Below are 62,322 nucleotides of genomic sequence, written 5' to 3'. Positions count from 1 at the left end.
TAATTATCTGGCACCCTGCAGTGTTTTTGCAATAACGAGCCCGTCCTTCTGAATGGGATTGCGGCTCCTAATGGGAGGGAGCCAGGATCGATGTGCAGAGAGCAAAGGGCGCTAGGACTTTAAGCCAGACGTAGCTGTAAAGCAGTTAAGTTTCGGTTTCCATTTCCCCTTTGTGGTTCTGCCTGTCACGGGTTTCCAGTGACGTCTCTCCGCCTTTGCAGCTCCGAGTAATGACACACTGGCTCCTTGCTTTAGCTTGCCTGCCTGTCTGTTGCAACCAATTGCAAGAGAGAGAGAGAGAAACAAGCAAGCTGTACAGTATACTGTTATTTCGGATGACTTCCTGCTTACCATAGTTTCAGAGCGATTAAAGAAATACATGCCAAAAACAGAGGATTGGGGTGAAAGATGCTGGCTTTCTGTAGAGCAGGGGGTCTTCAGCCTTTCAAACCCAAGACTTGCTTCTTATAACCCATTTTGAGAAACCCTTTCTTAATCTTCATTTATTTATTCATTTAATTTATATACCGCCCTATACCCAGGGGTCTCAGGGCGGTTCATAGAATAAAATCAAGATATAAAACCACAAAATACGTAATAAAAATAAAAACAACAACCCAATGCCCCCCCCAACACATGTTAATCATGTGTTTATATATTTTTGGTGTATTTTTAATTTTGCCATATATTTGCATGCTGGTAGTGCTCCTGTTGTGTGACCCGCCTCGGATCAGGTCACGATCCACCAGCTGAAGGCCAGTGTTTCTGGCAGAGCTCCTGCAGGACAGATAGAAAGCCAAAAGGCAAAGCTTCCCCAACCTGAACATAAGGAGAAACTGCACCTGTTGGATTTCAGATTACGGCACCTGTTGGATTTCAAGTGCAATGCATTGTGGGAAAACAACCACCGCCCATCCTTTTTCCCTTTCTTTTCATTTTTGCATGGTAAGGCACAATTCAGCACATACAGTGGTACCTCGGGTTACAGACGCTTCAGGTTACATACGCTTCAGGTTACAGACTCCACTAACCCAGAAATAGTACCTCGGCTTAAGAACTTTGCTTCAGGATGAGAACAGAAATCACATGGCAGCATCGGGAGGCCCCATTAGCTAAAGTGGTGCCTCAGGTTAAGAACAGTTTCAGGTTAAGAACGGACCTCCAGAACGAATTAAGTACTTAACCCGAGGTACCACTGTAATTTCTGTAGAGCAGGGGTCTGCAACCTTTAAGACAAAAAGAGCCACTTGGACCCGTTTCCGAATAAAAAAAAAACTGGGAGCCGCAAAACTCGTCATTATAAAAATAACTTTTTTGTCACTTTTTATTATTTCTTTGTTTGACCCCTCAGAATTACTCCTCCTCATAGAAATAAACGTTAAATTAACAAGTTACCTTTTTGTGTGTGTGTGTTCTTCACTCCCCTTCAAAACAGTGACCAGCGTACATGCCCCCTTTCAATGCAGTGACCAGCGTACATGCCCCTTACAATGTAGCGGGCGGGCGGGAAGGTGACGTTGGGACGGTGCGTGACTAAGGCACGCACCACCCCCATGCGACGTCACAGCCAGTACAGCGCCCGCCACAGTGGGGAGTGTCGGGGCGCACAATGCGCCTCCTCCCCTCGCTAGTATCCGCCCCGGAGCCGCGGCAAAGGTGTAAAAGAGCCACATGCGGCTCCGGAGCCACGGGTTGCAGACCCCTGCTGTAGAGGAAAGCTGATGGACAGCTGAGGCAGAAAGCAATGCATTTCCACCCCATCTTTCCTCCAGTGACCCCAAGGTGGAGTACATCATGGGTGTAGCTGGGGGTGAGCAGTTGCCCCTCCAAATCAATAGAAATACATAGCAAACTGAGGTCCTGTCCCCCTCTCCAACAAAAGGCCTGCCCCACCCACAAAAATCCTGGCTATGCCCATGGAGTGCATGGTTTTCCCTCTTCTGTAATATCCTCACAACAACCTTGCGAAGTAGGTCAGCTTGGGAGATGGTGACTGGCCCAAGGTTACCCAGTGAGTGTCATGGTGGGGTTGCATTTCACAAGCAACGCAATGAACGCATCTTAATTTTGAAAGTGTGTTACGTTTCTCTGCTTTATTTCCTCCCAAGAAGTTCACGGGCCAATTCACTGGCTCTCTTCAGAGGGCAGCTCCATTGAGCTCATCCGAAATAAACTCGGAGTCGAGTGTGGATTTCATGCTCTTTATTCAGCTCAGAGTAGTGAGGAATGCCAGTTCTCCCAAAGTGTCTGCTTTATATACATTATTTACACAATGGGCCCCATGTGATTGGCTAATTCCGGGATTCTCCTGTAGGCCAATCAGGTTTCAGATTCACTTCCACCTGGAGCTGGATTGGGTGGCTCCTGCAGACCAATCAGATTGCTGCATTCTGAATCCCATTGTTCTAGGACCAATCAGACTGCTGCATTTTGGATCCTATTCAACTCCATCCATCCATAAGCCAACAGCAGCCATTCCATCAGGCTACTGCAAAGAGAGAAGCAGGGCCACTCCATCGCCCAGCAACTTTCGGTTCACCCTCTCGTTGGGCTGTTTCTAGCCTTGCTGGAACTAGTGGCCGTGTTTGTCCCCTCTGCTGATCACTTCTAATTCATTTTGCATAATGGTTTTTAGATAATAATCTTGAAGACGCAGGGACTGCCTTTTTTATTGATCCTTGCAAACCACTCTGGGAGCCCTTTTGGTGGATGAGCAGGGCAAAAATGCTCTAAATAAATATGCTTAGGTTTGCAACCCAAGCGGGGATTAGTTACCCTTTAACAACCCAACGGCAGTCAGACTCGCAATGTTTGGACAGAGGTCAAGGGTCAGCTATAACACCATTTTGTTTGTGGCCCGGAGAGGTCATTCTAATCCGATTCACTGGTTGCATTCCTTTTGAGAAAAGGACCATCTTTTGACTTTACCAGAGAGTACACAAGGTAGCTCAGAGTGTCGGATCCAGCTCAAACATATCACTTTACCTGCATTGATCAAGAGAATTTGATTTGGAGCTGTTCACCAGACAACTTGCCCTCAACTACCACCACCACCCCGTGAACACACCAAGCTATCCTGAGGACAGAAGAGGCTGTCTTCTTGCCAGGGTGAAAGTAAGAACCGAGTGCTAGTTCACTTGGCATCTGTACGTTAAATGGTGGTAAGGTGGCATCATCCTGTCCTCTGGGTACCTCGGCAGGCCCTGATGAGAAAAATAGTGGATTGAGGTTGAATCCTGACAAGACAGAAGTACTGTTCTTGGGGGACAGGGGGCGGGCTAGTGTGGACTCCCTGGTCCTGAATGGGGTAACTGTGCCCCTGAAGGACCAGGTGCGCAGCCTGGGAGCCATTTTGGACTCACAGCTGTCCATGGAGGCGCAGGTCAATTCCGTGTCCAGGGCGGCTGTTTATCAACTCCATCTGGTATGCAGGCTGAGACCCTCCCTGCCCACAGACTGTCTCGCCAGAGTGGTGCATGGTCTATTTATGTCCCGCTTGGACTACTGCAATGCGCTCTACGTGGGGCTACCTTTGAAGGTGACTCAGAAACTACAACTAATCCAGAATGCGGCAGCTAGACTGGTGACTGGGAGTGGCCGCCAAGACCATATAACACTGGTCCTGAAAGATCTTCATTGGCTCCCAGTACGTTTCCAAGCACAATTCAGAGTGTTGGTGCAGACTTTTAAAGCCCTAAACAGCCTCGGCCCAGTATACCTGAAGGAGCATCTTCACCCCCATTGTCCAGCCTGGACACTGAGGTCCAGCGCCGAGGGCCTTCTGGTGGTTCCCTTGCTGCGAGAAGTGAGGTTACAGGGAACCAGGCAGAGGGCCTTCTCAGTAGTGGCGCCTGCCCTGTGGAACGCCCTCCCAGAGGATGTCAAGGCAATAAACAACTATTCTACTTTTAAAAGACAACTGAAGGCGGCTCTGTTTAGGGAAGTTTTTAATGTCTGATGCTGTATTGTTTTTAATATTCAGTTGGAAGCCGCACAGAGTGGTTGGAGAAGCCCAGCCAGATGGGCGGGGTATAATTAAATTTATTATTATTATTATTATTATTATTATTATTATTATTATTATTGCCCAAACGCTATATATTACTATAGGAAACACTGTCTAGCAAATGCTAATGCTAATATGTTTATATTCTACTTTTCCTCCCAAGATCTCTAGGTGTTGTATTAGGCTCCCCCCCCCTCCCATTTTATTCTCACAATAATCCTGGTTAGGCTGAGAGGCTGCGACTGATCCAAGTTCACCAAGCCATTAATAAAGGAATATCAGGTCTGGGCAACACACCTAAAATTAAAATGGATATCGTGTTAGTAATTTCTCAACCAGGAGAGAAGCCTCCTTTGGAGGGGTAGAACCAGTATGAGCATCAACTGCTCGCTTCTCTGTATCCTGCGTCATCTTACCATAGGGGGAAAGTATTATTTGAGGGCATAATTTCTACTTTTAAAAGTAGAATAGTTTTCTAATAGTAGAGGGCGTTCCACAGGGCAGGCGCCACTACTGAGTAGTAGAGGGCGTTCCACAGGGCAGGCGCCACTACTGAGAAGGCCCTCTGCCTGGTTCCCTGTAACCTCACTTCTCGCAGCAAGGGAACCACAGAATATTCCCCCAAAATGGAAGAGAGACACAGAAATCTGGAGAAAGCTGGCAAAGATGCCTGCAGATGACCGCAGAGCCTGGAGACAAGGCAGTCAAGTTGTGCATCCACAGCAATGACCAGAGGAGAATGACCGCTGGGAGACCATGGTGCATCTACAGAAGCAGAAGCAGACACCTTCACCCGCCCCAGCTGTAACAAAACATGTCTCTCTCGTATGGGTCTCTATAGCCATGACAGGCGCTGTAACCTCCCAACAGTTTGACTTCATCCCCAAAGGCGCACTCCTCCATTTGTCTCTTGAGACAGACAGATGCCAACCAACCGATGGCTTGGTCGCAGAGGCCTCATGTTCAGAAACAGGGCATGCCACAAGAAATTGCCAATAATTATCCTGACTAGCCAAGGAAACCAGCCAGCCATTCAGTCTCCACTTTTTATTTGTGTTACTGTCACCTACTTTCAGCTCAGTTCATAAGTTTATTGTTCTACCCAACGGCCATGACAGACTTGTAGCAATAATATTAATAAAATAATACTGAACATCCTTAATATAAACTGACACCCATGATAAGAGAGAAGAGATACCAGAGATGCCAGTCTAGCATAATTTCAGATTAATTGACCTGAAGTGATTTTATTCAACTCCCTTTTCTTTACCCCCGTCTTTAAAAAAAATGTAGCCAGGGCATATAGGGCCACTTTGTGTGTTATGAAGCTATTGCTCAAACGAAACCGAACCATTTCTGCCGGGATGCACCTGCTTTCTTGAGAGAACAATGGTTTCAGAAAGCAATCTCTTGGGTCTCTACATAAGGAGCAGGTTAACAGATAATGAGTGATGTTTTCCATCTTAGGTTGACCACAAATACAAAGTCTGCGTATTGTTATAGCAGTGGACATCTCTGCAGCTCTCTGAGGACATTTCTTAAGGAAACTGGGATAGGTTTGATCAGGTAAATAGCTCTAAAAGGCTGTTTTCAGAAGTGGGTTCCAAGGGGGAAGGGACGCAGGTGGGGCTGTGGTCTAAACCACGGAGCCTCTCGGACTTGCTGATCAGAAGGTCAGTGGTTCAAATCCCTGCGTCGGGGTGAGCTCTCGTTGCTCTGTCCCAGCTCCTGCCAACATGGCAGTTTGAAAGCATATCAGTGCAGGTAGATAGGTACTGCTGCGGTGGAAAGGTAAACAGCGTTTCCGTGCGCTCTGGTTTCCGTCACAGTGTCCTGTTGCACCAGAAGCGGTTTAGACATGCTGGCCACATGACCTGGAAAGCTGTCTGTGGACAAACGCCAGCTCCCTCAGCCCTAAAGCGAGATGAGTGCTGCAACCCCATAGACACCTTTGACTGGACTTAACCGTTATGGGGTCCTTTACCTTTTTACCTTTACCTACCAAAGGGGGAAATTGGTGGTCGTCTCCTACTTCCTGTGGTGTCAAACCACCAGCTACCTTTCATGGCAAACCTGAGTAACCAGAGTCTGAACCCTCATGGAGGACGCAGTTCCTGCAGCATCTCCTTTGTTCCAATCTGCAGGGTAAAAAGTCTTATGCCCAACAGCAAGCGATGGAAAACTACCTTTCAAACAATACTGAGTGATCCTTGTTCCTTACAAGTCTGAGATTTCTTTTTAAGACTTGCCTAGGCTAGCTAGAGCTTTGAGCTGCTTTACTGCTCACCTTTTATTTTATTGTTGACTTCATTTACCTGCAATGAAGATTAAAGTCTTGGAATAATCTAACTGGTTTCACACACAGAAAAACCCTCTTGCTTGACTTTATAAATGGAGCAAAAATCTGACAACTTGCTCTCAAGCCCATTTGCAGGAACCGGCAAGGCTTCCTTCCAGATGCAGGTGTAAAACAAAGACAGCCAATAAACCACAGGGTATGCTTTCAAAAATATTTAATAGGTTATTCAAGAACTCTGCATTTGCTGCTCTCGACAAAGCCTCAGTGGAAGAACCCATTACCTTGGCAGCAGCATGTCTTCCTCACAAGCACTTCTTTGCTGGTTCTTATTTTTATTTTTAAAATACTGTCTTGTTATCAGTCCCTCAAGCCAGTTGGAGCAATCCAAAGCTAGCTCAGGAGCTAAACATTTTTGTTCTCCTTTCCCACTGCACACCCTTTCGGCTAAAATGCCCTTTTCAAGGACAATACGGTGGTCTGAGGTGCTTGTGCACAGGGGATAAGGCTCACTGGAAGCAGCAGCCGGCAGGGCGAGTGGACATGGAATCAGCCCTCCGCTGAAATGGAAGAAGCTCAGGCACTCAACATTGAGCAGAATGACAGCCCCTGTGCACCTGCCTCATAGCAGGAAGGACTGGAAGGTGTGATGTTCGAATGAAGGTATACAAAGAGGCCCATATGCCTTGGAGGTTGCGGGCTTTCCTATGCAAATGGGTTTCTGGGGGCCCTGCATGCAAACCCTCCTGCTGAACACCTCAGGTCCCGAGGCTCACCTTGCAATTTTATCCCAACCAGCTTGGTAATATGGGCAGATCAGGGCTGTGCCCGCCACTGCATTTAGAAATGAGCAAATGCAAGCAAGCCTTTGAAACCCGGAGCGTTTTGCCCGAGTCCACCTGCCAGAGCCCTGCTCTTCTCAGCTGCTCTCCCCCACCTGACAGAGAAGCAGCCAGTCACGAGCATGACGCAACACACAGCCCAGCCTGAACCCAGAAATGGTCCTTCTGGCTGTGTGCCCTGTAATTTCTGGAAAGCTTTCCTCCTCCTTGTCTCGCCTACCTCCATCTCTCTGAACACGCTCCTTGTTCCAGCTGGGGGTGGCCAGATATGGTACAGCGCTAACAAGCCGAGGATGGAAGGGCTGTAGCTTTTAATGGTTCCCGTGGAATAGTGATCTCTCTCCTGCCTTTTCGGTGGTGTCCTCCCCTCCAGACCTCTCTCTGTTCTAGGATCCCAACCTCACTATCCTCCCATTAGCCGATCTTGCCTCCCTTTCTCTACGCCCAGTGCCCCCTTCCCTTCCTCCTCCTCCTCCTCCTTCTCAGAGGGACGGCCGTGTGAGCCCAGAGCACACCTCAGAAGGTGGGTCAAAGTCTCCGCTTCATTTCTGCTCAGGCTCGTCCCCCACTGTGGTTACCTCGATGGTTGTGTGGTCTTCATTGGCTGTGGTGCCCTCAACAATGCTGGACGGCACAGTCATGATGGTGCTCCCGCTGGGAGACATTTGCGTAACGTTCTGAATGGCCGTGCCCAGTCCTGGCAGGGTGAGCAGCTGGAAGGGGCTCACCACCTTCAACACGGTGCTGCCATCCTGTATGGCCGCGGTGCTCAGGACCGTGAGGTTGGAAGCATCTGGGTGTATTTCAACGGCATTGGGAAAAGTGGAGCCCGCAGAGGCCAGGACAGTGTATCCGCCCAGCAGTGGAGAAGCTGGAGAGCCAGCAGAGGTCACCTGCGCCGTGGTCTTCCCGAGAGCGGATGCTGGGAGGGCGGAGACCACTTTGCCTATGGGAAGGTTCGCCAGTTGCGTGACTGGCATCCCTGGCGCAAGGGCAATCTGCGCCGACTGAGTCAGGAGCTGGGAGGTGATGGCGGGAGGCCCCGAGGTGGCTCGGGTCAGCCTGGGGCGTTTCAGAGGGGACGGGATGGAGACTGGCGTCAGGGTCATCAACACGTTGTTGAGGTGCTGTGATTTGTGCTTCAGCTCCTTCGCTCTCTTCCGATGCTCATCGCACTGCTGCTCCAGAGCTGGAGGAAGAGAGAAAGAAAGAAAGAAATGGCAGCGGATAAGCAAGGGCAACCACCAAGTCCAAACAGCCGGTAACAGAGGCTGACCTCCTCTTCTGAAATGACACGGCAACTGTGGTATGGCACGGCAAGGATTGCTTTAAAATACAGTGGTACCTCGGGTTACAGACGCTTCAGGTTACAGACTCCTCTAACCCAGATATAGTACCTTGGGTTAAGAACTTTGCTTCAGGATGAGAACAGAAATCGCGCGGTGGCAGCAGGAGGCCCCATTAGCTAAAGTGGTGCTTCAGGTTAAGAACAGTTTCAGGTTAAGAACGGACCTCCGGAACGAATTAAGTTCTGTACAGTGGTACCTCTGGTTGCGAATGGGATCCATTCCGGAGGCCCGTTTGCAACATGAAAAGAACGCAAGCCACAGCGGCGCGTCTGTGCGGGTTGTGATTTGCCACTTCTGCGCATGTGTGTGATGTCATTTTGCGCTATTGCGCATGCGTGAGTGGCAAAACCTGGAAGTAACCCTTTCTGGTACTTCCGGGTCGCCACAGGACGTAACTTGAAAGAATGTAACCTGAAGCGGACGTAACCTGAGGTATGACTGTAAGGTGGCTTTGATGTGAAAGATGTTTTAAGCAAAACATGCTGCAGCAGCACCTACGGTGAGGTATACCCCCCTCCACCCCAATCTACAGCTGCCAGTTCAAGAACTAGAAGCTGAAGTGTTGTCCCTTCAAGTTGGGGTAGAAAAGTATTGCTGAACAAATGTGGTGCCTAAACTAGAGTCACACTTGTCTCAACGCTCTGAGTTTTCTACAGGCTTATCCAAGCAATTTATTAGGACCGCCTCTCCTGGTATGTCCCACAGAGAAATTTACGGTCTGCAAATAAAAACATCCTAAAGATCCCAGACCACAGAGAGGTTAGGCTGGCCTCAACTAGAGCCAGGGCCTTCTCGGCCGCGGCTCCAATCTGGTGGAACGCTCTGTCACAAGAGACTAGGGCCCTGCAGGACCTGACATCCTTCCGCAGGGCCTGCAAGACAGAGCTGTTCCACCAGGCCTTTGGTCAGGGCGCAGCCTGACCCCCTCCTCTGGCAATCGGCAATCTGCACAGAATTTTGCTTGATGGTTGCCATTAATTTGATTTTAATTTGATTTAATTAATTTTATAATGAATGTTTTTAGAATGTCAGACTATTTTGATTGTTGTTAGCCGCCCTGAGCCCAGCTTCGGCTGGGGAGGGCAGGATATAAATAAAATTTATTATTATTATTATTATTATTATTATTAATTAACTGCCGTTGTTTTTCAACACCCCTCCATTAATATGCAGTTGTATTTCACCATTCTTCCTCCTTCCTCTTCTCCAGTTTATCCTCATAACAACCATGTGAGGTAGGAGAGGCAGAATGCATGTGAATGGTCCAGCTGAGAGGGGATTTGAACCTGGAACTCCATGGTCTGAATCCAACAATCTCACCACAACCCAGCCGTACCTTAGCCAAGGGAGAAAGCTCTAACCCAAAGGTAATACTGAAATACACAGGCCGCACTTAATGGAAAGCAGAAGGGAAGGTAGCCCTGCTGCGGGAAGAAATAGCTGTGTTGCTGTTTCTCTCTCTATCCTTGCAATCATCATTGTTTAGGAGGGGCGATGTGTGCTTCAGCTCAGGAGACAAAATGGACAAGTCTCCAGGTGAGGTCTAGAGAAGCCCCTGCTTAGGGAGTCAAGCTGAGGTTGAAAAAGAAAAACCTGAATTGAAGAATTCCCCTGCAAGAGTCCTCTCTGCAGGCCAAGTACTGGTATGATAATTGCAACAGGGTACAGCAGTGGAGGGACGCGGGTGGCACTGTGGGTTAAACCACAGAGCCCAGGACTTGCCGATCAGATGGTCGGCGGTTCGAATCCCCGTGATGGGATGAGCTCCCGTTGCTCAGTCCAGCTCCTGCCAACCTAGCAGTTCGAAAGCACTTCAAAAGTGCAAGTAGATAAATAGGTACCGCTCCGGCGGGAAGGTAAACGGAGTTTCCGTGCACTGCTATGGTTCGCCAGAAGCGGCTTAGTCATGCTGGCCACATGACTCGGAAGCTGTACGCCGGCTCCCTCGGCCAAGAAAGCGAGATGAGCGCTGCAACCCCAGAATTGGCCACGAATGGACCTAATGGTCGGGGGTCCCTTTACCTTTACGAGGGGAAACGAAGCCGACTTTTCACTAATGACATCACAGGCACCCGGTAAACTAGCGACACACGTGCATTTTAGGCAACACGAGGAGGGGCATGTCTGGAGCCTGCACAACAAACCAGTGACAACTGTATGTTTGTTGTGCCATCAACTAGTTGTGCAGGAGAGATTCCTGGGTGACCACCAAATCATCCTTGAGGATCACGTTCTGAAGGGCAACTGGAATTCAGGGCTGTGCTTTTTTTAAAAACCTTGCTTAGACGACAGGACAGGTCACACTGGATTGAGCTGTGAAATACCGCAGTGGGGGACATGTGCAGAAGAGAAAGTATCACATCCATTCATTTCAGACAAGATGAAAGGGAATGCTTTTTTGCACAATGGGACTGACTCTACGACAAGGAAATGGCAATACCCAGTTTATGGCATTTCTCAGGACATGAGTGCTACTTTCCCCTCAGTTCTTACAAGCCATGTGGAACCTGTGCATAACCTGCCTGCCGCTCTTGCCATCTAGATGGCAGATGTAGGGAATCAGATGCTGACACAATTTATGGATGCCGATGCCGGCATGCGCAAACCCTGCAATACCGTACTGTCTTTTCACTAGTACTACATCCCACGATTCTGGCAACAGAACACTCAGTTCAGAAAGTCCTCCAGTGGAGGTTTCATTAGAGTTGATAATGGAACTGCAGCATCTGGGACTAAGGAACTGTACCTGCCAAATCTCGTGTATACTGCTCTCGGGAACGGTCCATTTGGCACTTGTGACTGGCTAGAACTTTCTTCACCAGGTCCAGCATGCCGAAGTTCTGGACTGTATTGTTGAGCAAGACAGCATCTGGGGGGAAAAGCAACAGGTTAAAAAAAACCCTGACTGATGAGAAAAGCATGACAATGTGTGTTGTTGTTTTTTAAGAAACCCATTATTTTTCTTATTTTAGAGATGGGAGAGAGAAGGAAGAAGTGGATCACAATGCTGGAATTTTTATTTATCAAGATTTAAACTCCCATTTCTTCAACCCAATGAAGACTAAGTGTCACTCCATTTGCCTTTAAGTTGCAAGTTCTTTGGAGCAGGGACCCGAATCATTTCCTTCTGCTTATGATGTTCTATAAAGTGTCATACACACTCATTATTATTGTTAATTGTGTTTCTCATCCACCCTTCATGTGGGCAGCAACATATTAAAACTCAATTAGGTAAAGGTAAAGGGACCCCTGACCATTAGGTCCAGTCGTGACCAACTCTGGGGTTGCAGTGCTCATCTCACTTTATTGGCCACTGTTTACCTTCCTGCCTAAGCAGTACCTATTTATCTACTTGCACTTTGACGTGCTTTCATACTTCTAGGTTGGCAGGAGCTGGGACTGAGCAACAGGAGCTCACCCCGTCACGGGGATTCGAACTGCCGCCCTTCTGATCAGCAAGCCCTAGGCTCTGTGGTTTAGACCACAGCGCCACCCGCGTCCCAATAAAACTCAATTAAAACAGCATACAACAGCAACCCCAGCCCACCCATAACTCCCAGATCCCTAATGGCATGATATAATACTTTCCAATGATGCTTATGTTATTTAAAGCTATTTCCTCCAGTATCAGCAATGAATGTTTAGTAAAGTAAAACGAGGTACGATTTTTATGATGCACCTCCACCTGGTGATATATACAGCTGTTTGTACTCTACCACCAAACCACACAGATTCTGAGCTTTGCACACAGAATAAGTTGCACTAACTGCATTGATACACCACTATCATCATGATACATTTTACATCCCAGAATCAGGTTACAAAGGAATTTGGAATACTGTAGTTTTGGTTATTGACTAAGGAGGCAGGAAAGTGCAGCAAAAGGCATGGACAGGTGGGAAAATAATAGCCATTACTGTATAGAAAAAAGAACAAGACACAGGGCAGGTCACTAAAGCTCTGTATCCCACCTACCTGGAGCCATATGCAAGACGCCCCTGATATTGCAAAGTACAGAAGATATCATTCTTTGGAACCATGAGAACTAGTAGATTTATTGTTAAGTGAAAACTGAGAAATATCAGCATGCCAAATCCTGCACCACTCACCAGCTACAGAAGCAGGTAACATACAAACCCTTAAACACTGTGAGTAGAATCTTCTTCCATCAACTTCCTAATACCTGTATTATCAAGTCAGAAAGTGCATAGCAATGGCTAAAATAAAAAATAAACACCGCAAAGTCCAAAACGCTGATTACAAACCAGGCTTCCCAATACTGCCAGCACTACATTTAACGCCCTGCGCTCCTTAGATGTGCTAGCAATGCAAGTGATCTATAAACAAGGAGACTTAAAAAGACAAAGCCATTTATTTGCAAGCCAGTGAAAGCTGGACCATAAAGAAGGCTGATCGCCAAAGAATTGATGCTTTTGAATTCTGGTGCTGGAGGAGGAAATCAGCCCTGAGTGCTCACTGGAATTACAGATCGTGAAGCTGAGGCTCCAGTACTTTGGCCCCCTCATGAGAAGAGAAGACTCCCTGGAAAAGACCCTGATGTTGGGAAAGATGGAGGGCTCAAGGAGAAGGGGACAACAGAGGACAGGATGGTTGGATAGTGTTCTCAAAGCTACCAGCATGAGTTTGACCAAACTGCAGGAGGCAGTGGAAGACAGGAGTGCCTGGCATGCTCTGGTCCAGGGGGTCACAAAGAGGCGGACATGACTAAACGACTAAACAACAACAACTTACCGCTGAGTTGCAAGGGGGGCTCCTGAATCCTCTGCTGCAGGCCCTTCATGGTCTCCATGAGCTCCGCATGGAACTCGGTAATCACCTCTTCCAAAAGACCGGCTTCCTTTAGACCTCGCCAAAATGTAAATGTATCATCTGGAAGAAAGTGAGAGAATCCTGAAAAACCTGCAAAGCAGCAGGGGGAATGAAGACGACCGAATGTTTGATAGACTCACCCCGGGAACATAATATTTGCCAAAGAGCAGCCTTGCAGTGATACCACACAAGTAAGAGGTCACATAGTAAAACAGTTGTTGGAGTCTACCACTTCAGATTAAAGGAGGAGTGTCATGTTTTAATTCCTCTCCCCATTCCCTACGAATAGAAAACTTGCATGCCAAACAGAACTTTTCTTTCCGAGTTCTGCAGGTGTCAAGTTATTTTACACGCAGGGAAGCTTTAAATTATGCAACTGCTCACCTGCAGTCTGAAGTGGTAGACTCCAGGAAGAGTTTTTACAGCAGAATCTGCTACAAAAACAAGCTGCCATTAATGCAGGACAGGTAATGTGGTGTAACTGACTGAGCCAACGTCGAACCATTTAAGAATATGCAATTTCCCAAGTTATGCAGCCTCCTCCTTCAGCAAAAGTTGGACCAGTAAAACAAGTTATTCCTAAGTATGTTACTACCAGCATGCCAAAGGCAAGACAGTGTTATGCGAATAGATTAATGGAATCACGAGCAAAACATCAGAAGCTGGCTTACACTGAATCAGACCACTGCTCCAGTTGCAGTCTAGAGTTCCAGACAGGGGTCTTTTCCAACCCTATCTGGAGATGTCAGGGACAGAATCTGGGGGCTTTTGTGCATGAGGTGTGTGCTCTGCCACTGAGGCATGGCCTTATGTATAGAGATGGCAGTGCCACACAGCTGGCAACCTACATGCAACTTCCTTCGCACAAGCCTTTCAGATTTAGGCAGCCAATACGGAACAGAAGTGGTGGCACAGAAGATGTAGTGGGCTGAGGCCAGGCCACAGGAACGCTCTGCATGTGAAAATCACCTCCAATAGCAGTGGTCCAGTCCGTGGAGTCATCACACGTTTCTATGGTAATCGTGGCAGGAGACCCATTTACTGTGATTGAAACAAAATCAGCATTCAGAAATCATCAACAAAACCACTTTTTTGTTGGCATGCTGGCAAAACAAGTCAAGATGTGCCCTTCCAAGATATAGCCATTCTTCTATTGCTTTATCTTGGTTTGTAGTTGCGTTAAGTTTTTCTACAAATTCAGTACAATTGCCAGTCCAAACCAAAGAGACATCTCCCTCACATTTCTAAACCTAGCACAAATTTCGAACAAAATTCTCAAGATCTTAGCATTCTGTTTGTAGGGGCTGTTTGTAGTGCAGAGGGTGGCGCTGTGGGTTAAACCACAGAGCCTAGGACTTGCTGATCAGAAGGTTGGCGGTTCGAATCCCCGCGACAGGATGAGCTCCCGTTGCTTGGTCCCTGCTCCTGCCAACCTAGCAGATCGAAAGCATGTCAAAGTGCAAGTAGATAAATAGGTACCACTCCAGCGGGAAGGTAAACAGCGTTTCCGTGCGCTGCTCTGGTTCGCCAGAAGCGGCTTAGTCAGCTGGCCACATGACCCGGAAGCTGTACGCCAGCTCCCTCGGCCAATAAAGCGAGATGAGCGCCGCAACCCCCGAGTCAGCCACGACTGAACCTAATGGTCAGGGGTCCCTTTACCTTTTTACTGTTTTTTATTAATTAATACGCCATCTAATGCCAAATAGGCTTCAAAGTGGTTTATTTGATAAACCACCCTGGAATCACAAACCATGAGGAGATTCCATTTTTTCTTCATGACAACCCCAAGCTAGGGCACCATGACTAGCATCAGATCAGTCACCAAGTTTCAAGGCTGGGTACCATGGAGCTGGGTCCCAATATTGGTGTTTTTGTTGTTCAATACAGAGCTTGGTTGATCCCCAAACTTGGAATCAGAAATAAATTATCAACAGAGGAAGACACCCTTTGGAGCTTCACCAAGTGTCTGGTGGCTGTTTATACTTCTATGAATGTATTAAAATTATACACACATACATGTGTACACAGGCAAATTCACATAACTGCTTGTACTCAGCCCAGAGGTCCACCTGCTATTCTATTACAATGAGTTCACCAAGAAGAAGAAGAAGAGAAGAGTTTGGATTTGATATCCCGCTTTATCACTACCCTAAGGAGTCTCAAAGCGGCTCACATTCTCCTTTCCCTTCCTCCCCCACAACAAACACTCTGTGAGGTGAGTGGGGCTGAGAGACTTCAGAGAAGTGTGACTAGCCCAAGGTCACCCAGCAGCTGCATGTGGAGGAGCGGAGACTCAAACCCGGTTCCCCAGATTGCAAGACTACCGCTCTTAACCACTACACCACACTGGCTCTCAAGGTCTCGGGCAGAAATCTTTCCCAGCACTCATGCCAGGGATGGAAACTTGGAACTCACGTATTCAAAGCACGTGTTCTACAGAGCTATGGCACCACTGGTGTAGGAAAATACGGAATTGCCTTATACCAGGTCAGACCATTGGTTCTTTTAGCCTAGAACTGGTTACTTCAGCTGGCATACCTCCTTGACATGGCAAAGCATGTATGGTGCCAGCTTCCAAGTGAGTACCAACCTGCCCCTAGGAAGACTGGCTACTGATGCCAAGGTTTTTCTGGCTTTCCCCATACAGTCATACCTCGGAAGTTGAATGGAATCTGTTCCGGAAGTCCGTTTGACTTCTGAAACGTTCAGAAACCAAAGCATGGCTTCTGATTGGCTGCAGGAAGGTCTTGCAGTCAATCGGAAGCCCCGTTGGACATTCGGCTTCCAAAAGAATGTTTGTAAACTGGAACACTCACTTCCAGTTTTTGATTGTTTGGGAGCCAGAACGTTCCGACTCCCAAGGTGTTCAGGAGCCGAGGTATGACTCTACTCCCTTGGCTGAGCTGAAACCCAGTGTGATGTAGTGGGTAGCATGCAACACTCGAATAAAGGAGACCTGGGTTCAACAGCTTGCTCTGCAGGGAGGCTTACTAAGTGGTCTTGGGAAAGTTACTGTCTCTCAGCCTAACAAACCTGTAGGGGGTTCAAAGAGGGATACCGTATTTCTTGCTCTATAGGATGCAGCAGACCATAAGACGCACCTAGTTTTCGGAAGAGGAAAACGAGAAAAAAAATATTCTGAATCCCAGAAGCCAGGACAGCCAGCGGGATCGCTGCGCAGCGGGTAAGGGGAGCCTTCATCCCCTAAAGAGCCCCGAAGAGCCGCACACACGCTCCACGCGGCTCTTTAAAGGGAGCGCTGAGCAGAGCCTCCTGCCTGCATTCGCTCCATAAGACGCACACTCATTTCCCCTTACTTTTTAGGAGGGGAAAAGTGTGTCTTATAGAGCGAAAAATACGGTATATTATTTGGGAGATAGGATAGGACATACACACACACAAAATGAGTAATGATCAGAGCTGTTTGCTCTGCAGGCAGCCTTCTGTGGGACATCTGTCCTCTTAAGTATGATATCCCAGAAGCTGAAAAGCATGGGTTGATTGATCAGCAGGGACAATGGAATGAATGGGTTGGTGACTGTATTGATGACCACAGAAATATTTGAGTCTCTTCCAGTTCTAGTAGAAGATTGCAGCCAAGAACCAGCCGGTTAATTCAAAACAGCACAGAGAAACAGCCTCATTACCCACCCTCCACTGGGCTGTTATTGCCACCCTCCACCCCCCGCAGGGTTGGCAAGATTGCAACAGTGCAACCGTGACAAAAGGAGACACAACAAGGATATTCCTCTTCTGTATCATTCTAACAAAGGTACAGCGAGCCTTATTAGGGTCTCAACTGGTGGATCTACAGATACTCCCAGACAACAACCCCCATCAGCTCCAGCCAGCATAACCAGCAGTAGAATTCATGGCCTAGTGGAATGCAGTTCACATTACCATCTGCAGAGGCTGGCGTGAGAGGTATGTATTCTGTTGACGTCTGGCTTGTTAGGGGCACTCTGGCTCCGGTCAGGTCGATTTTAGTGCTGCGGCAGGTATTGGAACAAACTTTCGTATGCTCGTAAAAATCCAGCTTCCCCGAATCCATGATCTTCCTAAAACACACGAAACCAGCGTGAACGTCCATCTCAGCTTTATTATTATTTAAATCACCCTGAAAACTCGCAAGTTGCATGTTCATGCTTCAGCTAGCTGTACCGAAATGCATTTCAATGAAGCCTACCTAGGAGACATACCCAATGGACACCTCATTTAGATACCAGATGGCATAGGTTAGGGCCTTGTGAATTCTGCCTCCCTAAGGCAAGAGGCGGTGGGACACACACATGCCCCAAAGATACGTTTCAGTTCTGCATCTGCAGGCAGGAACACACAGGCACTCTCACAAACAGGCTAACCTTAGCATGATCCCATTCATCCGGATTGCCCTCTTCCAGTCCTTCAAGGTGGACTTGCCAGCCAAATGGACAAATTCCTTGGGACTTATCAAATGGTTGTCATACTGGAGGGAAGAGAGACATGTTGTGGTATAGGTTAATTATTCTAAAGGTATTTTGCTGTAATTCCTTTTATAAACCTAGTCACGTGCAAACTTTTTCTTCTCCCAATTTCTCTTCCTTTCTATCTCATTTTTAAAAAATTTAGATGATGAGACCGTGGGGGCTGGGATCTGTGTGCTTTTACAAGCAATACGCAAGATTAGAGAATGGAAATGTTACACATTACAGGATATAAAACCATCTCACCTGGACACATTTCACATTGATACCGGGGCAAACAAACTTCCTCCATATTAGGTTGGCTTTGCTATCTCCGCAGGTGATGGGATAAACTATCTCAGCTTCCACACAATCATCACCTTCAGCCATCTTCACTTCAGGGAGAGGGATCGGGAAAGATAAAATTTTTTGAAAAGGTTACAACCATTGATTGCTGGTTGGCAAAAGAAGTTTGGAATACAGTTGAGAGGAAAACTGAAAACAGGATGAAAAAGTATTTATTACTGAGCACCAGCCTGATTAACTGCTTCCCATAAATGAGATACATTACAATTATCAAGTTATTTACATAGAATCGTAGGGTACAACCAATGAACGTGGAGATACTGTTCTATGTCCTGAGCAGCTAACAATCTAAATTTCACCAGTGGTGAAAGTGGTAATTGTAAAGACATAGATGCCTGAATTAGAAACACACAAACTGCTTTTGTCCTAATAGGCCTCTCTATTTTGGGCAGCCCAGTAGTGATGTATGGAAGTGAGAGCTGGACCATAAAGAAGGCCGAAGAATTGATGCTTTTGAATTATGGTGCTGGAAGAGACTCTTGAGAGTCCCATGGACTGCAAGAAAATCAAACCTTTCCATTCTGAAGGAAATCAGCCCTCAGTGCTCCCTGGAAGGACAGATCATGAAGCTGAGGCTCCAATACTTTGGCCACCTCATGAGAAGAGAAGACTCCCTGGAAAAGACCCTGAGGTTGGGAAAGATGGAGGGCACAAGGAGAAGGGGACGATGGAGGACGAGATGGTGGGACAGTGTTCTCGAAGCTACCAGCATGAGTTTGACCAAACTGCGGGAGGCAGTGGAAGACAGGAGTGCCTGGTGTGCTCTGGTCCATGGGGTCACGAAGAGTCGGATACGACTAAACGACTAAACAACAACAACAAATTTTTTGCATTCTACCTATCCTGCAACAGGTAAAGTGGTAACTCTGACTAAGCCAACTTTGATTGGTTTAAGAATACGCAAGTTCTCAAGCCAGAGAGATATGGGGCACAAACCTCTAGGGCAGCAAGGGGATCAAAGGGTGGCATTCAACCACTGCATTCCATCAGCACAGGGATTTCCACTTGCATGATTGGACATCATCGCTGCCGCCGCCACCGTGTCCTCCCAAAACCTGATTGAGAGGGTTGGGGGGAACCCCTACAGTTTAGGGGTTTGCATGGGGCACCTGGGAAAAAGTTGGACCATTCCAGGATAAAGGAGTAGTGAGGCGAAACAGGCAGCAAGGTGTGCAGTGTAACAATATAGGAGGAGGAAGGGAGCCGTGGAATAGGAAGGAAAACTCATGGTGAATATCTTGAGCCAGGGTTGATGGTCGTCAGCACCTGGACACAACACTGGCTCCTTAATCCCCCCCCCCCCGAATGCATACCTATAAAACAGGTAAATGGTGACAGACAGTGGCCAGGAACAAAGTGACTGCCTCCATCAAGGCTGGGGAGATCCCTCCAGATGTTGTTAGGCTACAGCTCCCATCATCCCTGAATATGCTGGCTGGAGCTGATGGGATCTGGAGTCCAACATCTGGGAAGCCACAGGCTCCCTGTCCTGTTCTTGACCTATGTGACTTTCCCATACATTAAAGGTAAAGGGACCCTTGACCATTAGGTCCAGTCGTGGCTGATTCTAGGGTTGTGGCGCTCATCTCACTTTATTGGCCAAGGGAGCCGGCTTACAGCTTCTGGGTCATGTGGCCAGCATGACTAAGCCGCTTCTGGCGAAACCAGAGCAGCGCACAGAAACGCCGTTTACCTTCCCGCCGGAGCAGTACATATCTACTTGCACTTTGACGTGCTTTCAAACTGCTAGGTTGGCAGGAGCAGGGACCAAGCAATGGGAGCTCATCCCGTCACGGGGATTTGAACCGCCGACCTTCCGATCAGCAAATCCTAGGCTCTGTGGTTTAACCCACAGCGCCACCCGCGTCCTTCCCATACATTAGTGGTCTTCTATTAGGAACACAGAAGCCCACTGTCCTTCAGGAAAGGACAGATCCCCAGCAGTTTCCCCAACCTCAGAATGCTCATTCCAGGAGCTGGAAACAAGAGCTGGAGACCCCTCAGCCTATGTGCTCTTGAGCCTTTCTGCTGGCAATGCTACCTGCTAATGCAAGTGACCGTGGTACAAAAGAGGCAAGCCTCTGTTACTCATCCCACTTACCTAACAGGGCTTCTTTCAAATGTGCAGAGGCTGTAAAAGCAGCAGCGGCTGCAGCGGCTGCATTTTCCGTCTCCAGGGTGTCTTCATTTAGGTCATTGCTAGCAAGAAATAAAGACACAAACGGTTAAAAAGAAATGGGGAAGCTGCCTGTGCTATGGTAAGGTTTGCTCTGGAGAATGACTCCAGAGCAATTCCAGCTATAATCATCAAAAATGCAGCTCTTCCCCTTAAGTAGGAAGTTGTTTTCCCCTGGAAAAACAAAGTTGTACACAGTGCAGCAATTTCAAGACTGCAACCCACGGATTCATATGGTTAAAACAATATTAAGCATGAAGGAAAAGCAGTTGTAAGGGATTAAAGCACTGCTGCGAAGCTTAGAAATGCAGAACTGGAAGTAGCTTCTGAAACCTGAGGACCCGATCTTTAGGTATTTAACAACAATTTCATAGTTGTCACCTTTTAAAAAGATGTGTGTTCTTTTTCTGCTAAACATCCTAGAATCTAGAGGCATCTTGGTAGAGTTTATAGCAATTCTGGCAGAGGAACGGATCTTAATTCATTTAGCATGTCTCAAACTATCCACATGACACCCAATAATATCATTTCTTCCAGCATAGGCAGCGCTGCTCTGTTCTTCCAAGGAGATGGCAATTACTCAGGCAGATCCACCTAATCCTACCATCAAAAAACCACGGCTTTGCACGGCTGGTTTCCATGACAAAACTCGTGGGTGGAAGCACTGCTCAGATTTTTTTGCATAGAAGTCATGCTACAAAAGTTTCCCCCCACAGGAGGTTTCATCAAGCAGGCAGGAAGATGATGGAAACAAGCACCACGGAAGCAGCAGCCTTGCTTCTGCTCCTGAAATCACTTTTACTGAACACTAGAAAGGTTTCTTTCCCAAGCAAAGGACAACATAGAAGGAATTACAGTAAGAACTACAGGTTAAATGGTATGTAGCCTAGTAAACTACTCTGGCTTCAGAGCCCTCCTCAAACAGAGAAAGGAAAAATGGTGTACAACATTAGTTCCTGTGATTGACAGGAAGGATGAAGCCTCTGGATTAATTAATCCTGATATAAGGACTAGTAGCCTGACCAACAGAGCAGACCCTTCTTCTACTTATTTCACTTCCACTACCAAGGGGTGTGGGGTTGGAGAACACAAACCCTCGACTCCTGGATTTGGGTATGGCTGTCATCAAGTTGACATATATTGCTGACCTCAGAGTGTTCCTTCTCATTTCACAATGGTAAATTCGGCACGCTAGAAACAGCCAGGGTTGACCTTCTGTTCAATTTCTTTCCATTTTCAAGCATTAGATGCACATGCCTGCTAAAAGCCTTCTCTAAAGCAAGGGTAGGGAACTTCCAGTCCAATGGAGGAGGCCACTTCAGGCAAGTCACACCCACCTGCCCTTTGACCTCAGGTGTGGGGGAGGTAAAAGACCTGGCTCAGCAGAAAGAGTGCTTCAGGCACTGTCAATCAGCAGTGCCTGCAAAACCCCCTTGCAAAGTGCTTATGAGAGCATAAGACTCCAAATCTCACGAGTTGCGGGTTCAAGCCCCACATTGGGTGAAAGATTCCTGCATTGCAGGGAGTTGGACCATATGGTCCTTGTGGTCCTTCCAACTCTACAATACTATGCTTCTAAGTCATTGTGACATTGGGTAATCACAGGTTGGAGGCGGAGGGAGTGAAGAAAACTGTCCTGCTCTCTAGCCAGATTAGGTGCCACACCCCTATGCTAGAGGTTTCACGAAGAGGTTCTCCTTGCTCCCTTTAATAACAAAAATCAATTCACTGTGATATGTACAGCATGCAGAGATCTATCCTCCCCCCCCCCCCATTTTATGTTGTTGGGTGATTTTTGTGAATGAACTACAGTGGTACCTCAGGTTAAGTACTTAATTCGTTCCGGAGGTCCATTCTTAACCTGAAGCTGTTCTTAACCTGAAGCACCACTTTAGCTAATGGGGCCTTCTGCTGCCGCCGGAGCACGATTTCTGTTCTCATCCTGAAGCAAAGTTCTTAACCCGGGGTACTATTTCTGGGTTAGCGGAGTCTGTAACCTGAAGCGTATGTAACCTGAGGTACCACTGTATATATGTTTAGTTTTAATGCATTTTTATTACATTTTGTTGTCCCTGTAAATTGCTTTCGGACTCCTTTTTTGTGAAGCTGTACATAAACTGAGCAAATCTTATCTAACAGAGGCTGCTTTGGGTTTCCTTTAAATGCAGTTATACGTTCTGAACTGTGTTTCCTCCATCCAAACTGTAGTGAAATGAACAGGGCGTGTGCAGCAGCTTACAACGCTAACGTCAGCCACCCCAGAGGCTAAATAATGGCCGTTTGCTTACCTGTGCTGGGAGAGATTGGTGGTAACTAGCACCGTTTTCACCTCCTCCATGTTACTGCTGTCAGCCATGTTGTCTGGAGTTGTTACCACCACCACCTCCTCCATGTGAACACTCACATCTGGGGTTGCCATCCGCAGGAAGGCTCGTATGGCAAGAAAGCACCAACAAGGTGTGGAAAGCCCCTCCTGGAATCTTCACTCTGCTGTTACAGAACCAAAGAGTGAAGAGGTTAGTGCTCTGCCGATCTGGCCAGCGGAATATTTGGTTTTCCACATCTGAATGTAAAAGGAACCAGAAGCGCACACACATACTACACACTTGGAAACGAGATCCAGTGCAATTTCAGAAGGACAGGGTGCTTAAGAGGAAGATGGCTCAACAGAACAAGCACATAGTGGCTCTTTCTGTGAAAGCCCACATCTTAGATGAGTTAAATGCCAGAGAACTGGATCCCAAACAGATGGCTGCTTGTGCATGTGATAAAGGTAAAGGTACCCCTGCCCGTACGGGCCAGTCTTGACAGACTCTAGGGTTGTGCGCCCATCTCACTCAAGAGGCCGGGGGCCAGCGCTGTCCGGAGACACTTCCGGGTCACGTGGCCAGCGTGACAAAGCTGCATCTGGCAAGCCAGCGCAGCACATGGAAACGCCGTTTACCTTCCCGCCAGTAAGCAGTCCCTATTTATCTACTTGCACCCGGGGGTGCTTTTGAACTGCTAGGTTGGCAGGCGCTGGGACCGAGCAGCGGGAGCGCACCCCGCCACGGGGATTCGAACCACTGACCTTTCGATTGGCAAGCCCTAGGTGCTGAGGCTTTTACCCACAGCGCCACCCGCGTCCCCTTGTGCATGTGATAGAGAAGCCAAAAAACTTCTCTAAAAGACGGTGAGATTCTGAACGGTTTAAAACTCCATTCCCTGGAGTAGATGTTAATACCTCAGGCAACGTACAGAAAAGCTCTGCTGGATAGCTACTGAAGGATGCAATGGGGGCAGAGAAGCAAGGTACACTGGTTGTCGGATGAGTTAAGACATTTAAGCTGAATACATGAAACTATCCTATACCAAGTCAGAGCCTCGGTCTACGTAGTTCAGTACTGCCTACTTTGCCAGTGACTCTCCAAAGCCCTTTTAATCCTTTAATGCAGGAATGGAGAATCAACGGCCCTCCAGATGTTGCTGGACTGTAACTTCTGTCATCCCTGACCATTGGCTATACACACAGACACCATGGCTCCTGCTACTAACCAGCAACCAGTTTCAGGAGCTTACGCAATAATGGATTTTTCATAGACCATGCACATCCCCATATAGTTTTGGCAAGCACTTTTAGAAAATTAATTTAATTCACTGTTTGACATTTTCTCTGCTCTACAATATTTTAATGACTTTATTATACACTGCTTTATTCTTTAAATGAGACAGCATTTTAGAAATCCTCTTACAATAAACCACTATATAGCCATGTATCTGGCAATGTTTGTGTGTCCATGTGAGATTTATATGCAAGGCTGAAATAAAGCAAAACGAGTAAACTGTAAGCGGCCAATGAACAAAGTTTAAAATCAGCAATGTGTCATAAGAGGTTCTTGTCCCCTGTAAAAGCAAGGAAGATGTATTCTTTTTTAAAAAAAATAATTTTTATTAAAGATTTTTGGGGGGTACTAAAAGCCACAATTGCAGCACTATAGCACTGAGTCAAGATGGGGTGCATTTGAAGACGGGAAAGAGACTGTATACAACATTTAGATATGCGGCAGACTCACCATATCATGCTATGAGGCTGTAAGCAGAAGGAGGGAAAAAAGAGGAAGGAAAAACAGTACCAGCAGCCATTGCAGCCTACGCTGAGCAAGATTTGACAATTCACAAGCAATGAACTGAGTAAGCAGATTTAAAAAGAGGGGATATCTGAGCATTCTTTTTAAACTAAGATTTAAGAATGACCTCCAGTGCTCAACCTGGGATCCTGGGCAAACTAAAGAGAGAAGTAAAAGTATGCAGCAAATGGTACCCATTCAAGGGTTTGTGTCTGCAAGGTCTATGAAAACCAAAACCACAGTCATTCCTGCACGGCTTGGTTGACAGTGCAGTCATGTTTGCTGCTTTGCCCACTCCGTCTCCTGGCAAAGACCCTAATTTAGTCTGAAAGGTAGACGCACGTCTCCAGATATGTGCAGGGGAACTCCATCTGGCAAAAGGCAGACTGGAAGAATCTGTGAAACAGGTTATGCACACTCACCCTTTCAAGAGAACTACAGATAAAATATGCTTTCGGTACCTAAGAGGAATAAACTGGAAAAACCGCATACTGTGGGATGAACTCGGAGATAATGCAAAAATACAACTAGTTTGGTCCACCGTCATACAGCACTTTAGCAATCTGACATAGAAGGAAGTTTAAAAAGCTGCAGTCATCTCATTTTTCCCCTGCCTGCCACTAGTTCTATCTATTATCTGAAATGAAGTGGCTTATCCCCTTACAGTGGTTTATATGCAGACATTGAGATTCACAAAATAGGTGCAAGATTGCTGTTAATTAAGCAGAGGCCCTTTTTTGCTGCAAATATTGCATGCAGCAACTACCAAACAAAACTGACTCACTTGTACTTCTTGAGCTTTGTGAATGCTCTTTCTGCTGGTGGTTTTTATTTTATGCTACTGGCTTAATGTATTTTGGCTATTCTAACAATCTGAGATTGTTTTAAACTCTGCCCATATGAAGTCATTAATTTTATTAACCCCCTTCCTTTATGTTCTGCCATGTCAATTTGTAAACTGCTGCAGTGACCTGTTCTCTCCTTTTTGGGAAAACACACTGCGCACCAGTTGGCGCTATACAAAGAGTAACATTGATATGGTCTTAATTTTTGATTGATTTATTTTTTTAAAAACCCTGCTTCAAAATTATTTGTAATTTTTAAATCTCATTTTGTTGCCTCCCCTCTTTCAAAACTGCAGATTGCAAGGTCCTTTGGGGGAGGGGACTGTACTCCTGTGCCAACCATCAGAGTTGGGGCCCACATGTTTGTGGGACTTGTCATCCCTAGGGGCAGAGGCTGGAGGCCATGAGCCAAAGAGGGGAAGCACCAGAGGCAAGGCTTCTTGCCCAGGGACCTGAGGCATCCCTCCCTCCTGCACTTCGCAAAAAGGAAGAAGCACTTGTAGTACTAATATCTGTATCATGACCAAAGGAGGAATGACCACTGGGAGGAACACAGAGGGGAGAACCCTCAAACCTGCACCTGCCCAACCGGACACCTTCTTCTGCCCTACCTGCAACAAAACGTGTCTCTCCCGTATGGGTGCCTACAACCACAGCAGGCGCTGTAAAACTCTCCAACGGTTGGACTTCATATTGGAAAGCACACTATGCCACTTATCTCCTGACTAGAGATGGGAAGGCCTGGGGGAAAAAAATCAGGAAAACGGGGGGGGGGGGGACACAGGTTTTTCCCCAATTTCCCCATTTTTTCCCTTATTTTCTCTCTCAAAACAATTATTACAAAACTATTTACATTTAACACAAACAGGACAAAAAACCCGTACAAACACAGAAAATAACAACGTATCATTAACTTCCGATTCACCTCATTGTACTTTTTACAGTTTATTAATCTATATGCACTTCATTATTATTATTATTATTTTCTGTTACTTATCAAAAGAAATTTTACTTTGATAGTTTCCTTCTACTTCAAGATTCAATCTAAATCTGTCAGGAGATTTGCATTATCATAATACTTTCTAATGTATTCTTTAAATATTATCCAATCTTTCCCGCGTTTCCCCCCCCCCCTCCAGGCCTTCCCATCTCTACTCCTGACACAGCTGAGTGCCAGCAACACGCTATATCACTGTTGCAAACAAACCACGTTGAGAGGGCCATGAAGCGGCATACAAATAAATAATCGCCATTGAGAAAAGTGCTGTATAAGTTTTCTGTTTTTTTTAAAAGGGTAAACAAAAACAAGACTTATATTTGGACCCTGACTCGAGGCAAGGAAGGAAGGAAGGAAGGAAGGAAGGAAGGAAGAAAGAAAGAAAGAGGCGAGCCTCCCGTGCACCACGAGCGTATATGCAACAGTGCGCGCGCGCGCACGAGCCTTCCCCTTGGGAGTGAGGAGAAGCGCGAGGTCCTCCTCCTCCTCCGCGGAAAGATCCGCGAAGAAATCCTCCCGTCCACACGGGGAGGGAAGCCGTCCAGCCCTTTCATGCCGGCTCGCGACGCCGACTGCAGGCACGCGCACGCGCACGGGACCGCGTGTTTCCTCCGCCCGCCCCCCCTTCTCTCTGCGCAGCGCGTGAGGGGGGGGCGCCGCCGCAGAGCACGAGGAGGAGGGCGGGCGCGCGCGCGCCTGGCGCCACTGGCTGCGCGAGGGAAATGCGGGGCGGCGGAGGGGGGGGAGGGGAGGGTGACGGCCGAGCGTTCCTGCCGCCGCCGCCGCCGTCACGTCCTGACGCTCCGCAGGGACCTGACGGACTGGACGGAAGGCGGGGAGGGGCTGCCTTACCTCAGCCGCTTGCCGTCCGACGCCCGGCCTCGGGTTCCGGTCCGAGCGGGTGGAGAAGAAGGAGGAGGTGGGTTTTGTTTGTTTTTCCCCGCGGGGCGGGCGGGGGGGGGCTTGTCTGAAGGGAAATGGCTGCCTTGGCTTGTCTATATATATCTCTGAGGGAAGCTTGGGCTGCGGCGCGCGCGCAGGGCGCCTCGGGTCCCTTCTGCGCAGGCGCAGAGGCCTACTCCCCCCCTCCTCCTCCAGCTACCTAGCCGAGACTTATTTGACGCGGCGAGGGCGGGGTTGGATATGGGAGGCCGCCGCTGCTTCTCTCAACTTCTTTTCGGGCTCGCCGGGGTGAAATAAGTCCCGGCGGGAGCGCAGCGCGCCTGCGCGAGGTGGAACGCGGAGTGGAGCAGAGCTGGCTTCGCGCGCGTTGGCGGGAGAGAGGGAGAAACCGAGAGCGCGCTTGTGTTTCGGGAGCGCGCCCTGTGAATACTCGGGGCGGCGTGCTTTTGCTTTGCTTTTCTTTATTTATTTCTTTAGGCAGTTTTCTGCGCTGCCCAATGAGCAGCGTCCTCCGCCTCTGGGGATTCGCGATTCAAAAGCAAATTCGATACGCAAGTGCATGTTTTGTAAATAACGTCGAGCGCGGGGTGCGCGTTGCAAAAATTGATATATGGAAAAAAACTACTAAGGAATTGGTTTATTTATTTAGGGTATTTACACATCATGCTTTTTTTACCCCCAATGTTATTACAGGGTCCGGCCATCAGTTCCCGCCCTCCCTCCTCAAAGGTTTAGGGTAGGTAGCAAAGGGGAAAAAATCCACGTGAAGCAAAACAAATGCTGGATTAAAATTTGGGGAATGAGAAAAATGAAAACCTGCACATCTTGTGTAACTTAAACACCAAGCCAAACAGGAAACTGTTTTATATCCATATATGTATTCAAATGAAATCAAGGTGTAGTGTTCCATGAGCCAGAAGCTCTGCATTACTTAATCCAGCTGTTAAAGGTGTCCTGGGCTTTGAAGACACTCAAACTCAGGATGCAAGGGAGAAACGTGCTCAGAGGAAGGCACGCTTGGCAAATCCACACCATGATCAACTCCCACCTGGAAACCAATGTCCCCACTGTGGAAGGATGTGTGGATCCAGAATTGGCCTCCACCGTCACTTACGGACTCATTGTTAAAACCGTGTTTATGGAAGACAATCTTACTCGGCTATGAGTGATCGCCAAAGAGATTACTTAATCCGGATATGGTCAAGCATGTTACAAAGTAATCATGGTATTGCTGCTTTTGAAGATTTCAAAGCCTTAACACCTCAGACATGGCTTTAAATCTTGATGGTGCAGCAGGTAATAATGATAATCTTGATGGGTGATGAATCACCCATTGTATTTCAGTCCTCCTCTTGAGAAAAAAACATCCTCTCATGCTGTCCTGTTATTGCCAAGGACAAGGGTTCTGAAACAGCTGTGTGTTTTCTGTTCCAAATTGTGAAAAAACACAAGAACAAGAAATGAAAATTAATCTGTCATGAAATAGAATTTCACAGGGATTGTGAAGGCCTATGTGAAGATTCCAAGGCTGAAGCCATGTTTACAAGAATCGGTGACAATGTTATCCTATCATAGGCTGTCAGTAGTGGAAGCAAACTGAACAGCTTCAGCTCAGGTGCTATGCAACCTAGTTGAAAAAGAGAAAATACTATGAGTGTGAGATCAGGGTGGTTCATTTGGAGACATCTTTTTATTGGAGAGCACCCTTCAATCCTTGTATAATTAATCTGTTAATTCACAGTCTCCCAATAATTTTGCCTTTTCTGAATGTTAATATGTTACTAATAATATATTATTATTTAAGTAAAAAAAAATCAAGTGGAACTCGGAAGAATAGGAGGGAAGAGAAGCAAGCCTTCAGGGCAGTTGAATTGGTGTTCTGAGTGACAGTCGTACTCTGTTTATGCCTATGTTGGAGTGACTGGGGGCCAATAAACATTTGTTTGCACCTCCCTTGACTAGTGTATAGCAATGGCACACTGGGTATGTAATACAGAAGGATGTGGACTTTTCAAGATACCGGTAGGTAAATTTTCGTCAAGTGTTCCATGAATGTAGTTTTGCTGCAGAGAAAAACATCATGTGCAATGACATAACAAACACAGAGATATTCTCTCTTCCAGATAGCATGCCTTTGGCAATGTTCTTCAGGGACAGGCTGCTTCAGGATTACTGAAGTCATTTTTACCCTTATTGTTACAGGACCTGATCCAAGGAGAACAAAAAACGAGGATACATAAAGGTCAGGGGGCTGGTGTTATACAATAGCCTTAGTACTCAGCTTAGTATCACAACCCACAGTGATTTTGAGGAGTCAGGTCCTTTTGGGTTTTCGTAACTTGTTGGACTCATGTCTTCTTTGATGGAAATAGTGACATATGCCATTCCCTGTCTTTTCTATAGAGTTCGTATCCAGAAATCAGTGCCTCACTGGTTTCCCGCCACATTATTTTTGAAATGTAGGGACTGCACCTGGTATCTTCTGCATGCAAAATATATGCTCTACCACTTGCCCAGTCAGAGGAGCTGGGCTCTATTAGGCAACAATTTTAATCTAGGCTACATTGAATTTACTGGATTTATTACATCTTAATAGTCATGCACAGGATCACACTGTTGGGGCAGCATTTGTCATGGACCAGCAGTACACAGAGGAGTGGTGGGAGGCACTAGCTGGGGAATCCTCACGGGAAGACGTCTCGGAGCCAGGGGATTAGTGATGGGACGATGATGAGTTAAAGAGGGAACAGACTGGGAGAAGGACGAGTTGGAAACTGAAGAGGTAACAGGCTTCGTGAGCAGGAAGAGTGTGACAGAGAGCAGTGGAGACCCAGAGCAGAAGAGGAGGCTGGAGAGGAGGGGGGGGGGGCCCAAGAGGCAATGATGTCAGGCTGCTGAAGAAGCCAGGGGGTCTCCCCCTCCTGCTGCAACAAGCTCCCCTCCCCCTTAGTTTCCCAGAACCCGAAGAGGGTGGAGCAAAGACAGGTAAGATGAAGGAGCCTCCAGATTGCTTTGGTAGGAGGAGACTTAGGGAGCTGTGGGAAGGTGGGTACCTTCAGTGCTCACATCTGCCTCCCTGGAGCAAGATCTACTGGGAGGAGTTGCTGTGCTCATTAGGCCTGGCCTCCTGCACTGTTTTGTTTCTTTATTGCATAGAGTTAACTTCACTGACACTCTGTGAGTTACTGCTGATCTATTCCTGACACCCACCCTGACAGTGTTCTAGGCTGTCGAGCAAAAGCTTTGACCTGTATGGGAATGTGGTTGCAACTTCTTAGTGTGAGATTTCTTCCATAAGCTGATTAAGGAGTTTGGTTAATATTTCTTCAAACCTGCATATGTCAGTTGCTGCTATTTTTGGATATACAGTGGGGCTTTGCTGTCACTAGAGTGAGCAGAGGACATGCTCGAATAGGAGAAAATTGATAATTGTGCTGTCTTGCAAGGCAGCTGAAGAGCTTCCCAGAAAGAACTGCTGCGCTGGAAAACTTAATTGTATTAAATGAATTAATAAAAGCAGAAAGTTGTGGTTTCGTACCAAGTTTATTTCTTTTTTTCCTCATTAATCACTTCTTTGCACAACAACAACCTCAATTTGACAATGAAATGCACGTGGTAGATTTAAAGGAATCGGACGAGGCTTATCTTAAAGAGTGAGAAAAGTCCATTCATGGCACTATTACACATTCTTTTTTCCTGTCTATTTGGAAAGGACAAAGACAGCACATGCTGCATCCTAAGAAGTGAATCTTGTGCAAGGCCAACAACATTCAAACAGACCATCAGGAGGGAATAGGAGGGCAGTTCGGGGGGGGGGGGGGTTACGGGAACTGAAACACCATCTAATTTTGGACAGCTACCTAGGTGTTTTGAAGTCCGCTTTCGTAGACTGAGCCTCCTTTTGCATGAATAGGAGCCTACTTTTAGGGTCATATTTTTACATAATGCTTATCAAACAGCAACCTTTACAGTTCACTTGTGAAGGTCTCTCCATTTTATATATGAAAGGTGCTCACCAGCCTTGTAGCTCAGTCATAACCATGTTTGCCCAGGTAGTAAGCTTGTTTGGTTTGATTGGACTTCCTTCCAAGGAAGTGTAGCCATAATACCGGTAGTTGTAGAGAAAGTTGATCCACTCAGCTGCTAACTAGAATAAGAAATCCAGCAAGCTTGCATCCTTTCTTCACACATCTTACGCACCTCTAGCATCCAGTTGTCACTACTCTCTTTCCATTACAGTAAGCTTATGGATTGTAGGAACCCAAATGCTGAGATGTGCCTATGTTGTCATTGCTCAAGAGAGACAAGACCACAGAAATAGCTTTATTAGTGATCCTTAATATGAAAGCTGCTATACAGTAACATCAACAGGGCCATAAACAGTCATTCCTTGCCACTTACTTCCAACTGTCTCTTGTATCTGTGTTTGTGTGTGAATTTTGCCACATGCATTTAGTGATGTAGTACTAGCTGGCTATAAGTGTACTTGAATGGAGCCATTTGAGCCAGGCAATCAATAAAATACCTAGAGCTACTATAAGGATATTCATGGAGCAGCAGGAAACTTCCTTTATGCTGTGATTGCAGTTCTTGGGCAATAACCACTTTGCAAGAGGACATTTAGGGAAGTGGTTCCCAATTAGCTAAGTACTGCAGGACATTCACCCCCCATCCCCATTTTTCAAAAGCCAAGTCACGGACCACCTACTTTTGAATTTTTTCTTAATAATAATAGTACCCCACCCATCTGACTGGGTTGCCCCAGCCACTGGGTGCATTTTATTATGTGAATGGTGCCACAGACCCCCTGGGCGGGTGATGCAGACGACCAATTAGGAACCACTGATTTAGAGTAAGTCTCCCCCAACAAGAACACTGGCTTTGTTCAACAACACAGCAACCAAATAGTGCTTGAAATGAAAATTTCCTAAGTGTGCGTGTACAAAGACCATTAAGTCCTTACAACCTCTCTCTCCCCCCTTAAAGGCAGGTCTGTGGCTCTCTTAAAATAAGTGGAATATTTAGTGCTTGGAATATGATACAGAACTGTTGTAGGCCTTCTTTGGATTTACTAATGATAAATTGCAAAATTTATCTTCTCTTGCACTGAGCAGGGTCCACCAATATGCATATGGAAATGTGGCAACTCAGCTTTGAAAATGTGTAAAGCCACTCTGGGACTCCTAAGCATTGCTTAGTCCCTCTCAGCTGATTCCCTCCCTCCCCCAGCCTTAATTTTAGTTGCTGTGGCAGTTAATTTGGTCCATAATCTCTCAAAGCAGCATGCATTTCAGTAGCACACCTAAATGTTATTAAGACTGAACTGTATCTAGGCACGGATACATAATGAAGAATTTCCAGGTCCATTAAAAAAAATATATAAAAGTAGGATCTGCAACAAAATGCAGTGTAGAACACTCCTGTTCAGGATACTCTTCCATGCACATGCTGGTCTTTGGTCCCCTCAACTGTTAGCCGGTGTTCTACAAGCACTGAGCATGCCAAGTCCTCATTGCAGACTTTTTAGGGTTTTTTGCTTACTCCTTTAGAATCTCCCAATTTCTTTTTTTGGGGTTCTAGGAATCAAACAGACATGAATTTAATTTGTGGATATGTGCACCACAGTTAGGAATTCTCCACAATCAATTCAAGCGGGTACCTGCCCATTTTATTAGCCCCCTCCTGATTTGTTTGCACCATGAGTAAAATATCCTTATAAGCACCCATTGTAATTCAAGTTATATCCAGTTCTATAGAAAAAGTACTTTCCTGGATGTACTTTCTTGGATAAACTCATCCCCTGGCTTCCCTGATACATCCAAATGTAGAGATCCTGATACATTTGGTATCATTTTCTTTTCACAACATAATGCATCTGTACTGATAACACCTGATGCAAATTTCCACCTGACAACATGCCTGATAACATCAGCGTACCCTTGGATATGCAGGCTATATCTCAAGGCACTGAAAGAGTTAAAAGTGAAGGAAATAAAGACCCCATTCTTCATATCTAAGTGAGCACTACGGGCAGAATTCATTGACTGCCTAAGGCAGCCTTCCCTGGTCTGGTGCCCCCCCAGATGTCTGGAAGACACAAGGTTGGGAAAGCCTGGCCCTAAGGGCTAAGCTCTTTTGTATGTGTGCATTGGCTGTTTGGATCTAATACCGCAGAACTTCCAGAGACAGCCTTCCAGATATTAGATTCTCACTTCCATCAGCCCTGGCCAAGTCAGGGATGATGGGAGCTGTAGTCCTACAACAGCTGGAGAGCACCAGACTGGCTGTCCCTGGTATAGTGGATGCACACATTTGTAAATCAAGCCTAAGACTTCCAGTGATTGCCCATATTAGAGTCTCCAGAACACAAGTTATTCTTCAAGAACAGCATCACAAAACCAGGGCTGGTTGTGCATCATTTGCTATGTAGATCTGAAATGGTGAATGGGACCCAAGGAGCAGCCACAGAACACACTGAGCTCCGTGACTGTAGGGTCAGAAAGTGGAAGGAAGCACCTACAGAGAATATGACACCTCTCTCTAGTTGAAAGTTGCCTCTACCTTAAGAGGTAGGCTGGATCATTTGGACCTCAACAGACGAAAACTAAAGTGGACCCAGACCTTTCAGAATGTCAAGACTTCCTTGAATTTTCCCCCACTCTGCCCTTTTCCTCCTACCATCCTCAGAACAGTTTATTCCAGTACCTGCTCAACTTACTATTGAATTCTCACACTTTCCCCCCTTGTTTTGATCTGTGTTTCTATCCCAAATCTATAGATTTCTTCATATGTGAAACAGCCCATCTGTTCCAGTAAGCAAAAAAGACTGAGAATGCACTGATATTAACTCTTCCTGCTATTACTCTGGCCTAAAGGTAAAGGTACCCCTGCCCGTACGGGCCAGTCTTGACAGACTCTAGGGTTGTGCGCTCATCTCACTCTAGAGGCCGGGAGCCAGCGCTGTCCGCAGACACTTCCGGGTCACGTGGCCAGCGTGACAAGCTGCATCTGGCGTGCCAGCGCAGCACACAGAACGCCGTTTACCTTCCCGCTGGTAAGCGGTCCCTATTTATCTACTTGCACCCGGGGGTGCTTTCGAACTGCTAGGTTGGCAGGCGCTGGGACCGAATGACGGGAGCGCACCCCGCTGCGGGGATTCGAACCGCCGACCATGCGATCGGCAAGTCCTAGGCGCTGAGGTTTTACCCACAGCGCCACCCGCGTCTCACTTACTCTGGCCTAGTTCTCACCAAAGCAGTAAGCTGCATAACTTTAGACTGTAGGTTGGACTTCATGATGGAATGCTCAGACATTCTTTAGTATAAAAATACCCCTGCACATACAAATCTAGGTATCAGAGAAGAGCTTTAACCTCCTCCCCTTATTCCTGAAATGATAGCTTTCCATATGCATCAGATTCTGTTATAGGGAAGAGCATTCAATCACGTGAGCCCCCAGTTGCAGCCTGAAGTGGTACAGCTCAGGTAGAGGTTGTTCTCCAATGACAAACTAGGTTCCATGCTTGACTCTAAATGCTTTTGATGCAAAATGGATAACTACCAGAGTGAGTGCTGCTTTTGAGCTTGTGCTCATGACTATGACATTTCTAGTTGTTGTCACCATTATTATCAATATCAGCCATCATAACCATAGTACTAAAAACAGTATTTACAGCAAGTCAGAAGTACACACCAAGCAAACACCCAGCACCACAGCAAATAAGACATCGTTAACATCTTGCAGACATTTTCCCAGGTCCCACCAGAGGACATGGGCACTGAGGACTGCAACCACTTCTTACACACAAACTCTATTTTTCCTTAAAATTTATTTAACATTTTAAACTATCATCACTATAGCATGGATGAGATGATTCTGCATTATACACAGGTGCTTTTCTAGGATGGCTGCTATTTAGAAACTGATGCAATAGCTCAGACATTCAAGCCCAATTCTTTCCTGGCTCCAAGCACCTGTCTTGCCACCCCTGGGATGATGCTTCTATTTTCTTTCTGAGCCTCTGAACAGACATTTCTTTGTGACACGGCCCCTTTCTTTGGAAACAAAGCTTTTCTGCTAATGCCCTGGTACTCCCAAGTGGAAGGCAGGATGTGTGCTGGGGAAGGGGCACAGCTCCACCTGACTTCCAGCCAATTTTTGTCTGTGCCTTGACTGGATCAGTTGGCTGAATGCTCACCTGCCCCAGATGGCTTCCCTAATGGTTCCATGGACCTTGGGGGTCTATCCAGTCTAGATTTTTCTTCTAATGAATCTAGGAGGCACACAGTAGTCACGCTTGAGAACTATGGCTCCAATATGGCTGTAAAGGCCTTTTCTACTAGAAAAGAAAATGTCTTACCCCATTTCTGAATTTCAAAGAGAAGCAGTTCCCATAAGAACCCTTACCACCAAAGGGGAAGTAATAGCACAACCTAGACAAGAGAGACACTGGGAGAAGGAGGGGGAAGCATCTACAACATGATGTCACTGACAACATTGGTGCCCCCAAAGTGGCACATGGGTCATCAAATCGCTTACCTGATGTCTGAAAAGGCACAACTGAGTTCTGACCAGAAACCACAAAGAATGGAATCATTGCAGATCCAGGAAAACAAAAAGAAAGGAATAGTCAGAGGGAGAGATACTAGGCTAGTATGTAGCAATACCTACTCAAGGACAAAATACTTTTTTGTCACTGTTGGGGCTGGCATTGGAGTAAGTTTTGGTGCTCCACAAATCAGGCCCTTCCTTCAGTGGGAACTCTTTAAGATTTTGGAACCAATGTGGATCTATGGCCAATGTAGGTTGAACTTAGTTTGATGTAGGCTGAATTGTATGTTTGATTGTGGACAGTCATTGTCTCTCAGCCTTAGCTTTCATCTTAAAAACTGGAATAAGGACGAATTTTTTTACAGGGCGCAAAAAATTGCATTGCAATGCCCTTTGTACTAAAAGTGCTATCTAAGAGGTACTTAAGAGTAGCCAAAGAAATAGCCTTGCATACAGGTAGGATCATTCTCACAGTAACTACTTAAATAACTGCAGTGTCATGAGATTAACTAGGGTGACTCTGCTGGAAATGGCAGGAGGCAGATCTTCAATCTGAACTAGGTTATATTACTTAAAAGAGATTAAAGGCCTATCCCACTTTCCATGCTTCTGGTACACTGAAGAGGACTGTCTATAAGTTGTTAACAAAGCACCTTTTGGCTTATGGGACATGAAGGATTCATCATGTGACAGATGAAAAACTCCCAAGCTACCAAATGGTCTCAGTGACATATCAATAGGTTAGAAAGAGTTGTTAGAAAGGGAATGTTGATAATCCTAGTATTTTGAAATACCACTTGTATTTGTAAACACTTTTCTTCTGCAGGCTTCCCAAGTCTGTTTTAAAATTAAAATCCGTCTAGCACATCCTAATTCCTTTGCACTACTCTCTAGTTTTGGTCCCATCTTTTCCCTGTACGCATGCACTATACAATATGCCAGAAATGTATCATGGAGAGCTCTCTAGATGTAACAGCAGATTGACATTATACTCTGCCCCAAATTGTGCCAATTCCTTTCCTTCCTACAGAGCACTGGCTCCCTACACTGTTCCTTTTGATCTCATCTGTGAAAACTCACTCCACAGGACGTACTTTTGAAGGAACAGACTTGGGCCCCCGGCTTACCAAAAAAAATGCTTTAAAAACACAACATGTTTAGCTGTGAGCACTGCAACCTTATGCACACAAAACTAAGAACTTAGTGGGCCTTGCTTTTGAGCAAATATGTATACAGTTGGCCCTACCTTAAAGCTCTGCCTACAATAAATCTCTTCCTGTCAGACTGGATGTTGCATTAGAACCAGCATTCATCCAACCATGTCTGTGATGGGCAACAGGGCCTTCTTAGACCTTTGCCAGTACTTTAAGAATGCCCCATTCCCCACCACCAAGCGCCAACCATGCAATGGCTGCTGAGGAGGCAATAGTTGGACATTGCCAGGAGGTTCCACCTGTTCTGGAAGGAGCTAGGCAAGGCTCTTATTCATCTGCTAGAGGGAGGCAAAGCAGTGCAGCTGCTGGGCCTCAGCTGGAATGAAAGATGGGGGAACCTGGAGGATATTAAAAAGCCTCAGAGATGGGGAAGTGGGGCAGTGGAAGTTCAGGAGACAGGCTGCCCTTGTTTCCTTGCCAGGGGCCATCTTCAGACTCCTTAAGCCCCACTCAGTGAAGCCAAAGAGGGGATAGTTTACCTGGCCTCCCTTCCTCCACACAAACACATTGAAGTCCTGGGCTTAAGTCTGCCAAGGCCAACAGTATGGAAGCCAGGCACCCAAGGAGAGGAGGCCTACAGAAGGGCTACACTTGCTGTTGAGAGCAACCTGGGGCATGGCAGAGGCTGGCCTGCTGAAGGAGAGGACCTGAAATAAAGTCATTCTTGCAGCAGACTAGAGGGGAGTCAGTGCCTTCTTTGACCCCTTAGCTGTGGGTCCAGGGGAAATAGGGAGCACCGTCCCCCTTCCCTGGGGTATGGCACAATGTGCCATGAGGCACATCATTTCTATAGTGGTCGACTTTTTCTTAACCCTCACAGCAACCAAGTGGCATTCTTTAGGCTGAGAGACAATAACTTGAAAAGGCCACCCGCTGAACTGCAGAGTGGGAGGTTGACCACACATACCTCACCCCCGAGCCAATGCCATGTCCAGCCTAATGGGCGAGGCATGCTTTATTTTTTAGATTCCACTATAAAAAAGAAAAGTTATCTGGATTTAAATGTCAAAACACACGCACTTGGAATGGCATATGCATATTTGAATGGCTGGCTTTCCCTGAAATTAATATGAAAGCAAAAGCTAGGAACTTATGAAACTTCCTTATAGTAAGTCGAACCATTGACCCATTGAGCTTAGTATTCCGGAAACAGGCTGGCAGCTGCTCTCCAGGAGTTCAGACAAGGCAAAGGGCTGCCAGGGATTGAACCTGCGACCTTCTGCATGCAAAGCAGATGCTCTAAACACGTAGTGATTGCCCTTTCCTTATATATTTTCTCAGTTGTGGCTGCTTCTGTTTTATTGAGAAAGGGGGCTGGATCCAGCTATTTAAACATGCATGTGCTAGAAAACCTTTATTTTAAATTTGTTTACTGTTTTAACTTTTGAAAAAGGCAGGATAAAGCCCTTTTCTCCCATCAGGCATTTAGGGACTGAGGAAGATTAGGGTGGTTTTTGGTTTTTCTGGTTGCAGTTTTTTTGAATTTCATTACAATTTTGAAAGCTTAACACTGCCTTAATTTCTGCATTTTGATTGTTTTAATACCACGAGCAAGAAGGAGGGTTATTAATTAAGTGAATAATATTGACAACTGATGGTGCCAAGCATCTATTTTGCTGTTTAAAGTTGGGTAATTTTTGGACCCAATTGTTTTAGGGGAATGTGTATATTGGCTCCAACAGACCTTTGGACTGCTGAAGATTGTATTTGAACATTTCTACTAGCTATGCAGAATCATATACTCTACTTTTGGTGGGGAAATAAAATTATTCAGTTGCTTTCACGTTTGTATCTCTGAAACGTCACAATTAACACAGATGCACATGTTCTACCATGCCTCCCTGTTACTTTTCCTAGGCAGTCTCCCCTCCTTACTTATAGGAAGTTACAACAATCAGAGATGGTGACAGAGGGTTTTATGTCCTTTGCAATATAGTACCTGAAAATACCAAAGGTGTGTGATCTGTACTCCAGTTCTGCCTCCTGTAATGCTACTGACAAGATGCTTCCATCCTTAGGGGGAGGTGTGGCTTACTACCATATTTAGCTAAAGTCCTGCACATTGTATATTTTCTGATGATGTGAATAGTCAACTGGTGAAATACTGGTATCTGAAATACTCCAGATTTCAAGATACCTCTTGTTTACCACAGAACTTTTGATCATGCAGTGGTCTTGCCTAGCCAGTTTCTTTGCCCTGAAGAGAAATCTTGTGAAAATAAAAGCATAGTTCAGTTCATAGGCATGATTAGGTCTGAGGCTAAACAGGCTCTGAACGACTAAGTTAATTTACCAACAGCTCCAAATCAGACAACAGAAAGCAAGGAATAAGCTGCAAGAGGCTCTTTCTAACCAAATCCCTCAATCATCCAGTCCCTACTTCAGCCACAGAGAAAGCTAAGGGCTTAGCAGGTCCTTTTCACACATTGCAGAGTGGCAGAGACATATTGCCACTGAAGCAATGCCCAGCAAGAAGCCATAGCCAATACTGGCTCAACTGTGTTGCCCTCACTTTACATTTCAAGTTTACTTTTAAAAGCTAGATTTATGTCTTTAAAAAACCCTGTAACATGTGAAATTGCCCATTGCCCTACTTGTCAAGAACAGGCTTCTCTTTGTCCAACTGCACACTGTTGCTTCACTTGAGACAACTACCAAGAGCAGCCCATGCTTCATAGAGAACAGTCCTCACCTTCACAACATTGCCAAATATGTTCAGCGTGTCATCTTAATTTTTGTGCATTAGTTTAAGGTTTATCTTTTTTTTTTCCTGAAGAAAAGCCCGAAGAGAAGCTGGTTTATGGATTCTATATTTAATGTTTGTGGACTAGTTGCTATTCTGCTGAGAGGCCCCTAGGAACCCCCACGAGTTAAGGATACAGAGAGGAGAGAGATATGAAGCTTGGTACACCAGAGGGAAGGGTGGGTGGGTGGGGGGAGGGAAATGGAAATGGAGAAATCAGATGTTGCCTCATCTAGACAAAAAAAAAAAAAAGTGTTGAGTTTTGTTTGTTAGTTATTAGGAAGCAGGTGCTAGTTGTGTAGAAAAGCCCTTTATCCAGAAATCTCTTCCCGCTGCTCCTTGTTTCTGCGCACCTCAGCTGCGTGCAATTCCTGAAAGAGACAGAAATGAGATGCAGTGTGAAAAGTATCCATGGCAGCTGCTGCTTCCTTGCTGGTCTCAAGCAAATTTCAGTGGGACAAACTTGCTAGTCGGCTGCAGAAGAAACAGGGGTCTTTAGGCATCTTAAAGACTAAGGGCTATCTCCAACTAAGACCTGCTCAGAGTAGACACACTTAAATCAATGGATTCCAGTAACTTGAGTCCTTTGACTTTAATGAGTCTACTCTGAGTAAGACTTCATTGGCAATCACACTAAAGACCAAACTAGATCTTCCAGTGTGAGCGCTGTAATCGGTTCTCCTTTGGTTTTTAAAAAGGCGAATGCACTGGGAAATGGGGTGGTGGATCAGGGCTGTGGTACTAAGGGAAAGGGGCTTGACCCTTTCTCAGGTGTATTTTCCCCATCAAAATCACTCACTGTCAAGGAGCTGCTCTGTGTTCCATCATAGTATCTGAATATTTTTCTCCATGGGAAGCAGCTTGGGGGATGGGGGTGGTCTATGTATTTGGATCAGGGAAATGGGGCTGGGGGTTGTAGCCTGGGGAAAGGACACAAGGGAGGCCCATCTACATCTAACCATTCCGTTATAGTACTGTAGTTGCATTTGCCCTTTAAACCTCCCCAGATCATTTATTTCATTTGTTTGGACAAGACAGAAGTACTGTTTTTGGGGGACAGGAGGCGGGCAGGTGTGGAGGATTCCCTGGTCCTGAATGGGGTAACTGTGCCCCTGAAGGACCAGGTGCACAGCCTGGGAGTCATTTTGGACTCACAGCTGTCCATGGAGGCACAGGTCAAATCTGTATCCAGGGCAGCTGTTTACCAGCTCCATCTGGTACACAGGCTGAGACCCTATCTGCCTGCGGACTGCCTCGCCAGAGTGGTGCATGTTCTGGTTATCTCCCGCTTGGACTAATGCAATGCGCTCTACGTGGGGCTACCTTTGAAGGTGACCCAGAAACTACAACTAATCCAGAACGCGGCAGCTAGACTAGTGACTGGGAGCGGCCGCAGAGACCACATAACACCGGTCTTGAAAGACCTACATTGGCTCCCAGTACGTTTCCGAGCACAATTCAAAGTGTTGGTGCTGACCTTTAAAGCCCTAAACAGCCTTGGTCCAGTATATCTGAAGGAGCGTCTCCACCCCCATCGTTCTACCCGGACACTGAGGTCCAGCTCCGAGGGCCTTCTGGTGGTTCCCTCACTGCGAGAAGCCAAGTTACAGGGAACCAGGCAGAGGGCCTTCTCGGTAGTGGCGCCTTCCCTGTGGAACACCCTCCCACCAGATGTCAAAGAGAACAACAACTACCAGGCTTTTAGAAGACATCTGAAGGCAGCCCTGTTTTGGGAAGCTTTTAATGTTTGATGTATTACAGTATTTTAATATTCTTTTGGAAGCCGCCCAGAGTGGCTGGGGAGGCCCAGCCAGATGGGCGGGGTATAAATAAAAAATTATTATTATTATTATTATTATTATTATTATTATTATTATTATTAGATTTCCCAAAGTTTATATATTATTTGATTATAATAAAACCTCAGAGCGGTCATGGGTCTCTAGCTGTCTCATCTACTTGCACCCTCAATCTAATGTATGAAACTATTTAATTTTTTCTCAACATGCAACAGCAAAATGAGTTCATTTTGTTAACTCAGTCTTTAAGGTGCCTTTGAGAGGAACAAAGGAGCCCCACAGAGGAGGTTCATGGTCCCTGGAATCACCTGTGATATGAAACGAGCTGGGACATGTTCTTCATATCAGAAATGATGCTGGTAAGTGTGGGATTTGTTTGGTGTGAGCCTCTGGCACTTACCTTCTCACGGAGCCGCTCCCTCAAGGCAGCTAGATGAGCTTCACGGATCTCCTTGCTCAGCTCCATCTTGTAGTTGAGCTTCTCCTCAGCCAGCCGGCTGAAGTTGTTGTTCTCTTCTAAGGCCTTGTGCAGCACCTCCCTCTCATGCTCCCGCTTTTCCGCCAGCTGCTTCAGGACTTGAGCCTCCTGGCTCTACAACGCAACCAGAAAACCAGATTAGATGAAAAGGCTCCTGAATAGCCAACTGTCGGTCAATGTGCCTGTGCATCATCTTTTTGGATGGAGTTTATCACAATGCCTGGCTACCCCATACCAGATAATATTGTACATGGTATCTATTACACATGCTCTATTGCAGAGGTGGCTTAACCCCCAGAGGCTGCCTAACAATTGTGGGTGTTTATCACCCCTTCTCTACACATTAAATGATGGTTCTGATGTCTAGGAAGGGGGGAAGTGCACCCCCATAAAGGTGCTGGGTTGAGTGGAGACTTTCAATCCTTCCTTCCTTGTCTACTTTACTGTGTTCCTTTTCCCCACTGCTGCAAAAACTGGTCGGGTCCTGATAGAGGTAGGGAATTTACTTGGAGGTTAGCCACTCTGCCCTGTCAGTTCCTCTGTTGCTTTCCCCACCCCTCAGCTCCCTTGCATGTGTGGTGGAGCCTTATATGTTTATCCTGTTTCTCTAATAGCCTTTAAATAGTTTAAAACAGGGGTCGGTAAGGTTTATCTTGCCTGGGCCGGAGCAGTCCTGCGGAGATCCATCTGTGGGCCGGAATGTGTGCGTGCAAGTGCGCGCACCCACAATTTCTGGCATCTGTGCATGCGCAGACATGATTTCTGGCGCCGCGGAAGCGAGTCCCCGCACCATGCTGCACCGGTTTAGCGCAGCGCGCAAGCGGGCAACTCAGTTCAGGGGCAGCTCATGGGCCGGTCAAAGGACCTCCGCAGGCTGCTTCCGGCCCATGAGCCTTAGGTTGCTGATCCCTGGTTTAAAACATCGAGTGTTTCAATGTCCATAATACCTGTGTTTACAATGCTGCATTAGCCAAATTTACACCTGCAAACCAGGTGGGTAGTGTTTGGAAATAAAACAGGTATCCGGAACTTTGCTCTTTATCCACTGAATTTATTTATATTACCATCTAGGATTTGTCTGTTTCTTAACATTACTAAGTTTTTTTTATTCCTTCTGGGTCAGCTAATCTTCCAGTTTCTTTGCACTAGATGTAATTTTACTCATGACCAGAGTGGAAATGAGAAAGGGATTGGGGTATGAATATTCAGTAACGATCTTGCCCATAAGTTGCAGCATTCACTAAGTGAAACACTTCAGTCACATAAGCCCTTAATGTTATTGATAATGCACTAGTATTATTTACGACTTCGTTAGTCTCCTTCAAGAGAGAGGGACAGATCTTCATTTCTCCTCTGCCCAGATACAACATTTTGGAAGACTCTGACCCACAGAATTGCAAGGATTTTCTTAAGCCCCCACCAGCACAGGATTTTAGCTCTAGTCAAAGCATTCTCTTGGGCATTCTCTTGGGCTCACTTCAATGGCAATTCCTTGACAATCCCATTACCTTCCTCCTCTCTTCTGCAGCCTCCAGCCTCTTCTGCAGCTCTTCCAGGGACAGGTCCCTCTTCTTGGGGGGAGAGGAGAGGACTGGGCTCTCAGGGGACAAATCAGAAGGTGACTTCAGAATCACTTCAAAGCTCTGGCCAGAAGCCCTCTTGTCCAGCTGCTTGACCTCCATATCTGAGCAAGAAAAAGACAGGCACCAAAAGGATGAAGGGGTGTGAACTGTAATGTCAAATAAGGTCCTAGCAGACTATCTGAAAGACTGCCTCCTCCTCCTTTGCAGATCCTCTCAGGTTTCAAGATCAGCAGAGGGAGCCATCTTGATATTCTGAGGGTTGCGGCCCAGGAAAGAGCATTCTGTGTGCCAGCTCTTAAGCTGTGGCATTTCCTCTTCAGAGGTGCATCTGGCACCTTCATGGCATACCTTTTGCCATGCTGAAAATGCACCTCTTTACCCTCGACTTTGACACATGAGATATGCAGATATATTTTAGAATCCACCCTAGTCTTTGGGTTGTAAATTGTTTTAACTGACTTCAATATTGCGCTTTAACTTATTGTAACCCAGCCTGGAACCTTATGGAGAAAGGCAGGTAAGAAATCAATCAATCAATCAATCAATCAATCAATCAAATAAATAAATAAATAAATAAATGTGCTGTGTCATAACTTTTTCTTCATTGTAGCTGGAGCAGTTCTAATGGTCTCTCAAATACTCTTTCCGCATGTATGAATCTTTAGGATTTACGTAAGTGCAGAGTCCTCCTTAAGTATTAAGGCTGGTTGCAACTAATCCTGCATAGCTGATTCAGTTCTGAATGCTAATGGAACATATGCTGTACAACCAGTGAAAGTTATCAGCTAATGTGAGTGCTGTGCAGCCGCTGTGGCTTCAGACTATGCCACCAATGCCAATCATGATATATCACCCTCTGCAGTGGGCTGGCAACTCTTGGAGAATGGCTGAGACCCTGCATTGCTTGCAGGTGTTCGGCATGCTGAACACTGCAGGGGAAGGGAAGAAAGCAGGGCAGAAGGAGAGGAGAATTCCAAGGTGCAGGAGGAATTTGAAGTCCACGAAGAACCGACTCAGTCTCTTCAACAGATAGCTTGTGCTCTCTCTGAGACTTACTGATAGAAATGCCATGGATCAATATATTGTTCTTAGTGCGCCCTTGAGGTCTGCTTCCCTTTTTCCTATCACAAAACAGGCTGTCTGACACTAAAAAAACACCTTGCAATATGATTCTATGGAATTTCGAATACAGTAATAAAATAGCACACCTCTACAGTATACAAAGGCTGCAGTCCTGAGCACAGTTGGGACACTAAATTCCCACCAGCTTCAGTAGGATTTAAGCAGACAAATGCTTGAATCACATGTGTATGTACATCACTGGATTACTCACTGCTTGATGACTTGCAACTGAATGTGCGAAATGACTTGCTTTGTTTAGTTATTCTATTTATATCACATCTTTCTCAACAGAAAAACTAAAAAAAAAATCAAAAGAATGTATAGAAGAAAAAGTGGGTCAAAGTAGGCTTGTGAAAGGAGCTTCGTTTCCCCTCTCCCTCTCTGTTTGCTACACTTCAGAATGGCGGCCTTCTAATGGAATTGGAGCGGAGTGAGAACTTGTGGGCAGTTGTCTGGCAGGCCCCTGGAACCGCCTTGCTATCCCTTTATCTCCTGTAGAATGGCCAGCCATGTCTTAATTTAACACACGTACTCCATATTACGGGAAGTGGGTGGTGCTGTGGGTTAAACCACAGAGCCTAAGACTTGCCGTTCAGAAGGTTGGCAGTTCAAATCCCCGCAACAGGGTGAGCTCCCGTTGCTCAGTCCCTGCTCATGCCAACCTAGCAGTTCAAAAGCACGTCAAAGTGCAAGTAGATAAATAGATAAATAGATAAATCTGGTGGGAAGGTAAACGGCATTTCCGTGCGCTGCTCTGGTTCGCCAGAAGCGGCTTTGTCATGCTGGCCACATGACCCAGAAGCTGTACGCCGGCTCCCTTGGCCAATAAAGCGAGATGAGCGACGCAACCCCAGAGTCGGTCACGACTGGACCTAATGGTCAGAGGTCCCTTTACCTTTACTCCATATTACATGCCCATTCAACCACTTCCGAGTGCAAAACTGGCACTTTTATGAATAGTGCTCATTCTGCACTTGTAAGGAATTGATCTTTTAGTGTGGCAGCAGCTACCCTCTGGAACTCTCTGGTCACTGACATTAGGCAGGCACCTTCGCAGTACAGCTTTCGGCATCTGTAAGCCTACCCAGATATGAAAAGTTGGACATCTATTTAAATACATAATTTTATTTTATAACCTACACCTTTAACTGCTGATTCTACTTGTTTTTGTTTTGTTTTTTTAGGTTAACTTGTTTTAAACCCTGACTTTTAGTGATCAGTCAGGTCAGCAGTATGAGATACTTACCTCCATATTGGTATATGGTATTTGGGTGTGGCTGGGTGTGGAAACAGGAACAGATCAATGAAAGCAGAGAGAGTTCCTTCATTTTCTCTTTGTACGCTAGAAAGACAAAAACAAACAAACAAACAAACAAAAAAACCAGTGAGCAAAGTTCTAATGGCAGCCATTTGCTATTTTCAGAGGACATGGACTAAAATGTTGACCCACGCCACAAACCTGGGTTATTCTTTAGAGCTATTTCCAGAATCTCAAAAGGGGAAAACCAAGAGTGTTTGGACATTTCCACCATAAAGCAAAATGGTAAAACTAGCTTTCTTAGGTAAGAAGAGAGTGATCATTTGAAAGCCTCACATGCATCTTTGAGCAGAGTTTTCAAATAGCTACATTCCCTCGTACCTACAAGAAAATACCTTGTAGTTAGAAAAATGGATGGGTTGTATCCAACTAACTTTTACTCAGTGCTGACCCACTGAAATGAAGAGATCAAAGATAGTCATGTCCATTCATTTTGGATGCAACCCAATGACTCTTCTATTCATTTCCATGGGGCATCTGCATGGGAAATTCATTGTGGATTGTGCCCCTGGGTATTCATCTCCTTGCTCAGGTAGGCTGTTTTTCTCTTTACTAGAAACAGCTTTCTTTCTGTCCATTTCAAAAAACTGTTGTCCTATCCAGTGCAATCCACTCCTCTCCCATTTTCTAATTCCTCAGACAAATCTGATTGCAATTAAAGGTGCACTATGGAACACAAACATGAAGCAGATACGCAGGCCATTGAGAAACATCTGGCTGACATAACAGGGTGAGTTTTCTGCTTCATCAGCTCGGACCCAGGGATCAGGGCAGCATCACAGTCAGCCACTTGCCAGGTTGAATAGTATTTCTTCCTGGGTGAGTAGCTTACCAAAGTCTTCAGACAAACTACTATCTGACCCATGCGGTGGGATTCCTCTGGTACGTCTCTCCACCATTAGGCTAGTGGTTTGTTGTGTACCCTTCCTCATAACACAAAAACAAGGAAGAGTAAAATGGAAAGAAATGGGCACCAGAAAGAGAACAGCCAAAATGAGCTAGTCAATGGACAGACAGTTGAATTATGAATTGGTTCTAAATTGCTTTTGCTGAGTGCATGTCTGGGTCCTATACTACTCTTATAACATCTGTTGAAGAGGGGTCCTAATTGGGCAACTTTCCACTTTGCTCCTGACAGTGTTTAGTGACACTGCCAGTTGCCAACCCTTTCAAATTGGCATTAGTGTAACAACATGAGGTCCAGCCATATGGAAGCGGCTCCTGTATCCTTGAGGTAATACAATACAATACAAAACAAAACAGTTTGTGGTCCAGGGAAGTAGGCCCAAGTCTGGCCCAAGTCACTGTTTGGTTCTGGACAAGTTACTTTCTATTCTGTAAAATGGGAATGTCAATGACTTACTTTGTGCGGACAGGGAGGGGATTTGCAAGTTTAAGATTGCTTTATCTTTGCAAAAGCAGCAAAGTTATAAAACAATAAGCAAAAGGATATTTTCAGACAGAAAACTGCAACATATAGAGTTCAATGTCATAGAGTAATGAATGGCAATCTTATGAATGGAGTTCATAACAGGGATTCTACATACCCATAATTAGTGGTGAATAGTCTCTTTAGTAATCAAGTAGCAAGATAATCTGGGGATCTCATGTCTCTCAGCCTCTATCTACCAAAAGCTGCCAGTAAACCAGAGCACCTGCTGACTGCATCTCACTGTATTAACAGAAGTAATATAACTGTAGTGAGATGCTGGCAGCCAGTGCTCTGGTTGCTAAGTCTCATGGATAAGACACTCTGGATAAGTTAATTAACCTAAATAATATATATTCTGTATTCTGAAATCTTGTTCTGAATTACTTAAAAATTATCAAGGTGAGCCCCCGTGAGAAGTCAGGAAGCTGCAAATTTAACAAGATATTCAAATGTACTTACTTGTATGACAAATTTAGGAAACATACAAAATCCAAAATTTGCTTTTAATGTTTGGCTCATCTCTAAAGAGCGTTCTTGGCTGGACACAGCACTGCCATGTGTGACCAGCAAACCAATCCTATCAGTTTTCTTGCTTCTTTTGTTTATTTTTGTGTAAGAAACTAAGAAGAGCAAGTGAGTCAGTTGAATCTGTATGTGTGTGTCACATGTGAATGTACATAAATTCAGGAAAGAATTCAAAAAAGAACCAAATGCACCTTATTACCAATGTAGGTTTTAGGGGCCAACTTAACTCATCTGATTTAAGCTTCACGTGTGAAAAACAACTCAGCTGTCTGCCAGTTTATGGCAGGCACAAGCAATGAATATCAAACCTGCATCTGCAGCTGGAGGCAATATATGAATAATGGATTTTTTAAAAAAGCTGGGCTGAGCAACTGTCCCTGCCCCCTACAATCTCCATTTGGGTCTTGTATTTAAAAGGTCCTGCCAAATGCTGCATAATCTCAGCTGCTGTGTCTTCTTGCCTGCAAGCCCAATGCTGGGGCATCTTTCCGTCTCAGCCCCAGCCTGTCCCCAATTTTGTCTTTTGTGCTCTCCTCCTGTCATGTAGTGAATCCCCCTTCCCCTTCATCAATTAAGATAAAAGTGGGAGGAAGACAAATGCATCCCAGCTGCTGTCAGCAGCCTAATGAGACGAGGAAAGCAGGATGTGTACATCTCCTGGCATTTCAGACTCTCTAACTCCATCTTGGCGCCAGCGATCAGCAGCAATTAGCCGATTCCAGTCAACACAAATTGAGGGAGGGGAGGAGTCCTTCTCTTGGCTGTGGATGTACTGGAGAGTCAGGGAGAAGCCACAGGGGAAGAAATTTGGAGGAGCTTTTGCTCCGAACTCAACCCCTTGCAATTAAATGAAGTTTTAGCGGAGTCTTCCAGCTGGAGCCATGTTTTGTCACAAAGCAGCTTTGGGAAACAGGGATGCAAAGAGAGAGGCTGTCCTTGCTCAGGGCTGCTTTCCCAGAGCCTGGGAAAGCAGCCCTGGCCTTCCCGCACTCCTAGTGACCCCCATCTCTGCAGGCGCAGAGTCCCTGCACAAAACCCCTTTGGTCTGCCATCCACTTCCCTGCTGATTCGCAAGCAGAGCTCAAGGCTGAAGGTGAAGGAGCTGTTCTTCCAGCACCACTTCTGGCTGAGTCAGCTGCCACACAAGCCCGACAAAGGGCCACCCTTAATCAGTTTCTACCACAGATGGGGATAATTTCCATGTAAGAAACGTCAAATCACTTGCATATGCATTGTTATGTGTGTTTATTTTGCAGCTTGTACTGTCTGGATTCACTCAGTGTTGACTTTGGCTGAAATGTAGCTCACTTTGGCTTGAATGAGTTTGTATGCCACATTAACAACAGTCACACACAAGGCACAAACAGCAGGAGAGCTGCTCAATGGCCATGAAGGTCCACTGGAGCTTCGTGTGAGAAGACACACCTCTTCTCTTTAGCCTTGATTTAGCACTTATCCACTCAACAATATTTTTTCTCACATTTGATAACACTCTGCCTTTTAACAGCTCTGTGGAAGTTTATTGTACTCTGACGCCCCGTGTTCAGGAAAACAGTAAATAAAGTGTTTCAATGAGAAACTCATCGTATTAAGAGATCTTGTGAATGGTCACTGGGACAAAATATTATTCAAAAGGGTATTTGAAAAGACCTCGAGCATATTGTCAAATCCCAGACAAAATCCCAATCAATTAAAAAAATAACAGTAGCTCCCTTAGTGTTTGGTTTTATTTGTTTCAAAGTGGTTGGCTACTGACTCACTACATTGCCCAAATGGAGTTTCCCTGCAGCAAGATGCCCTAAAATCTTGTTAGTCCTGTAATGTACAATTTTGTGACAAGATCTGTAGTCTCCACTTAAGGGACAGTCTGACCTGTAATTTAGAAGCTGCCCTGACTGGCTGGGATAACCCAGTCAGATGGGTGGGATATATATATATATATATATATATATATATATATATATAGTTGTTAATATTATTACTATTACTGTACAGTGGTACCTTGGAAGTAGGTGTTTTGGTTTGTGAACTTTGCCTTGGAAGCAGAACATGTTGAGTGTGTTCAATTTGTAAATTGAGTCCCCTGCTGCTATGGGAAAGCACGCTTTGCTTTAAGAACGCTTTGGTTTAAGAACCAACTTCCGGAACGGATTAATTTCGTAAACCAAGGTACCACTGTAATTATTATTATTATTAGGCAATCCAAGCCAGGCCAAGTTGCTTTTGAGGTTGTTAGGACCTAAATCCATTGGCAAGTTGGTTTGGAGCCTTGTTCCCTTCCGAATCTACAATTCTATGTTCACAATTCCCTAAATAACATTGATCTTCACAATCGTCCTCTAATGCAAGCCAATATTAGTACCATTTTACAGAGGTACAAACTGAGGCTATTTGCAACTTGCTCAAAGCCACCCAGGGAAGCTAAATCTGAGCCGGCATCAGTGTCCAGTTCTCCAGGCTCCGAGCAAGACCTTGTTCAACATGTTACCTTTGCTCTTGCCTTCCTTTGTAGAAGTGGGGTGACTGGAATGCTGTGAACAGGCTATGCTTGCCCCAGGGATGATAAAAGTCAACATATGTGTGGGGAAGTACATAGGAGCCTGATGGAAAACTTAGTGTGCTGATTCTTTGAGTGATGTAGCCATCTCCAGGATTTGCAGCATTGCAAGGTCAGCTGCCTAAGTTCTGATAATCCTCTGGGGGCCTAACTGAAGGCAACAAAGCTCCAGTTCAGAAGCACTTATAGATTTATAGATCAAAAAGTCAATAATGCATAAATGGGGGTGGGGGCGAGAGGACAGGAACAAGGGAGGAACGTGAGCATATGAATAGTGATCCCCAAGGGAAAACACACACATTGCTTTGGAGTCCTTGTATGATCAAGGTAGAACAACGCAAGAACTATGCTGGCTCTATAATGGGAAATGCATTAATCGTTACTTGAAGAGATCTATCAAAGTCATCTCAAGGGGGAACTAGTCAATAGTTCACTTTTCCTTTAGACAGATGGACACAGTAAAGGCCATCCAGGAAGCTTCTCTGACCTTGCTATTGATTTTCTTTGTAAACCACACAGCTTTGCTGCCTCACTAAGATGCCAATGGGGCAAACTGCTGCAAATGCCTGATTGGTGCAAACTAGCAAAGCGTTCCATGTGCATAGATGCAGAAGATGTGCTGCTTGGTCCTTCAAGATGCTGGGCAATGTACTTCCTCAGTTTCCAGCTGTTTCAGTCCAAAGAGGCCTCCTTCATATTTCTTCAGGGTCCTATATATTGCTCCTGCAGCTACTGATGCATTATGAAAACACAGATAATGGATCAGGATCATTTAGCAAACTGTGTAATAAGTAGTAGCCTAAATAAGGTGCTGGATAGACTACCTGGGGAAACTACTTCACCCACGTTATTGGGACCCAGACTACTGGAGAAGAAGGTCCTATTGGCATAAAGGCCCATCCAAACATTTTATATTTTAATTATGAGCACCTGCCAAACTCCTTCAGATGTAGAGCCCAGACAGCTGCATGGGTTACCTGCACAAAAGGTCATGTGTATTTTGTGAATATATGAAACTGATCCATGAACTCTTAACTCTGATGAAATTCTAGCTTTCTGAGAACCACGACTATCACATTAAAAAATAAAACAAGTTTCTGGCTATGATTACTACAGAGAAAACCTGGATGGTGTGTGAACCATGCCTGGTAAAATATCAAAACTTAGAAGGGGTCTGGAACAGCCTCCCAGTGCTGGCATAGCACACATTTCTGTCCCCACAGCTTCTGTTCCTTAGTTCCTGCCGTCCATCTGGCTCAATCGCCATCCCTCCTCATCCTTCCATTTCTTCAGTCATTGTCAAGCCTTTCAAGAGCCTTTGGTAACTTGGATATTATAAACAGGATTATGCAAAACAAGCAAACAAACACATAATTTCATTCTGTCACAGAACAGAGAATGCCTTTTTTTGTCTGTACCAAAAGACCCGTCTGGTATATAAAAAAGACATACTAAGGTTCCAAGCTGATAGAGATGACTTAGTTCATAGAACCGTAGAGTTGGAAGGGACCATGAGAGTCATAGAATCATAGAGTTGGAATAGACCACAAGGGCCATCGAGTCCAACCCCCTGCCAAGCAGGAAACACCATCAGAGCACTCCTGACATATGGTTGTCAAGCCTCTGCTTAAAGACCTCCAAAGAAGGAGACTCCACCACACTCCTTGGCAGCAAATTCCACTGTCGAACAGCTCTTACTGTCAGGAAGTTCTTCCTAATGTTTAGGTGGAATCTTCTTTTAGGTGGAGTCATCTAGTCCAAACCCCTTTTGCTCCACATGGAGCTCAAACCCATGACCCTGGGATTAAGATTTTCATGTTCTACCAACTGAGCTATCCCTTCACTCTCAGCCTTTATGTGGCCTTGGTAGAACACCTCCATCTGTGTGCTTTTGTTTCTGTATCATTCCACTTGAAACAATCTATTTTAAATTCTTCTAATTCTTTTAGTTCAATAACTACTTTTTTTAGCATTAGGAGCAGACTACATGCCAGCTGGGGCTGACAGATCAAGGTGCGTACAAGGAAGTTGAACAAACCTTGCAGAGGGAAGTGTCTTTGCAAAGTCCAGTGAAAAAATGTGCTTCTTCAAAGAAAGAGAAGGTCAGCAATGAGTAATATAAGAATGATTCTCATTTGAAATTTAAGCCAAAGGCTATATTGAATTTGCTCAGAACAAAGATAACTGTATTTGTAACTAAACCCACTGACAAAAACCAAAGCATAAACTCAGAATACAGGGGCAAAGATATTCCAGACTTTCAGTTAAGGTAAAAAAAGAGATCCAGACATGTTAAAGACCAACTGTCAGGACCGCCCTAGGTCCCAGCTCACAAGAGACCAACGCCAAGTCCAGCTTATATACAAAAGCTTTTATTGAAGAACATTGTCAGTTCCACAGCCGAGGCGCGCGGCCCCACGTCTGTTAGGCTTACACCGCTGAAGTCCCCTCTGAATCAGTCCCGCTTCTACACCAGTTTAAGAGGCTTGTGCTGGACCACCTCTTCCTGTCCTTCCTTTTCCGCAGGGTCTTTCTGCCCCCCTGGGTTCCTTCCCTCCTGGATTCCCCCGAGGCTGAATCCCCAGACGCCTGCTCCCCCCTCCTCCGTGCTTTGGGACCAGGCTCCTCCTCCGGGCTCTCCTCATTTCCGCGCGCCTCCACATTTGAACTTGGCGCGCGTACGCTGCTTCTGACCTTCCTTTTGACAGTTATACTACTCTCCGTACTACTCTCCGCCCCTTCCGGCAGGACGTCCTGCCCCGATCTCCTTCCCCTCTCTGCTTCCTGCTCTGCTTCGTCTGACACACTGGGTACTCCACCCTCTTCACTCCGTTCCGGCGGAGAAGCCGGTCCCGATCTCCAACTCCCACTTGGGGTTCTCCTGCTGCTGTCCTGCTCCTGACTATTCCCCCCTGTGGCTCCCCTTGGCCTGACCAGGGGCGCCCCCTTTTGGGAATCCTCCGATTCACTGGAAAGACTCATGGAAACCCTCGAGTCATTGTCATCCTCTTCCTCGTCGCCCTGGGATCCTTCCCCCTCGCTCTCAGTCTCCTCCCTCATCTGTGCCTCTCTCCCTGAACCCCTGACACCAACTAAGTTAGTTCTTGGTATGAGCTTGGTATGAGCTTTCGGTATCTTCAGGTATCTGAAGAAGTGTGCATGCACACGAAAGCTCATACCAAGAACTAACTTAGTTGGTCTTTAAGGTGCTACTGGAAGGAATTTTTTTTGTTTTGACTATGGCAGACCAACACGGCTACCAATCTGTAACTAGTACAGACATGTTCAGACTTCTTCCATAGTTTCCTTTTGTGTGAGATTGTTATAATAAGCTTGTAATAATCAGTGGCTCTTTTAGCCAAAGCCATGCTTAAAACATTTCACCTGTAGAATATTATGGTAGCTCTCTAATAAGGACACATTGGCCATGATCGTGTGACTTATCTTTATCAGCTACAATCTAGGTCAAACTGAATGATCCGGATTTTTTATTGCCAGGATTGTACTAAGAACTGGAAATTTTAATGATTCTCCCAAAAAGTCTTATCACAAAAGAAACTCGGCTTATGTGGAATCAAATGCAGGGCCCCCATCTTGATGGATGAGGTGCACCCCAAGATACAGAAACACCTCCCAGCCATATTCTGCTCTTCAACAGACAGGACAGGCACAGATCCAACTGTTCTCCAATATCACTGCTGAAGAGATGGTGCCAATGGACAGCAACACATTCCCAGGACTGCCAGGAGTGTTCCAAGTTGTCCACTCAATGCGGGGTCAAACCTCACTGCAGAAAGCGTACTATTTGTATGGATTTCATACCGTAATCAGTACATTTCTGAGGATGTCTTTGCCTGTCAAGGAGTGTTCCAAAAATCTCTGGGGACAAAAGGCAACATTGAAAGGTGGTATGTGTTGAAGGCTCATGCATACTAACTAGGGCCTTGAGCTGTACTGCTCACCCCCTGCTGAAACACAAAGCTAAACAGAACCATAGTCGTGCAGGAGTGGGGGAAGATGAAAATATAGACTTGGGTGAGTTTATCAAATAAAGAAAAAAGAAAATAAAAAGAAGAGAAATGACATCACCATTTAATTGATAGATACGCAACACGTCCCAAGTGAGCTTGCAAAATAACTAGATATAAAGGAGGGCAGTATTCTTGCACTTTGAATAGTTATGAAGAAAGAGAACTTTCAGCAAGCACAGCTTGTCATACAGGGTGAGAAATCTGCACCTTCCAGATTCTAAAAACAGACCCATCCCAATCCTAATGCTTGAGAGCCTTTGAGTTTAAATTGTGATTTTCTGCATGGAAAACATTTATTTTAACATGTGTACAGTTTACAGGCCACCCTACAACAAAAGTTCTCTGGCTAGTTTAAATGGATTAAAACCAGCAAGTTCAATTAAAAAAAAAACAAAACAGATACAGCTAATACACAACATAAAATCATTTTAAAACACTGAACTTTGCAACGGTGTATCAATTCAAAACTGAGGGTGGGGGAATAAAATCCTAGAACAGTATTAAACTATAACTTGGTATAAAAGACCTGGGGGAAAGTAAAAAGGTATTTGCCTGCTGCCAGCAGGATATTGAAATAGGTGCCAGGTGAGCCAGGGGTGGGGTAGGCCTTTCACTACAGAAAAGGCCCATTCTCTCATAGTCACCCGGTGTACCTTGTGTTGTCCCAAAGGGCCTGAGATGACAACATAGGACCATGCAGGGCTTTAAAGAGAAAAACGCACTTTGAATTGAACAAGTAACCAGTGAAGTTGCAAAATGCCCCTCCCAGTTAGTATTTGAGCAGCCATATTTTGCATCACGTGAAGTTTCCGGAACATTTGCAGAGACGTCCATGTGCAATGCGTTGCAGTAATCCAAACAGGAATTTATCATGGGATCCATGATATCTCTGTCCAGTTTTTGTAAGGGTGGACACACTAAAACTAAGGTGGGCACATTGAGATTAAGGTAGGCACTAAAAGTATTATTTCCTAACCAGAAGATCAGTGCCTGAAGAGTATGTGATTTAAATCAAAGGACATGGGTAGGATCTACTTGGGAGAACATATGAAGAGCTTGTCAGATCAGGCCAAAGGCCCATCTACACCAGCATCCTGTTTTAACAAGTCAAATGATAAAATGCGTGGAAGCAGGACCTGAACACAACAGTACTCCCCTGCCAGCAATTCCAAGCAGGTTTCATAATCTTTTTAAGTCATGCAAGCTGGCAGTCATCGCTACCTCTTTTAGGAGTTAATTTCATAGTTTAGCTATGCACTGTGTGAATAAGTACTTCCTTTTATATGACCTGAATCTTCCAACATTCAGCTTCATTAGATTTGCATGGATTTTGGCATTATAAAACAGGGAGGAAAACTCTGTATTTACTTTCTTCACATTGTGCATAAACTTATACAGCTCTATTATATGTCCCCCTTCTCCACTTGTGATTTTTCTAACTTAAAAAGCCATATTGTAACCTTTCCTTATAGGGGAGTCTCTCCAACCCCTTGATAATTTTGGCTGCCCCTCTTTTTTTTTTACCTTTTCCAGCTCTACCATATTCTTTTTTAGGCAAAACAAACAGAACTGTATAAAGTACTTCAAATGTGGTTGCATCATAAATACTCAGATATGGAAAGGGACAGAAATAAATCATTATCTGGAACTTATTTGTCAGGGAGCAAGATGCAGGGAGGACTGAAGAATTCCAGTGGTTTCTGAAAAAATCTTTCAGCATGATTCTGAAAGTACTTGTTAAGAATCGCATGTCAGAGGCAAAATCACAGCCAGTCAGTGCAGGGTATGTGCAGACTATTTGTTATTTAAATCCTGAATAATAATTCAATGCAGTACAGTAGTACCTTGGGTTACATAGGCTTCAGGTTACATATGCTTCAGGTTACAGACTCTGCTAACCCAGAAATAGTGCTTCAGGTTAAGAACTTTGCTTCAGGTTAAGAACAGAAATCGTGCTCCGGCGGCAGCAGGAGGCCCCATTAGCTAAAGTGGTGCTTCAGGTTAAGAACAGTTTCAGATTAAGAACCGACCTCCGGAACGAATTAAGTACTTAACCCGAGGTACCACTGTATAAACAAATACCTGGCTGTTATAAACAATAGGTTGAACAGAGGTATTCATCACACACACACACACACACACACACACACACACACACACACACAGATCGCCTGATATGCCATGTCCACTATGGCTCCTCCTATTCTCTCCTACCTTCTGAATATAACCAGAGAAGCACTCTCTTTACACATTAGCACAGCAATTACTCATTAGGGAGCCAAGATGGTACTCTACAGATGTTGCTGGATTCCAACTTGCATTACCCCTGACTGCTGACCATGCTGTCTGGGACTGACGGAGTCCAACGACAACATTTGGAAGGAACCACTTTGGCTGCCCTGGTTTAAATATATTAAGAAAACAATGCTTGAAGTTTTGGGGGACAGGAAGGAGCCCAATCTAACTGTTCCCTTTGCCTTCCTTCTCAACCTCTCCAACAACAGTTTTTCATTTTACATTCAACATTGGCTCTAATTAACAGAAAAGTGTCATCCTTAAGTCTGGAAACACATAAGATAGTAAACCAGCTCCCCTTATATTGTGTTCCAGTGAGGAATGGCAAAGAAAGACTTATCCAACTGAGGGTATTTATTTAGGGTCGTTTCCCCCCTTCTCCACACAGCATATATCATTGCCAAAAAGCTTATTCATCCTCTCTGTATAAAAACTCAGCATTTACTTGCATTAGGGTTGCCATACTTCAAAAAGTGAAAACCAAGACACCCTAACTTGGCAGCCCTAACTTGCATGGACCTGTCTCTTGAATTCCTCAACCAGCTGCTGGTCTGTAGCCACAGCAAGGGGACCAGCGACTGCTAAACATACTATGTATTCCATGGATGGGCTGAACAGAACAAGAGGCATGCATTCACTACACAATAAAAGTCCCATGGGTTTTTCAACATATGGTACCAGATTAATTGATAATTCTCAGAGAAGGTCACAGCTATTAATTCCCATCCAAGTACTGAGGGGATCTGCATGTACTATAGGTGAACATAGTGTTGTGTGGCTTTCTGCTTTCTGTTGGGGGAGAATGTTCAAGAAGCCGGGGCCTTGTTGAGCCAAGGGACTGTTTGGGGCTAAAAGCAAGATGTTTGCCTGAGCAGAATCCTTTGGCACAGCTCAGCCGCCACTGCAGCTGAGCCTGCACTGAGCATGTGCTGTTGCTTCCCCTGCTTGCTAAGTAGAAGTGAGACTATTCTGGCGAACGGAATATACTTGGGAAGCAAGAGGGGCCAAGGCACAGAGAACCTGCTCCTCTTCCAGCTGTGGAAAAGGATATACAGAAATCTCTTGAGGCACACATAAAAATACAGCTGCCCTCCTTATCTTTCTTCAAGCGTGTTCTGCTTTTAAGAAACAGGGTGCAGCAACCAGGCAAGATGAAAAGAGAGGGGACAGGCAGTGATAAAATCTCACCTCTCAGCTCTATGGTTTGCATGTCTGCAAACAGGGATAACAAGCTGCCTCAAGTTCTGGTCCACCCTTCTCTTTGTCTTCTGCAAACACCTTTCTTCTTTCGTCTCCTTGTTTTGATCACACTCCTGTCACCCCAGAACCTCTGTTCTTTGACATCAGTCTTATGCCAAACCTAATGCAATTGGAACGGGGAAAGGATCGGAAATAGACCTCCGAGGCAAACTGCTCAGCTTTAAAAGCTGCGTCCCACTGTCAGGAAATTAAAATGTATGGTTGGGGTGGGAGGGAAAGGGAGAAAGTACCATATTGTTTCAGAGCACCATATGGGGAAGGCACCTGGTACCCAAACATGTCATTCCCCCTCCCAACTCCTTCACAGCAGGGCTCTTTCAGCCTTGAGAACCCTGACCAACCCTGACGTTGTCATTTCTTTAATTTGCACTGATTCTGCAATAAAATAATAGGAGAGGAAAACACCTATCTCCAATAAAAAACATTCCTAGTTTTACCTTTGCTTTTGCTACCTCTGTCTCTCCCGTTCAAACACAGTGCATTCCCTCCCCGCCCCCCCCAGCACAGATCAAACATATTATTTGTAAAAGGTTTCTGGCAAATTTCTTATCTCAGGCAAAGCTGGCTCTGCACATCCTCTGACAGGGGGACCCATCACATATACCTCCCCTTGAATTTTAAAAGGAAGCAGCTCAGAAAAGGAAGCGCAGGCAGCACAGAGATGGGCAAGCCCAGCGAGTACAGAGGCAAGACAGAGCTTCTCCACAGCTAGTTTTTTGTGTTTACAAAAGTATATACATACATTTCCCCCCCCCTTTCTCCCCATCTATAATGGCTTTCCTTCATTTTCATTTTTTTTTAAATTCAGTAAATAAACATGACCTGTGCCTCAATTTATAAAGGTTTAAAGACCAGTAGTGAGTGGACATCACAAGTCATCTATTGTCTATGTAAAGAGACAACACGCTTCTTCCCAGCCAAATTACATACGCTTAGCCCCAGCCTTTAAAAAGAAAAAAAGGAGAAGATACAGGTTTAGGGACTAGAAAGCAGGTGGATGCACACACAAGTGGTGGGCACACTGTGAGCTAAGCTGTTCCTTCACCTCACCTACCAGGCCTTGTAACCTGGGAGGGCAACAGGGTGCAGTTATGCAGTGGTGTCACAGCCCTGCAGGAAAGGATTGTCTAACAGCATTGGGTTTCATTCAGCGCCATGGGCGGACCACTCCCTCTACAGCAGCTGCTGGCTAAACAACCTGCCCCGATTCTGCTAACCCAGATGTACAATTATTATTATTTAAATGTCTTTGCCTCTTTGTTCTTTTTATACCCTTCCTTTCTACCCTTGCCAATCTACTTTTACAGAAACTGGGTTTAAAAAATTAGGCAAAACACAACCAGCCAGACAAATGGATTTTTAACCGTATGCATCAGAGAAAAATAGATGATTTGATAACATGCATCAAAGCTTGGAAATACACAATTCTGAAAGCAAGAGAAGACAATGATGCCTGCCCGGCTACCATCTGTATAGCATTGCAGACAAGCCCCACCTTGAAAAGAAGAATGGAGAATAACACTGATCATTGCAGATGGGTTCCTTCTCAATGATGCAGCTGCATATAAAGAGGGGGGGAAAACCCTTGCTTGTTTTACCTGAGACGGTGCTGGCCATGATGGTGAGATGGGTAGTGGAGAGGATGCTGCAAGGGAAGATGCAGAGGCAGAGAGGCAGGAGACTGGCTTTTCTGCTGAAGTGCTGCAATGCTGTGGAAGAGAGGAAGGTCTGACTCAGCTCTAGGGGGATGTGGCTATCCAAGAAGGGAGGAGAGAAAGAGAAGGAGAGGGGGAGAGGGAGAGAGGCGAAAGAAAGAAAGAAAAGGAGAAAGGGCTTGAGATATGGAAAATGAGTTCCCAGTTCAGAATATCAATGGGCCTCGGAGGGCAGCTTTTGATGCCCAATTCTTTTACAATGTCAGGAGTCTGAGAAGAAACGCAGAGCCTGTTAGCAAAGGGGATAGTTAGCAGACACGCCCAAACTGGAGATTTACCTCCTCCCTTCTCTTGTCTGACATGTATAGTCTAGAAATCAGCTGTTTCGTTTTATGTTAGGGAGTTGAAAACAAAATGTGAAAATGCACAGAGTGAACCAAATTTAAAGAGATAAAAAGCTTTGGGAAGCGCAGCCATTCACAATTTCGCAGACCTATTTGAAGGATGTGTCTGGAATTCAAGTTAACCCAGCACGAAAATACCAGCTCCTGTTCTCACCTAGGGTTGCCATTTCACAAGCCTAGTACTCCAGTTCACAACCTAGTTAAGCTACAGTACCTGGATTTAACCCCACTGGCATCACATGATACGTTTCTTTACATTTATCACTGTTACATTTAAAACTATGTCCATAGCAGGATTGAAAACCAAAAGCCAAATCAAGGAGTACTGTTTTTAAAATTAATACCTGCTTTGCATATTCTCAGATATGCAAATAAACATATTATCTTTCCCACCTTTCATAAGTCAAACATTTGGAAACATGCCACATACATCACTATATATCTAATCTCCATATATATATATATATCCCTTTCTTCAAGGAGGTACAGTGGGGCATGAGGATTTTTTTAATAAGTCATGGCAGATCACCATCTTTTTAATTCCATCAAATGTATTAATTCTCCTCTATCATCACATTAATCACCATGTTTTGATCAGCATTGCTTTCTGATAAGCCTAAGAATCAGGACAGCTGTATTAGTAGTCCCAATTATCAGCATCAGCCCCATTGCACCTGTGCTGAGGGAACTGCACTATTTGTTGATCACCTATCAGGCTATGCGCAAGGCCTTGTTACTAACATATAAAGTGCTGAACAACTTGAGACCAGGTTACCTGAAAGACTGCCAGCCCCTGTATAGACCGGTTAGATTACTCAGGTAAATTTTACTCATAACACTGCACCTTAAAGAACATCACAGGGCAGTGACCGAAAACCCATTTTCCCAAAACCCATTTTCTACTATTGACCCTACACCATGAAATACCTTCCCATCCCCTGCCATACATAGAACATAATCTATTAACTGCTTCAGCCATCTTGAGAAGAAGACAACATATCTTGGGAAGAAGACAACATTATCTTTTTGCCTGGGATTTCTCTGACCCAATAAGATTGGGCTCTTGCTATTGCTGAATTCCTGTTTACACCTGTTGCTCTTTTTAATCAGTTTTATTTACTGGTTTTATGATACTTGGTTTTAGTGTTAATATTTACAAAACTTTAAGTGGTATAGGAAGTGATTTAGAAATGCTTAAAAATAAATAAATATCATAATAATCAGCACCCTTCATATTTTCTGAGGTTCAAAGCACATCACCACATGCACTGTCTTGGCCATTTTTACAATCGCGCTGTACGGCAGGTCTGTATTATCGCTATCACCATGTTGCAGAGTTGGGATTCAGTTTGAGACTCGCCTTAGGCCACTTTGGGAATTTACAGTTGATGTGATGTCTTCCTGACAGGCAACTCATGCTCTAACAATGCTTTAAAAAACGAATTAGCCCTCATGTTTGAATATGCCTGAAAAATACATCAGGCTTGACTGGTGATACAATAATCTAGGATTCTGAAGAGCCAACAGACTGGAAATTAGTATCTCTATATTGCTGAGGTGATGTAGTCTGCATAAATGGTATTATTTAATGGGCATACTTTAAGCAGCTTTCCGTAAGGAGAAAACTTCATGCCAAATAAACTGTTTGGCTTAGATGGAGTCATTATATATAAAACTGAGAAGCTGAAGGGCTATTGAAAACTTAGTCTGAATACTTGAAAGTCAGATAGTTCTGCAAAATCCCCAACCAACAGTACAAAACACAAGGTATTAGTATTATGATTATTCTTGCCCCGCTCTAATCTGGCTGAAGTGAGTCTTCAATAAGATTGTCCTCAATGGAATTTCATTGGACCTTCAGACTGTCACATGGGTTCCAAATACATAATCAGTAGAATAGAAGTGTGGAAAGAGACCCGCCAAAAATTAACCAACAAACACAGAGTATTCTAAGAATGCACCTGAAGAACCAAAAACATTTTCCAAAGGTGACTGAATCATAGAATCATAGAGTTGGAAGAGACCACAAGGGCCATCGAGTCCAAGCAGGAAACACCATCAGAGCACTCCTGACATATGGTTGTCAAGCCTCTGCTTAAAGACCTCCAAAGAAGGAGACTCCACCACACTCCTTGGCAGCAAATTCCACTGTCAAACAGCTCTTACTGTCAGGAAGTTCTTCCTAATGTTTAGGTGGA

The 62,322-nt window shown here is 45.3% G+C and overlaps 2 protein-coding genes and 1 long non-coding RNA gene across 7 annotated transcripts; 1 reads left to right on the top strand and 2 right to left on the bottom strand.

Moving 5' to 3' along the window:
• Window positions 1–6,502: 6,502 nt before the first annotated feature.
• GMEB2 (glucocorticoid modulatory element binding protein 2) lies at window positions 6,503–27,579 on the bottom strand. 5 transcript variants are annotated; one of them, XM_028735505.2, is made up of 11 exons: window positions 27,108–27,579; window positions 25,870–25,999; window positions 22,596–22,797; window positions 20,233–20,330; window positions 18,033–18,160; window positions 17,685–17,788; window positions 17,224–17,381; window positions 14,293–14,364; window positions 13,246–13,383; window positions 11,240–11,362; window positions 6,503–8,333 (listed from the first exon to the last, which is right to left on the bottom strand). In XM_028735505.2, the coding sequence occupies exons 3-11, from the start codon at window positions 22,724–22,726 to the stop codon at window positions 7,687–7,689; spliced, it is 1,599 nt and encodes a 532-aa protein (XP_028591338.2). In that variant the 5' UTR covers window positions 22,727–22,797; window positions 25,870–25,999; window positions 27,108–27,579; the 3' UTR covers window positions 6,503–7,686. The 5 variants fall into 5 exon arrangements, with proteins under 5 accessions (XP_028591338.2, XP_028591337.2, XP_028591339.2 ...); XM_028735504.2 differs by lacking the exon at window positions 25,870–25,999; XM_028735506.2 differs by lacking the exon at window positions 25,870–25,999 and having other exon boundaries at window positions 22,596–22,794.
• LOC144327866 (uncharacterized) lies at window positions 27,085–30,692 on the top strand. Its single transcript, XR_013393047.1, has 2 exons — window positions 27,085–27,174; window positions 27,852–30,692. It is a non-coding gene; the product is annotated as an uncharacterized LOC144327866 (long non-coding RNA).
• A 4,277-nt stretch (window positions 30,693–34,969) lies between these two features.
• STMN3 (stathmin 3) lies at window positions 34,970–60,047 on the bottom strand. The gene is made up of 5 exons (XM_028735503.2): window positions 59,664–60,047; window positions 45,894–45,989; window positions 43,451–43,626; window positions 41,865–42,056; window positions 34,970–40,036 (listed from the first exon to the last, which is right to left on the bottom strand). Exons 1-5 carry the CDS (start codon window positions 59,680–59,682, stop codon window positions 39,977–39,979), a joined length of 543 nt encoding a protein of 180 aa, XP_028591336.1. The 5' UTR covers window positions 59,683–60,047; the 3' UTR covers window positions 34,970–39,976.
• Between the last annotated feature and the right edge of the window lie 2,275 nt (window positions 60,048–62,322).

Source organism: Podarcis muralis, chromosome 5 (assembly GCF_964188315.1).
Source record: "Podarcis muralis chromosome 5, rPodMur119.hap1.1, whole genome shotgun sequence".
Classification (NCBI taxonomy): domain Eukaryota; kingdom Metazoa; phylum Chordata; class Lepidosauria; order Squamata; family Lacertidae; genus Podarcis; species Podarcis muralis.
This window is presented reverse-complemented; position numbering and strand designations above follow the sequence as displayed.

Coding starts and splice junctions, on each gene's coding strand:
- GMEB2 (XM_028735505.2), bottom strand. CDS start 22,726: ATGGCAACCCCAGATGTGAGTGTTCACATGGAGGAGGTGGTGGTGGTA. Junction 18,161..20,232: donor TTTGAAAGAAGCCCTGTTAG/GTAAGTGGGATG, acceptor CTCTCCCTGAAG/TGAAGATGGCTGAAGGTGAT. Junction 17,382..17,684: donor ATGAATGGGATCATGCTAAG/GTTAGCCTGTTT, acceptor CGTGTGTTTTAG/GAAGATCATGGATTCGGGGA.
- STMN3 (XM_028735503.2), bottom strand. Junction 43,627..45,893: donor TACCATATACCAATATGGAG/GTAAGTATCTCA, acceptor TTTCTTGCTCAG/ATATGGAGGTCAAGCAGCTG. Junction 42,057..43,450: donor CTGCAGAAGAGAGGAGGAAG/GTAATGGGATTG, acceptor GTTGCGTTGTAG/AGCCAGGAGGCTCAAGTCCT.